The sequence below is a fragment of the Budorcas taxicolor genome, chromosome 21 (assembly GCF_023091745.1).
Source record: "Budorcas taxicolor isolate Tak-1 chromosome 21, Takin1.1, whole genome shotgun sequence".
Taxonomy (NCBI): Eukaryota; Metazoa; Chordata; class Mammalia; order Artiodactyla; family Bovidae; genus Budorcas; species Budorcas taxicolor.
The window spans coordinates 71,474,264-71,543,108 of NC_068930.1; the positions used below are offsets into that span (position 1 = coordinate 71,474,264).

Below are 68,845 nucleotides of genomic sequence, written 5' to 3' on the forward strand. Positions count from 1 at the left end.
TAATCCTTGGAGAGGCCGACGGTGGCGGTTTAGTTGCCAACTTGCATCCAACTCTTTGTGACCCCACAGACTTTAGCCTGCCAGGATCCTCTGTCCATGGGATTCTCCAGGCAAGAATACTGGAGTCGGTTTTTTTTACTTCCCCAGGGCATCTTTCTGACCAGGGATGGAACCCAGCTCTGATGCGTTGCAGGTGGATTCTCTGCCGACTGACTCACCTTGGCAAATGCCACTTTGTAGTTGACAGGCTGGAGCCGTCGAGGGAGGTTTGAACGTGCCCCTTTCCCTGCTCAAGGCACACCTTCCCAGGACACCTTCCCAGATATCAAAGGGAATAGGTGTCATTTTAAAAGCTTCGTTTGAGGTGCCAGCAGCACCCAGTGCTGGAGGTCTGTGTGTGTCCTTCACCCAGGCTGCCCACTGCCTCAAGATGGGTCAGTCCTTATGCCTTATTTATGCTGGGAACACTGTATCCTGTTTACAAGCAGAATTCTGATCACCATGGCAGCTAGGGTAACATCATAGCATGTGTTTACTAGTTATTCAGAATTCCCTGGACTGCCAGGAAAGTCCCAGAAGCATGACTTTCATTACCAAATATTTGAGGATTGTTTTTTCTAGAAATCTTCCTGTTACTGCTTATTAATTTAATTCCACTCTGGTTAGAAAACATACTTTGTATGACTTAAATATTTGTATGACTTTAAAATTTTTTGACACTTGTTTTATGGCCGAGAATATGATCTCTCCTGGCAAATGTTCTGTGTGCCTTTGCCAATAAGGTGTATTCTGCTGTTGTTGGTTAGAATGTTCTATCAATGTCAAATTTGTTGATAGTGTTAGTCGTGTCTTCTATTTCCTTCCCGAATTTCTGTGTCCTTGTATTGAAAGAGGGGTGCTGGGACGTCCTGCTCTAAGTGTGAGTTCATCTCTCTCTCTCAGTAGCTCCATCAGTTTTGGCTTCATTATGGGATATTTTGCAGCTCACTGACAGGTGCATGTATGCCCAGAATCGTCATTCTTTAATAGACTCCTTTGTCCTCTGTCTCTGATAACATTCTTTTCTCTGAAATCTATCTTGCCCGACGTTGTAAGAGTCACACCGGTTGTCTTTTGATTTGATGTGGCGTATCTCTCTCCCTCCTCTTATTTTTAAGCTGCTGTGTCTTTACATTTAAACTGGGTTTCTTGTAGGTAGCATAGTGTTGGGTCTTGTTTTTTTAAACCAATTCCACAATTTCTACCTTTTATACAGGAGTGTAGACCATTGTGTTATTTCAAAAGAGTATATACTTGCTTGACACGGCTGTGTCAATGTCTCCTGTACAGCAAAGTGAACTCGGCCACAGATACACAAATATTCCCTGTGTTTTGGATTCCCTGCCCTTCTAGGTCACCACTGAGCACTGAATAGAGTTCCCTGTGCTTTACAGTAGGCTCTTCTTGTTGTCAACTTTTTGGGTTTTTTTAGTGTTTAAATTGTTTCATTGTTTAATTTTCTTGGTGTTTGGTCACTAAGTCGTGTTCAACTCTTTGGGACCCCGTGGGCCGCAGCACGCCAGGCTTCCCTGTGCTTCAGTGTCTCCCAGAGCTTGCTCAAACTCATGTCCATGGAGTCAGTGCTGCCATCCAGCCATCTCAGCCTCTGGCGCCCCCTTCCCCTCCTGCGCCCGTGTCGTGAGTGCTGTAAATAGCGCTGCAGTGAACACTGGGGGTTGGGGGGCGTATATCTTTGACAACTGAGTTTTGTGGGACAACATCCTTACCGACTAATTCTTTCAGCTGCATTAGTTATGGGTCCATCTTGGCGGCTGCTTTTTCTCCTCCTTATGCTTCTATTTTCCTATTCCTTGCATGCCTGATACTTTCTGATGGGAAATCAGACCGTGTGGGGTTTACCGTTTGGTGCTGGATATTTCTGCATCCTGCAACTATTCTTGGTATTTGTTCTGGTTGCAGTTGAGTTACTTGGAAACAGTCTGATCCTTTTGGGATTTGCATTTAAGCTCTGTTAGGTGGGGTCCAGGGTTTCCCTGGTGGCTCAGAGTGGAAAGAATCCACCTGCAATACAGGAGCCACCGATTCCATCCTTGGGTCAGGAAGATCCCCTGGAGAAGGGATGGCACCCCACTCCAGTATTCTTGCCTGGGAAATCCCGTGGACAGAGGAGCCTGGCAGGCTACAGGCCAGGGGCCACAAAGAGTCGGACCCGACTGAGTGACTAACATTTTCATTTTCACAGGTGGGGTCCAAGAAGCATTTGGTCCGGGGTAATTTTCCTGCTCCTGAGCTGAGACATGCCTACTCTGGCTGATGGTACAAACGACTACCCCCCGCCTTGTGTGAGTGCCAGCTGCTGCTCTTTCCAGTCCTCACGGTGGTTCTTTCCCAGCCTCGGGTAGATCACTGGCCCCCACCCCGTCCTGACCCAGCATGTGCTCACTGGTGCTCAGCCGACACTGCAGGGCAGCCTCTGAAGGCCTCCAGAACTCTCTGTGTGTCTCTCTCTTCTACAGCACTCTGCCCTGTGGAATCCGGCACGTGGTTCCTGGACTCTGCTCAGGAGACACCGGGTCTCGGGCTTGCTTCTTGTCCTGGAAATACCCCAGCTGGTGCTCGCGTGCACAGCAGAGGGCGCACCTCCCTTGTTGTCTGTTGTCTTCACGGCCTGATGCCCAGTGTCTTAAAAGCTGTTGTCCGCTAGCCTTGCTGAGGTTTTCAGTTGATTAGCTCAGAGGATAAACCTGGTCCTTGCTCTTCCATCTTAAATAAGATCTGATGTCCTCTTGCCTGTTTTTCTCTGGAAGATTTCTTTACTGGTTTTACAGATTTTTTCTTTTGGCGGCTCTGGGTCTCCGTTGCTGGCTGGGCTTTCTCGAGTTGTGGCGGCTCCTCTCCAGGTGCGGTGCTCAGGCATCTCATCGCAGTGGTTCTCTTGTTGCAGAGCAGGGGCTCTGGGCACTCGGGCTGCAGTGGCTGTGGGATCAGTCGTGAGGCTTGTGGATTCTAGAGAGTGGGCTCGGGAGTTGTGGTGCACGGGCTTAATTGCTCTGAGGCGTGGGGGATCTTCCCAGAACAGGGATCGAACCCGTGTCCCCCACACTGGCAGATGGATTCTTAACTACCGCATCACCAGAGAAGCCAGCCTGTTTTTAAATAGAGCCTGGGAACCTATCACATTTTTTTAAAAATTCGAGTTACTTACAACGTTGTGTTAATTTCTACTATACAGCAAAATGATTCAGATACACACACACACACACACATGTGTGTGTGTAGGAGAAGATTCTTGAGAGTCCCTTGGACAGTGAGGAGATCAACCCAGTCAATCCTAAAGGGAATCAGCCCTGAATATTCCCTGGAAGGACTGATGCTGAAGCTGAAGCTCCAATACTTTGGCCACCCGGCTTCAGTCTGTCTGCCCTCTGATGCCCTCTCTCAGCGCCTACCGTCTTAAAACTGACCTTTTCCAGTCCTGTGGCCACTGCTGAGTCTTTGTACAAGGGTTCCCTTTTCTCCACCCTTTTCTCTCTACATCTGTCATTTGTAGACTTTTTAATGGTGGCCAATTTAACTGACGGAAGAAGCTACTTCATTGTAGTTTTGATTTGCTTTTCTCTCATAGCTGGCAATGTTGAACATCTGTATGTCTTCTGTGGGGAAATGTTTCTTTCATTCTGCCCATTTTTCAATTGGATTCTTTGGTTTTTGTCGTTGTTGAGTTGTATGAGCTGTTTCTGTATTTTGGAAATTAAGCCCTTGTTGGTTGCGTCATTTTCAAATATTTTCTCCCAGTCTGTAGACTGTCTTTTTGTTTTGTGTATGGTTTCCTTTGCTGTGCAAAAGCTTGCAAATTTCTTAGGTTCCATTTGTTTATTTTTGCTCTTCTATTGGCTTCAAGACTGACCTAAGAAAACATTTCCCAATTTATGTCAGAGAAAGTTTTGCCTATGTTGTTTTCTAGGACTTTTATGGTGTTTTGCCTCACATTTAAGTCTTTAAGCCATTTTATCTTTTGTATAGTATGAGGGAGTATTCTAACTTCATTAGTTTATATGCAACTGTCCAACTTTCCCAGAACCACTTGCTAAAGGGACAGTCCTCCTGCATTGTATATTTTTGCCTCCTTAGTTGAAGATCAATTGATCAGAGGTGTCTGGATTTATTTCTGGGCCCTATATTCTCTTCCATTTATCCTTATGTCTGCTTTTGTGCCAATACCATGCCATTTTGATTACTGTAGCTTTGTAGTATCCTCTGAAGTCTGGAAGAGTTATGCCTCCTACTTTGTTCTTTTTCATCAGGATTTCTTTAGCAATTTGGGTCTTTTATGATTCCATATAAATTCTAGGATTATTTCTTCTAGTTCTGTAAAAACTGTCATGGGTAATTTGATAAGAATCACAATAAATCTATAGATTGTTTTGAGTAGCATGGCCATTTTAACTATATTAATTCTTCCAATCCAAGAGCATGGGCTATCTTTCCATTCTTTGAATCATCTTCCGTTTCCTATATTGATAGTTTAGAGTTCTCAGCACATAAGTCTTTCACCTCCTTGGTCAGGTTTTTCCCTAAGTTTTTTTGTCTTTGGTGCAATTTTTAAAGGTATTGGAGACCTGTCTTTTAAAATTTGAATTGACTCTGTTCAACTCTTAACTGGCAGAAATTACTGATAACTTCTGCTTCAAAAGGAAGATGAGACAGTGAAAAGTTTTCTTTCTAACCAGTTTTTCAAGTTTTGAGAGCTAAAAACAAAACAAAACAAAACAAAAAAACATACCAGACACTAAGAGGTGGAACTCTGCAGTTCACCACCAACTGAATTCCACCGCTTGGCAATGGCACAGGTGTGTGGCCACTGCCTGGAGATTTGCAAAGGCAACTTCTGCCTAAAGTCAGGCTCTCTGCCTTCCCCCTGGGTGCCAGGAGTATGGGGAACCTGAAGAAATGACTCAGTGGTTTTGTGTTCACCCTCAGCCCCTGGAAACACCCTGGGGCTGCTCATTGCTGTGGGGGCCCAGTGCTGGGCTGTGCTCCAGAAGCCCAGGGGCTCCTCCAGGGCCCAGAACTAGGTCCAGCCAGCCACGGAATCGGAACAGCCTGCGGGTGAGGCTGGGGCCGGTTTGCACCCTGGCCCTGCCCTGGGGATTCTGACGACTCACATGGCCTAGGAGGATAAGTTCCTGATGCCAGATCACAAAACAGGCCTCCTCACAGGCTGCTCCCTTGGGCCTGCCTCCTGCGCTGCTGTGAGCTTCTCCAACTACAGCTTTATCCAAAGACCTTGTTGACTCATGAGTTCCTGAGGCCTGAAACCTGGGCTCCTGGCTTGCTGGGGAATTGTGGGGGAGGGTCTCCAGATCTCATCCAGCTGGGGCTGTGCTAGTGCAATCAGTGGACAAGGCTTTAAGTGCATTCGTGAAATTCTGCAGACTCACAAGCAGTGGAGCGTGGACTGTGGGCTGCTGGCATTTGCAGAGAGAAAGGGCAGGTTTGGGGCTGGGGGGCCTCAGTGGCCATGCACAGGCCCCCCCACCCCCAGGCTCCTCTGCCAAAGGGCCTCCATCCAGACACAGCATACAGGCACCACTGCAAGATCCGTGCCGCATACCATCCCAGAATCCAGGGGAGTGGGGTCCCTAAGACGTTTCCTGAGGGAAACATTTAGAACTTTTGGATGAACTGTAACAAAAGTCCTTTAATCCTTAATCGGAATCCCAGTAAACAGAAAAGTCCATGGCCAAAAATGAAAAAGACTCTGACAACCAGTGTGCTGGGTAGCACTGATGCCATGGGCCCTAGGGCTGTTCGCTCATCCGGGGCACCAAAGGTTTTCCATTGCAACGGCCATGAGAGATGGGAGAGCAGGCCAGGACCTGGGCGAGGTTAGCACTGAGACTCCAAGACCAGGAAGGACTGGACTCTTGGTGGGAGGGTGGGCTGAGGTGGAGAACTCCACTTAAAGGTGGCACGGAAGACGTTTGTCCTGGCCCGAGCCCTGAATACTTAGAAAGTCTCCTCTGTAACTCGCACCCAGGGCCAGCCTTCTAGTCAGCTTGCGGTTCAAGTTGAAGCCACATGCCTTGTCTTAGAAGCTCAAGCTGAGGATCCAGCAGAGGTGTGAGCAGTCCTAATATGGGCTTCTGGGGTCCTGATTACAGGAGGAGCTGACTTCATAAAACTGTTTCCAGCTGGACATTTAGGATTTTGATATATCTTATACATATATCATGCTTCTGCTTACTAATAAAATCTAACCTAACATCTGTAGGGTATGGCTTTCCTTATAAACTGTGCCGTTGTTGGATGCTGTTAAGGACTGAAGCACAGGTCGTTCAGCTGAAGACCCTGTTTCCTCTGGAATAGCCTCCAGCATGCGAGACCCCAGCAGAAGGAATTGCTAAGTGCGTGGGGCTGACAACAGGGAGAAAAACGTCAGCCACCCCCAACAGCTGGGGCATCTCCTCTTTTAAAAGCTCCCATCACTCCCACCTTGCTTTGTGGGGACATCTGGTCTGGATCCTAAAAGTCAACTCAGAACTGTTATTCATCAAATCACCAGAAAACAAGCCTTCAGTCAGCCTTGGTCTACCCGGTGAGCTCTTTTATTTAATTAATGAAGCTGTTTTTCATTGAGTATAGTTCATCTACAAAGTTGTGTTAGTTTCAGGTGTACAGCAGTGATTCAGATATATAGATATTCAGATGTATAGATTTAATATATATTTAGATTCATTTCCATTATAGGTTATTGCAAAATTTGAATATAGATCCTTGAGCTATACGGTAGGACCTTGTTGTTGATCTGTTTTATATATACAGAAGTGTGCATCTGCTAATCCTAAACTCCTAATTTATCCCTCCCGTCGACCTTTCCCCTTTGGTAACCATAAGTCTGTTTTCTATGTGTGTGGGTCTACTTATGTTTTGCAAATAAGTTCATTTCTATCACTTTATTTTAGATTCCAAAGAAGATATGATATATACATATATCACACATATCACATCTTCTTTGAGGAATTAGTCCCTGGAATGCTCATGGACTCCTGATAAAAACACAGCAGTTACTTTAAACTGCTAAAGAAGGCAAAATATTGGAAACCACTTAGATGTGGAATTCATAAAATGACTAAGGAACTATTATATTCTTGAGTAGAGTGAAATAAGGTTAAAACTATGCTGTAGAAAATGTTTCTCCAACTCTGGGGAGGACCAGCTAACCTAAGAGAGCAAAGCCACAGGCTACAGCTCCATGTTACCAGCGATCCAGGCAATCCCAAGGCACCGGACCTCTGAGACCACCCCCAAAGCTGCCCAGGGGTCTGGGAGAGAGCATGGAAGCTCACGTCTTTCCCCCATATCTTTGTTGTTCAGTCGCTAAGCCGTGTCCAACTCTTTGTGACCCCATGGTCTGCAGCACGCCAGGCTTCCCTGTCCTTCACCATCTCCCAGAGTTTGCTCAAACTCATGTCCATTGACTCCATGATGCCATCCAACCATCTCATCCTCTGTGGTCCCCTTCTCCTCCTGCCTTCAATCTTTCCCAACATCAGGGTCTTTTCCAATGAGTCAGCTCATTACGTTAGGTAGCCATAGTATTGGGCTTCAGCTTCAGCATCAGTCCTTCCAATGAATATTCAGGATTGATTTGCTTTAGGATCTCCTTGTAGTCCAACAGACCCTCAAGAGTCTTCTCCAACACCACAGATCCAAAGCATCAGTTCTTCAGTGCTCAGCCTTCTTTATGGTCCAACTCTTACACGCATACATGACTACTGGAAAAACCATAGCTTTGACTAGACCGATCTTTGTCAGCAAAGTAAGGTCTCTGCTTTTTAAAATGCTGTCTAGGTTTGTCATAGCTTTTCTTCTAAGGAGCAAGTGTCTTTAATTTCCTGACTGCAGTCACCATCTGCAATGATTCAGCCCTTGTAGAGCCTTGCATTTTCCTGTTCCACTTGAGGCTGTGTCTTCTCTAGGCCTGCTGCTTCGCTGCCATCCTGGGGTTTCTCTTCATTCCTTATGGGACTTCTTTCTGTGCCTCTCCTCTGTTGAATGGGAATTCCGGGACCCCATGTCTTATGTTAGGAGGAAAAGAGGACGACAGAGGATGGATGTGGGATTGTGTGAACTCTGGGAGTTGGTGATGGACAGGGAGGTCTGGCGTGCTGCTATTCATGGGGTCGCAAAGAGTCGGACAAGACTGAGCGACTGAACTGAACTGAACTGAACTGAATGTCTTATGCTCTGGTGGCTTCCCTGGAAAGAGTCCATCAGAAAGAAAGTTTTTTGAGAACTAAACTGTCTGAAGATGCCTTTTCTTCCTTTGTATTTGAATGGCAGTTTACCTGGGTATTGAATTCTAGGTTAAAAGTCATTTTCCTGCAGAACTTTGAAGGCCTGACTCGGATGTCTGCTGGCTCTTGTTACAAGGCGAAGCCCGAGACCGTTGTGATCCCCATGCCTTGGTGAGATTTGTTCATCCTTAGTGTTCCCTGGGGGTCTTTCTGGGGGAGGGGGGGTGCGTTTGGGTCCTTCAGCTCTCCAAAACTTTCTTGTATTATTTCTTTATGAGCTCTGATTTCTTTATTCTAGCCTTTTTGATCGCCTGTTATTCATGTGTTGGATCCTGTGGAGTTTTCTGTTAATTTCCTTTCTCCAACTTTTTTTTTCTAGTTATTGACCTTTTATCCTTATTTTCCTGGGAGAGATCTTCACTTTATCTTCTAGGCCTTACATTGCAGTTTTATTTCTGCCATCATCATATCTTTCATTTCTAAGTGTTTCTGTCCCTCGTATTCCTTTTTTATAACATCTTGGTTTTGTTTCATGAAGGCAATCATTCTAAAATCCATTTCTCTTTGTTGTTGTTGTTCAGTCACTAAGTCGTGCCCAGCTCTTTGCCACCCCATGGACTGCAGCATGCCAGCTTCCCTGTCCTTCACTGTCTCCCAGAGTTTGCTCAGACTCATGTCCACTGAGTCAGTGATGCCATCCAACCTTCTCATCTTCTGTTGCCCCCTTATCCTCTTCTCAATCTTTCCTAGCAGCAGGGTCTTTTCCACAGAGTCAGCTGGAAAAGGTGGCCACAGTATTGGAGCTTGCATCAGGTGGCCAAAGTATTTGGAGCTTCAGCTTCAGCATCAGTCCTTCCAAAGAACATTCAGGGTTGATTGCCCTTAGGATTGACTGACTGGTTTGATCTCCTTGCTGTGGAAGGGACTCTCAAGAGTCTTCTCCAGCACCACAGTTCAGAAGCAGCAATCCTTGGGCACTCAGCTTTCTTTATGGTTCAACTCTCACATCCACACGTGACTACTGGAAAAAACAGAGCTTTGAGTAGACGAACGTTTGTCGGCAAAGTGATGTCTCTGCTTTTTAATGTACTGTCTAGGTTTGTCATAGTTTTCCTTACAAAGAGCAAGCGTCTTCATTTCATGGCTGTAGCTACAGTCTGCAGTGATTTTGGAGCCCAAGAAAACAAAGTCTGCCACTGTTTCCATTATCTATTTGCTATGAGGTGATGGGACCGGATGCCGCGATCTTAGGTTTTTGAATGTTGAGTTTTAAGCCAGCTTTTTCACTCTCCTCTTTCACCCTCATCAAGAGGTTCTTTAGTTCCTTTTCACTTTCTGCAATTGGGGTGGTGTCATCTGCATATGCTGTTGTCTATTAGGCTGAAATAATGAGTCATCCAGACTCACTCCTCCGCTGACTTCTCTGAGTCTTGCCTTATCTGTTTTAGTCATCATTCTTCTTAAATCTTCATTCTGGGTCCACTTTCTTTTTCCTGAAGTGCATGCTTCAGTCACAGTCTGTTACTGACACTTTCCATTTTTGTTTCTCTGAAAATATTTTCATTTTTGAATGGTAGTTTAACAGAGTATAGAATTCCATGAGCCCTTCATGCCTTGGAGGGCCAGTGGAGCTTGGCAAGCACAGTGGGTGATAGTGGAGGCCTCAGCAGGGGAGTTGAGGGGCTGACTGCAGGGCACACACTGGCCTGCTAGGGCCACTGCTGAGGCCTGGAGGTCACAGCAGAGAGCGAGGCCCAGGTGGACCAGGTGTGCACTCAGATCCAGTGGAGACTAGCCTGCACTGGAAGCTACAGTGAGGTCCTGTGCCACCTTGTATGTGCCCAGATTTGGGCCTTGGTACTGGCTGGGTAGAGGGCTGGCCTGTGCCAATGCCTTGGCCTCCAAGATCATGGGCAGAGAACAGGAGTGCTCATTTGTTCCCACCAGTGTGAAATCTGGTCCCTATCAATCAGCCCGTTAGCTTTCTCAGATTTTCATAATGGCCCAAATGCAAGGGATAGTGTTTAAAAATATAAATGATTTTCTTAATCACATTCTGTATTTGGAATGAGTAAATTTTTGAGCTCAGAATTACTAGATTAATGCCTTTAACATAATGGCTCAGGTGGTAAAGAATCTACCTGCAATACTGGAGACCCGGGTTCGATCCCTGGGTTGGGAAGATCCCCTGGAGAAGAGAATGACAACCTACTCCAGTATTCTTGCCTGGAGAATCCCATGGACAGAGAAGCCTGGCCGGCTACTGTCCATGGTGTTGCAGAGAGTTGGACGCGACTGAGGGACTAACACACAAAGAGAGTAAAAAGGGAGACTAATTGAGCCTCAAACTAGTGGTTACTTCTCTGCAAATTTCCTCCCTGTCTGGCATACTCATGCTTTGACACTTTGCTTCCTGGTGGAGGAGGCATCGTAGGACACGGCTGCATAGATGAGATAGTATACAGAACATGCTCTGAGAGTTCTAGTTCATGTTTTCACTGAAGTTCCACATATTTGAAAGCTTGTTTGCAGCCCTGAACTGCAGCTGTGGCCCTTTTTGTATCACTCCAAATATAGTTATGATCTCTGTAGGAATGCCTGGAGAAGGCTCCTGCATTGCTTGGGTATTAATTGTGTACCCAGACCCAAGAACTAAGCTCTGTCTGCCCGTTTTGTAATTTTTAGTCTCAGGAGACACTTGCGTCAGTAACCTGAGCACAAATAAAGTATTTTACATTTGTCTGAATGAATTTTATTTTAAGGCTGTGTTAGCAAATTGTTAGCACGTTTACTTTTTAACTTCTCTCCCAAGAATTCTGTGCAGAGGAAGGGCAAAATCTATGTAATGACAAACTGTTAGGGAAATTAAAATGGAGGTAAGTCTTGTTTAGGCTTCAGAAGAGGGAGGATGCCAGGAGACAGCACAGGACATCCCACCCATGACAAGGTCATGTGGAGGAGACCTGACAGGCAAGGTAGATCAGGACTCGAGGGCCCCCCTGGATCTGCTCAAGCATCTATCCCAAAACCAGAATCTGTCTATTTTGTGCCTTTCATCAACTCTTCTGACATTAACAGGGGCCTATCCCCGACCACCTTTTTTCTGGAGAAAATCAATTTAGGGCTCTAGCGAATAAGTCTCCTGGACATGAAAGGAGTATTTCAAATCAAACCCTGCCGATGGCTTTATAGCTTGCCTGACAGGTTTATCCAGACTCTTGCAGCTACGCCTGTGATCGTTCACAGCCTCCCAACCGTGAGAGGCACGGGAAGCCTAAACATTCTGAAAATATAGAGCCTTTCAAAGAGTTAAAATCTTTTAGAATAGTGCTGGTGTAGGATTTCAGTGTTGAGCCAATGCTTGCTGCTAAGATCCCATATCTCTTATCCACTGTGCACTTAAGAGTGCAACAGTTAATGTAGTTGGAATTTAAGAGAAACAAGCAGTAACCTTGGAATTAACCACATCGGACCTTTGAGCTAATTGGTTCTTTCTTTGTTGTAACTGCACCTTTACTCCGTGAGAATGTAACTCTGTTTAATACTTTCTGAGGCTGACATAGATTAGAAATAAAAAGAAAAAACATTTCAAGGAAAAATAAGTTTTCTGGTTGGGCAGCCTTTATCAAAAGAGGGCCATAAAATGTTCACAGGCCTCCAAGGCCAGAAGATAATGTACACAACATTGTTTATGGGAAAGGTATGCAGAAAAAAATCCCGGTTTCGATAAAGACAAAACAGATGTAATGTTTGGGCTGACTCTGCATGACTTTGCATCTTTCATTTCCCTCTATGTACAAGTCAAGGTATAAAAGTTCCTTTTGCAAATAAAGTTATGGGCCTTGCTCACTGAAGCTTGGTCACCCCGTGTCATTCTTTCTCTCTCTCTCTCCCTCCCTCTCTTCTTCAGGCTGATCCCTTGGAGCACAGAGGCTCTCTGCATTCACTCTCCTGCCTGGGCTCCTAAGACCCGATCGAGAAGGGGCTCTGCATCTTCTTTCCGGCTAGAAGGCGCTCTGCGTCTTCACTCTGGCGACAGGGTGCCTGTGGCCTCCGTGAACAGAGCAAGTCCCTTGTCTGGGGCTTTATTGCCTTTCCGTGTAAAACAAGGAATATCAGCTTCTATTCTTTCCTCTCTCATTCACTCATTCATTCATTCACCGATGCCGTTCATTCTGAGGGTACCCCTGGATCCTGCAGGGGCTGGACCTCAGCAGGAGAGGAACTTCCCTCATGGTCCAGTGGCTAAGACTCTGCGCTCCCAATGCAGGTTGCCTGGGTTCGATCCCTGGTCCGGGAACTACACCCCACATGCTGCGACTAAGACTCGGTGAAGCAAAACAAATTTAAAAGTAAGAATAAACAAATTAATAGTAAAAAAAAAAAAAAAAACAACAAACAACCATGTAGGGAAGCAGGCCTCTACCCACATCAGACCTTGCCTGGACCCTGCCTGGACTGCATGTCCGTCTGCAAGCACACCACTTGTTACCAGCAAGCCAAGAGGCACTTTAGGTGAGAAAGGAAGTGGGTCTCAGAATCTCTTCAGTTCCTGAGGGCCTGGCCAGCCCCCGGGGTCTAAGAAGGCCTATGACTCACTAGGTAAAACAAAGAGCATTGTAAAAGTTAAAGAAAACACCAGAACTGCGTTTTTGCCCTGCAAACTGATGATGATATCCATTTGTGGCCTGAGAATATAAGCAGGAGCCCCCACCATGGCGACTGGAAGTTTCACCCGTGGGGTGGGCACACCACCCAGGACCCTCTCCCAGTTGGGACTGTAGATTGCTGTTAAGGAGGGAGTTCCCAGCACTGTTAAGTCTGGATGTAGGTTGTCGGCCCACTTTGGTGACCTAAGTGCTGACTCGATGGACGTGAATCTGAGTGAACTCCGGGAGTTGGTGATGGACAGGGAGGCCTGGCGTGCTGCGATTCATGGGGTTGCAAAGAGTCGGACACGACTGAGCAACTGAGCTGAACTGAACTGATGCTGTTACTTCTACTGTTTCTATTTCTTTTCCTTTAATGACACTAAGCGCAGGCGGCTGCGACCGGCGCACGAAGCATGGCGGAGAGGAGCTACCCCACGTACAAGGTCAGGGGTAGAAGCCGGGAGGATCCCATGCCCGAAGGGCAGCGGCCAAGAGGAGCCACCCTGCGCCCGATGCCAGGGACGGCGGCTGGGAGGAGGAACCAAACGTCCAAGGAGCAGTGGCTGCACCAGTGCAGGAGGGCCTAGAGGAGCTATCCCACATTGAAGGTCAGGAAGGGTGGCATTGAGGAGATACCCCTCATCCAAAGTTAGGAGCAGCGGCTGCGCTTTGCTGGAGCAGCTGTGAAGAGATACCCCACGCCCAAGGTAAGAGAAACCCAAGTAAGATGGTAGGTGTTGCAAGAGGGCATCAGAGGGCAGACACACTGAAACCATACTCACAGAAAACTAGTCAGTCTAATCATGCTAGGACCACAGCCTTGTCTAACTCAATGAAACTAAGCCATGGCCGCCAGGCAACCCAAGACAGGCGGGTCATGGTGGACAGGTCTGACAGAATGTGGTCCACTGGAGAAGGGAATGGCAAACCACTTCAGTATTCTTGCTTTGAGAACCCCATGAACAGCATGAAAAGGCAAAATGATAGGATACCAAAAGAGGAACTCCCCAGGTCAGTAGGTGCCCAATATGCTACTGGAGATCAGTGGAGAAATAACACCAGAAAGAATGAAGGGATGGAGCCAAAGCAAAAACAATACCCAGCTGTGGATGTGACTGGTGATAGAAGCAAGGTCTGATGTTGTAAAGAGCAATATTGCATAGAAACCTGGAATGTCAGGTCCATGAATCAAGGCAAATTGGAAGTGGTCAAACAAGAGATGGCAAGGGTGAACATCGACATTCTAGGAATCAGCAAACTAAAATGGACTGGAATGAGTGAATTTAACTCAGATGACCATTATATCTACTACTGTGGGCAGGAATCCCTCAGAAGAAACGGAGTGGCCATCATGGTCAACAAAAGAGTCTGAAATGCAGTACTAGGATGCAATCTCAAAAACGACAGAATGATGTCTGTTCGTTTCCAAGGAAAACCATTCAATATCACAGTAATCCAAGTCTATGCCCCATCCAGTAATGCTGAAGAAGCTGAAGTTGAACAGTTCTATGAAGACCTACAAGACCTTTTAGAACTAACACCCAAAAAAGATGTCCTTTTCATTATAAGGGACTGGAATGCAAAAGTAGGAAGTCAAGAAACACCTGGAGTAACAGGCAAATTTGGCCTTGGAATGCGGAATGAAGCAGGGCAAAGACTAATAGAGTTTTGCCAAGAGAATGCACTGGTCATAGCAAACACCCTCTTCCAACAACACAAAAGAAGACTCTACACATGCACATCACCAGATGGTCAACACCGAAATCAGATTGATTATATTCTTTGCAGCCAAAGATGGAGAACCTCTATACAGTCAACAAAAACAAAACCAGGAGCTGACTGTGGCCCAGATAATGAACTCCTTATTGCCAAATTCAGACTTAAAATGAAGAAAGTAGGGAAAACTTTTTAAAAATAGGCTTTTCTGGAGTTTAAGAAAGCTATTTTTAAGCAGGTAATCACATCACCTCCAAATAATGACATTTTTATCAGGTCCTTCCCAATATTTATACCTCATTCATTTTTCTTGCCTTATTGACTTAATTAGATCTTCTAGGCAAATGTTGAATGCTGAGAGCACACATGCTTCTTCTTCCTTATTTCAGAAGAATCTTACCTGCAGAGAAGGGCTTTAAGGGAGGGTTATATTATAGCAAGACCCCCGACCCCTCTAAGGAGATGGAATCCAGGGGGTCTAGGAAGGAGTACAGTTAGTACCTGTGACCAGGTGATGGGGGGATGATGGGTGGGAGGTACGAGGGAGATGCAGTCCTCTGCCCCAGGTGGCTACTTTGGAGCTTTGAAGGATGGGGTGATGGCCCAGGCCCTGGGGAGTTGGAAAGATTGGGACTGCGATGGGATACCTGGGAAGAGCTGCTATAGGAGGGCAGGCCTGGGGAAAGTGGGTAGAAGCTAGGATGGAGATACCCAGTGGTGAGGGGAGCCCAGATGTGACTTGGTCACAGATAGGGTGGCCTCAGGTGGGAGCTTCCGGTAAGCATGGCTTCTGGGTGGTGTTCCCACCCCTGTTACTGGCCCTGCAGTGGGCACGATACCCTGACCTGGAGAACATGGGCCTCAGGGCAGAGCCCAGGCCTGCATTTCCTGGCTCCTGAAGCTCAGCTGAGGCCAAGGTACAGGAGCCAGGGCCTCTGAACACTCAGGGCAACAGAACAGAGAGAGAGAGCCAGGAAGAGGCCCCATGGCTGGGGAGGCAGGCCCAGGATAGGGGCCCAGGACAGAAGACACCAGCCTGATACACAAGAGGGCCCGCATAGGCAGGGGTGATTTTCACACTGAAGGCTCACTGCCCCCGCAGGCTGCCTCTGGGCAATAAGGAGGGGTGGATGGACAGAGGTCCCCAGGCCAGTGAGGAGGCCCCATCTCCAAGGAGCCAGTCCGGGGCCTGATGAGCAGGCTGGCGGCACAGCGCAGCCCACGGACAGCTGGGAGGTGGAGGCGACTGCACCCCAGCTTCTGAAATCCAGGTCAGCGCTGGGGAGCAGAGGGAGAGGCTGGGAGGAGGAGCTGCCTGAGCAGAAGCCGGGAGCCGGGCTGGGTGCAGGCCCAGGAGGCCCGGGCATGAGGCTGGAGGAAGTTCAGACCATGATGGGGGGAGAGGGCGGCTTCAAATGCCAGGCTGTGGGGAGCCACGGAAGGTTTAAAGCAGGAGAGTGACCTGATTGACTGGTGCCTTCTGAAGGTCAAGAATGACTTGGGAAGCTGCTGAAGCAGGATTCAGGGAGCAGAGGGCAGAGGGAACACCAGGGGGCCTCGATGGGCTTTGGGACGAGGTTGTCAGGCAGGGTGGCTGGGTTTCAAGCGTCTGCCTCTGTTACCTCCCGTGAGACCCAGCTGCCAGCTACCCCCTTTCCCCCAGATTTTTCCCCTAGGCTTCCTGGAGAACTTCAAGTCTGAAGCTACTCCTGGCATCTGGCAGCCTGCCCATCTTCAGACCCTCTGCCAGAAGAAAGGGTTCCCTGGGCAGCAACGCCGGGCTGCTGTTACTGGGAGACAGGGTTCAGCCTCTGCTCCCAGGTTCCTAGCCAGACCTGGGCTGGTCCTGACTCCCCGCCCCTGAGCTGTGTGGCTTAAGGCAAGACCCTGCCCCTCTCTGAGCCTGTTTCCTTATCTATCAAGTGGGGAGAATGTCACCCTGTCACTTTGTTGTCATGGGGATCTGACAGTGCCAGGCATGGACCGAGCATACAGTAGGTGCTTACTAGGTGGGAGCTCTTGCCAACCAAGGTAGGCTGGCTTGTCCTGCCCCCACACTCCCTGGAGACAGAGCCCAGAGCAGGGCAGGCTGGGCCCCGCTGAAATGGCTCCTTCATCACCACTCCTGCCTCTGCTGGTCGCTGTGGGGCACTGTGGGAGGTGGGGGGCGGCGGGGTCAGAGGGCCGCTGGCACAATGCTCCCTGCTGTATCGGGGCTGACCTGAGGGCATGGTCCCTGAGTCCTGGCACCTGGGGGAACCACGACCTGTGGCCAGGGCAGGGCTGATAAGGCTTGCATTGAGCACCTGGGCTGGCCCCTCCCTCGGGACAGCCTCCTTCCAGCTGCTGAGCTGCCTCTGGGAGAGGAAGATAGGCCTCGGCAACCCCCTGCATGTCTGTCCCCTGGAGGGACATCTTGCAGGCAGGTGCGGGGAAGGGGGTGAGTTAGGGACTGGGCCCTGTCCATCCTGGTGTCAATCACCCCAGGCACACTGAGGCCTGCAGAGAGGCTGCTCCGGCCCAATATCACCCAAGGGTCAGGTGCTGGCTCCAACCTGGCCTTTGTCCCCCTGGTGGGGGTGGCCGGGGAAAGGGGGGTGGCTCAGCCTCTGGTTGCGCAGTGACTTCAGCAGGTCCTGCCCACCTTTGGGCCCTAGTTCCCTGGGCTGAAGTGAGAACTTGCTGGCCCCCCACCACCTTGAACTTGTCTTTACACAGTGGGGAGGGTGGGAGGTCCCAGCAGGCCAAGAAGTTTCTCTTCTTTTTCCCCAACAGCAGGAGGGGCTGAAAGGGGGTGGGGAATGAGCAGAACCTGAGGGAGCCTGGGGGTGGTGAGGGCCCTGCGCCCAAGCCCCCACGCCCTGGAGACCCCCTCCCAGTCCTCTACGAGGGGCAGCGGGGAGAAGATCGATGGGTGAGAATGGGAGTTAGGAGCCTCCAGCCCCTGGTTAAATATAGAACCAAGGCCCCTCCCACAGCCTTCCCTGTGGGCTGCAAGGCCTCGATAAGCCCCTGGTGGCCTGGGCCAGCCCCTTGCAGCCTGACCCCACCCCCGTCCAGTGCTGGGACATCCAGGGAAAGGGGTGGACGTCCTCCTCGGGGGCCGTTGAGCTCCGCTTTGAGCAGAAGCGCCAGTACTGGGAGGAAGCGCTGGGGCAGGAGGGCGCCAGGGAGGCCCAGGGGCAGCCGACGCTGCCCCCCGACTTGGCGCGGCTCCTGGCCGAGCTCGGCGCTTTGGTTCGCCGCGACCTGCAGAAGGTGCAGCGGGAGGTGCACCCCGCTTACGCGGCCGCCGGCTTCCCGGCGTGGGAGGCCTACCTGCGTGCCTTCCACGGCGCGGTGGCCGGGCGCCTCCAGGAGCTCGCGCACGACGCCCGCGGCTGCGAGCAGCTCTACGTGCTGCTGGACTGGGCCGCCAACGTCTACAGCAGGTGAGGCCCGGGCCGGCGGCCGGGGGGTGGGGCGAGGGCGAGGAGGGGCTGGCACTGCCCGCCCGCGAGGCCTTCCGGAACCTGCCCTGAAGGGCACAGGGCACCTTTCTCCTCCTTTTCCTCCCCGGGAGAGTGCTGGCTGTTAGGCACCCAAGATCCGAGATCCGGGAGCCCTTTGACATTCTCTCCTCCCCCTCCCAGACCCTGGTGCTCTCCCTTTCGGGTTCCCAAAGCTGGAAAGCGCTATGGGCGGGGTTGCTTCCGAGGCGGCGAGCCCAGTGAGTCCCCCCTAGTCCACGCGGGGCCTTTGAGTGAACTGGCCACGGGCGCCCCCTCCAGGCTGGACACAACCACGGCTCACCGCGCTCTTGAGGGCTGGCTTTCACCCCCAGTCTTGCTTTGGATGGACACCTCGGTTCAGGGCTCTGCAGAACGTGATGGGGTGGGTCCCGCGTGCCCCTGAGCGCTCCCCAGCTCCCCAGGCAGGCGGGCAGTTGGAGGGGCGCCAAAGTGCTGGGCTCCTTAATATTCTGCGTGGCTGCAGACAGGCGCCCGCCCCGGTGTGGGCTGGATCCTAGCTGGACCCTGAACTGCAAGGTCCCGGGGGCGTTTAGAGCTCAATTTGGGTGAACCCCGAGCGAGAGGGTGGAGGTCACTCCCGAAGCAAGCTGGTCGAGGTCCATCCGGACTGCCTTCTTTATGCTTTCGGGCCCGCTCCGCCGACTGCTTAGCCAGGAAATCCTGAGGTGGGAAGCCCGGCGGAGGGGCGCTAGGCACGGAATCCCGGAGGGGGGGCTGGGGTGCCGGGCAGGTGAATGGAAGCCCAGATTCCGGGCCTCACAGCGATGGCATTAGGCTTTGAGCCAAGGCAGAGGGCAGTGGGTGCAGCCGCGGCCGCATCAGAGTCCCGCCCAGACCTTCAGGCCCCGCCCTGCCTTCCAGTCCTGATTTCCTGGGCTCCCAGGACCAGGCTCTGCCCTCGGAGCCGCTGCCCCCGCTCCTGGCACCGGACGTCTGGGCCCGACTGGAAGACGACTACACCAGCTTCCTGGAGGCGAGACCGGGGCGGGGCCGGGCCGAAGCGGGCGGGGTCCGGGTAGAGGGTGGTCAATGCCAGCGGGGTAGGGAGGCGCAGTGCCCAGGGTCCGAGCCTCTCCGCTCTGCGGCCTCGGGCGTGGGCCTGTGTCCCGGCAGGGGTGCCCTTGTCGCCAAGGGCGCGCTCTAGGGCTTGGAGGTGGGGGCGTCTCCCTCCTGGGAGGGTCTCACCGCGGCCCCTTCCCTGGCCCGCACAGACCAAGATCGAGAGCTGCTTCGATGGCATCCTGCAGCTGGAGCAGAGTCGCTGGGCGGCTGCGGAGGCCCCCGAAGAGCTGCGGGGCCTCTACCACACGCCGCTGTCCTTCGACGTCTGCATGGTGCGCCGGAGGGAAGGACGTGGGTTTGGGCCTCTGGCGGTGGAGACTCTCTTATAAGACACAGTCACAACCGCCTCTCCCCATCGAACAGGAGCCTGAGGCCCCACGTGGGGCGCGGGCAGAAGTCCTCGGGTCTCATGACCAGGCTAGGAGAGCGAGGCCACAGCTCCCAGCTGAGCGGGGGGGACCCCGTGGATGTGCGGAGCTGGGACGGCTGACCCCCTGGAAATCGGGGCCCCTGGAAGTCGGAGCCGAGACTGGGAAGCAGAGCGGGGAGGGTGGAGACGTCCCTGCGCCACGATTGGGCGCTGGGGCCATCGGGACAGAGGGCTCAGACGTGCTCGCTCGCAGCTCGTGGCGGAGCACGTGAAGGCGGCCGGCGCCATCTCCGCAAAACTGGAGGCCACCACGTTGGGGATCTGCGCGCGGGCGCTGGGGCTCTTCCTGCACAGGTGCGGGCGAATCCTGGGCCGGGATGTGGTGGGCGGGGTGGCCAGGGTGTGGACGCTGGTTGTCCCTGGGGGGGACCCATTCATCCCCTTACCTCGGAATTCGAGATTCCGGACAACTGGGAGGGAGAAACCTGGAGGGCGGACTCGGGGTCTTAGCAGCCAGGGAGAGTCTTCAAGGCCCCTGCGTACCCCGCCCCCCAGGTTCGAAAAGGCTTTTCTGGAGTCCAGGGCGGTGACCGAGCCTAACCTGTGCGCCAGCATCAATGCCTGCGAGGAGCTCAGGTGGGTTTGTCCCGCGGTGCCAGGCGCGACCGGCAGGGGGCGCGCGAGCCCTTGGAACCGCAACGCAGACGCTGGCCCTGCGGCCCCAAAGCGGCCATCCCCAGAGGCCTTCTGAAGGGGACCCCCTCTCCGTGCTCGGCCCCGCCTCTGTCCCCGCCATGGGGTCCTCTCTTGGCCCCGCAGAGCTGAGGCCCTGGCAGGGACGCAGGGAACTTCAAGGCTGAGCAGAGGCCGAGGTTCCAGCCACCTTGCCCAGCTCATCCCTGCCACCCAGGGCTCCATTTCTCCTCCCTCATCCCACTCAGCCTTCTTACTTTTAGGGACCCTGTCTCTTCTTGGAAGCCTGCCTCCCTCCCGACCCCAACCCTCAGGGCCTTGCTGGTGCTGGGGCCTGGGTTCCTCTACCTCCAGGGGGCAGTGGCCCTCCCCTGCGGGCTGCCAGAGCCTTCAGCCCCAGGCCAAGCCATAGTGTCCCCAGCTGAAGAAGCATCAGCTACTGCTGATGGTGTGATGTCCCCATGGACAGACGGAATGCAGTGTGGGGGCTCAGAAAGGCATCGCCAATGGTCCAGTCACGCAGGCAGTACTTGTTGGATCTGGGAACCCAAAGCATGACCGTGATAAGGCACTGGCTCACTAACACTCTTCTGTCCCTAGACTGTGCCAGTCTGGTGCTGGGCACAGGGGACTCTGGTGTAGGCCATCTCTGGTCAAGCCCTGGTAGAAATTTAGCCTGTCTTTCTGTGTCCCTGCCTTTCTGGAGAAGGAAATGGCAACCCACTCCAGTACTCTGGCCAGGAAAATCCCATGGATGGAGGAGCCTGGCGAGCTACAGTCCATGGGGTCACAAAGAGTTGGACTCGACTGAGAGACTTCACTTTCTGTGTCCCTGGGCTGCAAACTGGGAGAGCCTAGCCCTGTCTCCTCAGTGATGAAATGGGGACATTGTGATATTTGGAGAGGCAGTTATGAGGCTCAAAGGGCTTCCCTGGGAGCTCAGAGGATAAAGAATCCACCTGCAATGTAGAAGACCTGGGTTCAGTCCCCGGGTTGGGAAGATCCTCTGGAGAAGGGAATGGAAACCCACTCCAGTATTCTGGCCTGGAGAATCCCATGGACAGAGGAGCCTGGCGGGCTACCGCCCATGGGGTCACAGAGTCGGACTCGACTGAGCAACTATCCCGAGCGTCTGAGGAGGGCCTCTGTGCCAGGAGGGGCTGTGCTGCACTGTTCTGTCACCAGGAGGGATGAGGTCTGGCTCAGCCCTGCCACAGGGGCCCTGCCATGCGGTGGGACCTCGACACTCCCCTGGCCCACCCCTCCGTGCTCGGCTCCCGGGCGCACTTCTGCCCCCTCACATGACCGTTCCCAGGGCTTCTCCACTGTGCCGCCCCAGGGGGCTGCCCTTCACACTATAGTCTGAGTGATCGGAGCGGGGGTGGCACCCAGCCTTCACAGCTGTATGCCAGGCCGTGAGCCCTTGCCCACTTTCCCCAATCCTGGCCCCTCTCCCTCCCCAGGACTCACCTTCTGGCCAAGTTCCCAGAAAGCTTTGGAGAGCTGGAGAAAGCCCTGGGGGCTGCCACCCGTGCCTTTCAGAAGCAGCTGCTCCAGGGCTTGCAGGGCGCTGTGCAGGTGAGGGGGCGGGCCCTTCTCTCCCCACTTTCCTTGCCCAGCAGGTGCGCCCTGTGTCCTGGAGCCCGGGGGCCCAAGTCACAGCACTCATTTACCGTAGGGGCGTGTTGGGGTGGTGTTTTGAGGGCAGGCAGGGAACCCAGACAGGTTCCCAGCTGAGCAAGAACAGTTGGGAACAATTCCCTTCTTCCTTCACGCCCTGGGCTTCTCTGGTGGCTCAGCTGGTGAAGAATCCGCCTATAATTGCAGGACACCCAGGTTCCACCCCTGGGTGAGGAGGATCCCCTGGAGAAGGGAATGGCAACCCAGTCTAGTACACTTGCCTGGAGAATCCCATGGACGGAGGTACAGTCCATGTGGTCACAAAGAGTTGGACACGACTAAGTGACTAACGGTTTCACTCTCCTCTCAGAGACGAACTCTGAGACTCTCTGAGGACCCTCTCCACAGAGCGGGTGCATCTAGGGAATGGCGCCTCATCCAGCCCCTCAAAGCGCCGCCAGGACTCCCGAGGCAAGGGCTGGCTAGAGGCTCAAACTCCAACCATGCCCACAGGGCCTGCCGGCCTGGAGGAGGCAGTCTCAGAGTTTTCTCATCAGGGAAAGGTCTAGAGCAAGGACAGGGGCTGTCCCCAAGATACCGTAGAAAGGGGTTCAGCTCCCCAGACTTTCTTCCTGATGCCAGCTCGCCCTTTGGCATGAATCACCCCTGTCCGGAGCCATGCCCTGGGTGCCCAGGCGAGGTCTAGTGGGTGCTGGGGGTCAGCCCTTGGCAAACTGCCCACCGCTCTGCCCCCAGCTGCTGTTCAGGGCCCTGTGCACCAAGGCCTGGCTGACCCAGGACCTGCTGCAGCCCCTCATGGACAAGGTGGTGGCGTTCTCGGGCCTCCTTGAGCACATGGCCCCACCCCTGGCCCAGGTATCCGGGGCGGGGGCGGGCGCTGGTGGGGGCGTGCCCAGGGCTCCTCCCGGTGACCGTGCCCCCACCCCCAGGAGACTCTGCAGCAGGTGCACCGCTACGTTGTCCGCGAGTACCTGGCGCAGGCGCTGCGACCCCGTGAGCGGCTCCGGGGTGTGGACCGCTGGAGCGGCTCCCAGAAGATGGGCCTCGAGGTGCAGGCCATCAGCAGCACCTTCCAGGGCTTGGTAGGAGCATTGCCCGACTGCCCTGGGGCGCTGGCCTTCTTGGGGGTTCTCCAGCCCGCGGACCCTCCAACAACGCCCCCCTCAGTCTGATTTCAGCTCCCCCCTGTTAGAGACCCCCCGGTGGGCGGGCTTTGGCAAAGGATTCAGGCACTCTCCACGTGCTGGGGCCGGGCCAGGTGGGGAGGACCGTTTGCATATATTTGCATTGATTTGCATGTACTTTGTGGGGGATGTAGGGGAGGGATGAGGGTCGCAGCCCCGTCTGAGGGGCGGGGACTGTGTGGGACCTCTCCTCCACCCCACCCCCAGCAGAGCGAGCTCAGGCATGTCCTGCCCACACAGACACCCCTCATCTGGGCCGCTGGTCCCCGACTCCCCGTCTGATGCCAGGCAGGCCTTCCCCGCGGGGCCTGGGCTCACCCGCCTGAGCAGACACGGAAAGCCTCCTCTGCGCCGTGGGGTGGGGAGGGAAGAGGAACCCTGAGCAGGGGCGCGTCCCCTTCCATGGGGCGGGAGGCATCCCGGTGGGGCCGCGGTGGTGGCTGCAGGAGGGCTAAACCGGGCACTCACCGAGGGGCTGCAGGCGGGGGCGGGGGTGGCCCACCGTGCCGCGTCTCCGCAGGGCTCCCAGGCCACGTGGCTGGGCCAAGCTATCCCATGCGTGGCTGACATACTGGGCGAGACTCACAAAGACGACATCAGGCGGCACCTGGAGACGCTCATCAGAAGCTACCCCGACATCAGGTTCCTACCCCGGAGCTGGTTCTGGGACGGGAGATGGGGAGGGGCCTCGGGGCGGGGCTCGGACTAGCACCGGCCTCCGTGCACAGGTGCCAGCAGCGCAACCTGCGGGCCCCGGACCCTCAGGCTATGGGGACCCTGGTAGGATCCTCACTGCCCTTCCCCGGTGTTCTAATCTCACCGTCCTCATTCAGTCTTGTGGTCCCTGGAGTCTGAAGGGAGCCAGAGCCCTTCCTCCAGTGAGTCTTAGGGGGAGGCACAGGCCCCCAGCTCCGGGAGAAAGCCCTTTCTGGAAGCCCAGAGACCTGCCAGCAGGAAGAAGTCTTTGATCCTAGGGGGTGTGTTGGGGGGGTGCTGAGTCATCACGCACGTGGAAATCCCATCTGAATCTCTCCATGGCCTTGGAGATTCCAGGATGGGGAGGCTACAGAAAGCCCAGGCCTAGCCCCTTCCTGGTCCCCTGCCCCGCCCCGCCCCACCAGAGAATCCTCTGATCCCAGCTCCCTGCATCTGTTTGGCCTTGATTCAGAGTAACTGCGCATAGGAGGAAGGTTCCCCTTTTGGCCCCTCGGGGTTTTCCTGCGCAGGCTGGCCGGCCCTCCCTGGCTGCGGGAGACAGTGCTTCCAGCTCTTTGGGGTGCTCCGGACGGGAGGGGCGGCACACTGGGCTAAGCCTCCCACCCCACGTGCCTCTCTGCTTGCCGCTGGGCCGGGGCTCCCCAGCACGGTTCTCAGGGGAAGAGGCTCTGACTCCCCTGCCTGCCCTGCTCCCGGCATCGCGGCATGGCAGCCCCCTGCTGCCTCCCTAGGTCCACTAGGTTTCCGGAACCTCTGCCTGGGGCTCAGAGGCCGTTCCCATCAGGCTTGCCTCTTCCCGTCTCCACCGGGCTTTGCACCCTTCAAGACCCAGGCACCCCCAGGAATGCTGGGTGCCCTAGCGCTTCCAGTGCGAGCCGCGGGGTCCCCCTCGCCCTGGGGTCCGGGGTGTCACTGGAGCTGTCGAGTCTGCAGCGGGGGCCCGCGTGTCTCTGCAGGCGGGACCACGTGCTGGCCATCCTGGCACTGCACCGAATGGGCTGCCGTCGGAACCAGCACTTCCTGCTCCACGCCCAGGCCGTGCTGAGGGCTGCGGCCAAGGCTGGCAGATCCGGGGCCGCTGGGGGCCGCGTGCTCCTCGAGGAGATCAAGTTGGGCACCTGCGTGGACGTGCTGGTCACCTGCATCTAGCGCTGCTGGCCTGAGAGGGGGCGGCCCCGGGGGACGGAGGGGCGGCCACCTGCCCCTAGGGACCGAGCCCCAAGCCGGGGACCAGGAGGCAGCCCCAGCGCAGCCCCAGGCTTGAAGCCCCCCGTGCAGGACCGTCCATTGTCCCTCTCCTGATGGCCAGGGGAGGTCATGCCAGGCATGCTAGCAAGCCTGAGAGGCATTCCAGGCATTTGGAGGAGGGTTTGGTGCAGAAGTTCCCTTTGGTACTGCCCACCCGGGAAGGCCTCCGTGCCTAACTGTCCGGCACCACACCAATGTGAAAATGAAGAACAGAGTATTTATTTTTAATATGAACATGAAATAAAATGGTATCTGTCTAAGGAGACGCGGGGCCAAGTTGACTGCAGACAGAAGGTCTGTCTCCCCACGCACCCAGGGGCTGGCCAGAGGTTCTGTGCTGACTGCCTTTTCCTGCCCACTGTACCAACAGGGAGACTGAGGCAAGTCTGAACTGGGAAAGCCCACTGCCATGGTTACAGAGCAAAACAAACTTTGACCCTGGTTTCCCTGAGGCCCCTGGCCTCACGTGCCAAGTGAGCATTGCCCCACAGCCTGCACCCTGGCAGATAAGGAAAGGCTTGTTCCACAGCTTGAGGTGTTTGGGTTAGATGTGCAAGGGACTTCCCAGCAGCGAAAGTTGTATGCTACCACAGGGCAGGTGTCAGCCTGGAGTGAGTGTGTGGAGGGGTGGACCCTGCCAGTCCTGGCTCTAGACATGAGGCTGCAAGGAGCATACTCAGGCCTGACCCCTGCAAACCTCCCTCTTCATCTTTCTCTCTCAAACCCGTGGCACTGAAATTTGGCTCCAGCCTGCAAGCAAGGCTGCTAGGAAACCCCGTTTGCATTGGCAACCTGGGGCTCTCCAAGAAAGGGGGTGCTGAGATGGGAGATTGACAGGGAGTCGCTGATGAAGGCCGCACCAGCTGCCTCTCCCCCACCCTCCCCCCTGCTGGTTTCCTGGGGGGTCAGTAGCAAGTGCCAGGCACAGCCTGGCCAGAGGCGGGGCCAGAAGGAGGAAGAGGAGAGGTTGGTGTTCCAGGCCCTGGGAACAGTTGTGGGGTGGGGTCGGGGCGTGTGAGTGCTGATGCTGGCAGGTAGCCCTAGTCTCATTGGGGAAACTGAGGCCAGCACAGGATGGGGATCTGCGCTGCTTCACCCCAGGCCCCAGCACGGGTGGCCTGAGGTCCTACAGCCAGCGGGGGCGTGGGCAGGTATCCAAGGGGCACCTCTTTCCCTCGGGAGCAGCAGGGGACTCACAAGCCAGCCTGACCCCACGAGTCAGCCTGGTGGCCAGCAGAGTTCGGATAGGAGCCGTGCTACAGGAGGCCTTGCCCTGGCTTGGTCCTGGCCAGCTTCCCACGGGGAGCCCCTGGCACCCTCGACAGCTTTGCGTTCCCAGCCCCTAAAGGAGACCCCTCCTGCAGCCCCGGCCCCATCCCTGACTGACGGGCCTGGCCCTGCCTGAGCCCCTGGGCTGCAGGCAGAGGGTCCCGGGCTGGTTTCTGAGCCAGGCGTAGTTCTGCCACTTGCTTTCCAGTCAGAGGCTGTAGGCAGGTTTTGTCAGCTCTCTGCACCTGTTTTTTCCAGCTGCAAAATGGGGGTGCTGCCTGTGCCTCCCAGGCCAGGAGGAGTGAAGCAAGGGCCTGCCATAAAGCCAGGTTTGGGCCCCATGACCCCATGTTCCCATGGGCCTGGCACGAAGAAGCAGAAAAGACCCTGGGTGCAGGGCTAGGGGGCTCTGTCAGTGAGTCCTGAGGTGGGCGGGGCCGTGAGTGGGGAACACCCCCAGGGGAGGCGGGGGAAGCGGGGGCTAAGCAGCCTGTGAGCGGCAGCGGGAAGGCTGTAGGCAGAGACCCAGGCCCAGAGCCAGAAAGGCAGGGTTTTCCTGGCAGGACCCTCCATGCCCAGGTGTCTCTGTGTGCCCCGGCTGTGTTCCTGTGAGCCCAACAGAGCGTGAGGGGCTGGGGTCCACTTCCCAAGGCTGAGTTGGGGTGAATAGGAGGCTAGATGGCAGCTCCTATGAGGGGTGCAGCCAGGGAGGCCAGGGACTGCAGGCAGGACCGAGGCCAGGGCACCCCGGCTGGCTCGGGTCCAGGGCCCTGGCCATTGGCCATCCTGTCCCAGGCTGGGGGTCTGTGCTCAGGACCCTGCCCACCACCACATCCCAGGAGGCCTCACGAAGAGCCAAGTGTTGCCCTGGCCATTCTATTGTCCGGGCCAAGCACTGGGCAGAGAGGGCTGGCTCTCAGAGCTGCTTCCGGACTTGAGGACCAGGTTGTCTGGCTGATAAGGAAGCGTGTGTGAGTGTGTGTGTGTGTTCACAGATGTGTGTGTTCCTGGAATGTGCCAGCCCTTGTCAGCGCCCAGGGATGGTGGTGGTGGGGGGCTTGCCCAGTGTCTGTTCCTCTGTGCAGCAGGACATCCTGAGTGCCCCCAGAGCGTGGGTCCCAGGCCCCACCTAGCCTGGCCACTCCCTTCCCCCTGCGCGGCCCCCTGCTCTTCCCCCTTGGGCTCAGCTTGGCTTTACCATTGCCCACATTTCCTGGGGCTCCTTTGTGGATGGAGGGTCGTCTCTGGCCCTGAGCCTGTGGCTCCTTGTTGAGCCGGGGGTGAGAGGGTGCGGGGGCCAGCTTGCCCAAGGCAAGACGCTCAGCTTCAAGGACAGGAAACCCAATCTGCTGACCCAAGACCGCCTGGGCGACAGGAGGGACCTGGTGTTCCCCTCACTCCACCTGGGTGTGTTCCCTCTGTGGCCCTCCTCCCAGCCTTGGGCCAGCCCTGCTCAAGGGTGTTCCAGTCTCTGCTGCTATCTCCTACAGCAGGTGAGCCGGCCCGGTCCTCTCTGAGGCTGGGTCCCCTCCTCTGTGACACAGGAGATGCTGGGAGGCTGTGCCCAGCAGGAGCAGAGCTCAGGGGTAGGTGGGATCGGCCAGAGACCCTGCAGGTGGGGCGCCAGGAGGGGCAGCCAGCCTGCCACCTCCGTGCCCGCGCATCCTCTCCCTCCTCCTCCCTCGTCTGCTGACCCTGGCCCCTTCCTTCCTGGACTTCATGGGGCCCCTGGACACGTGGGCGGCCCCCTCGGCGGCTGGGATGCAGTCCTCACAGAGCCCCCATAGCTGCCCCAGGGGAGAGGGGGCTGCAGGGTCCCCAGGGCCACACTGTCCCCTCTCTCACCTCCTCCTTTACTACCTCAGAGTCCTTTAGGGACCTCCAGCAGGTCAGAGGGTCCCCCTCCCACCGAGGTCAATGTCTGCCCACCGTCCATTGGCCCGGGGGGAGGAGCTGGGACTGGGCCGCCTTGGACTAGATGGTGCTTCCCCAGCCATCTCCCAGTGTCGAGCGCTGGGTGGCCGGCCTGTGCCCTGGTACTGGGCAGGGCGATCAAAATTAATATAGATTAGTTGATTGCAGATCAATTGTAAATCAACTGTATTTAAATTTTTTTAAAAAAGGATTAGGCTCTGGATTCAGACACCTCTGGGCTGGGAGCCCAGCTCTGCACCTTGCTAGCTGTGTGACGTTGGGCAGCTTACTCCACCTCTCCGGGCCCCAGCTCCTGGTATAATGTGGGGAGCATTACGGGAGAAAGTGCAAATGTGCAGAACGAGGCCCAGCCTGCCTGTCTGCACTCCCTCAGGATGGCAGTTATTGCTATTTAGATGCACCCGCTCCTTGAAGCCCTGTCTGGCAGCCCCCTGAGTGTCTGCTCTGTTTCTAGAAAGGATTGAGGCCAAAGGGGTGAAGCAATGTGTCTAAAGCCCCAGATGGGGGACTTCCCGGCGGTCAAGTGGTTAGGACTCTGTGCTTTCATTGCCAAGGGCTCGGGTTCCATCCCTGCTCAGGGGAACTGAGCCCGCACAAGCTGCTCAGTTCAGCCAAAATCAGGAACCATAGATGGAGGTGGTGGGATGCCCCAGGGCCCAAATGGTCTCCGTGCCTGAGCCCCTACCATCGTGCCCTCCTCTCCAAAGAGGAAAGGGCAGAGCTCCCCGATGAGAGGTGTTCCAGCATCGGACTAGAGGAAGGGGAAGGCCCGGTGGTGGTTTGGGGCAGGTTCCCTCCGCCCTCGGCCTTGGCCGCCCTGCGCAGCACTGGGATTCCCACAACTCCTGCCACATGACCCGCTCTGTCCCTGGTGGGACTGTTTGTGGAGCAAGGCTGTTTTCCCGGAAACTGTGTTGTTGAGGAGAAGAGCCCGGGCAGACCCGGGTCTGAATCACCGCCAAAAACTGCTGTGGAAAGCCAGGGCCTTTTAGGAAAGAGCCCAGGCCACTGGGGCCAGTAGATTCCCTGGTGCCCTGGAGGCGGTGCCGTCCTTAGCAGGCCACTGGGATTGGGGTTCTTATGCCCAGCGGGCCCTGCTTTGTCCCATGTGGCCCCAGCCACCTCTAGCACCTCCAGCTCTTTCTCCTCAGGCCTCATTTTCCCCATCAGGCAAACACAGAAAGGAGTGCAGGGCCTGGCTTCCTCCCTGGAGGAAGGGTGGGCTGTTAACAAGCAGACAGCTTCGTGGGGGCCTGGGAGGACACTGCCTGTCTGCGTGCACCTGCCCCGATGGGGGCTCTCCTGGGAGGGGCGGTCCTGGGAGGGTGGCTCCTGGTCAGCTGACCTGACCATCCCGTGGTCCTCGGGTGGTCAGGAGACTCGGGCCAAGGTCAGGTGCCGCTGCCAATGACCCTGAGCAAGTGACTTCCCCTTTGGGGGAGGCTGGGTGGCAGCAGAGATCCCAGCCTCAAGGCCTCCGCTTTTTGCGTCCACTTGTTGCCTCCAAGGCTCGGTTTCCTCACCTGTCAACAGAGGATCCCATGGCTCTGCCCAGTGCACTTCGGGAGCGAGCGGGGACAGCCCCGAGAAACTAGAGGCCCCAGCAAGGGTCCCGAAGAGAAGCAGCGCGCGAGCGGGAGCTGGGGCCTGGGAAGCGCAAAGTCATCGCAGGAAGGGAAGTGGGCGGGGCCGTGGAGGAGCCCCGCCCCCGGCCCTGCCCTCCCGCCGGATGGTCCAGGGGCGGCCAGACCCAGCGACCCACAGCCCCGGTGTGTTCCAGTCCCATCCCGCACGCACCGGGCTTTCTTGCACCTGCCGAGCCCTGTGGCAGGATGCGCGCCCTTCTGCCGTCCCCTCCCCCTCGCCCTGGGAGCTCCGGGAGGGGGAATCGAGGGAGGACGATCAGCACACACCACCTGGCCCCTGTCAGCCCCTCCTGCTGCTGCGCAGGCTGAGGGCGGAGACTCAATTAACCGACCGCACGAGGTCATGAAACAGATTGGGAAATACTTCTTTTTTTCAAAGATGAAAAAGGAGTAGAGGGCAGTAAAAAAAAAAAAAACCTTCCATTTCTGCATCTGAGCTTCCTTGCCTGGCAGACAGTCCTTCCTTGCGTCTGACTTAAATGCATCAAGCTGTATTTCAGTTGATCTGTGTGTGTGCGCGTACTCAGCCCTATCTGACTCTTTGTAACCCAATGGACTGGAGCCCGCCAGGCTTCTCTGTCCACGGGATTCTCCAGGCAAGAATCCTGGAGTGGGTTGTCATTTCCTCCTCCAGAGGATTATCCTGACTTGGGAGCGAATCCATGTCTCCTGAGTCTCCTGCATTAGCAGGTGGGTTCTTTACCCCTGAGCCACCTGGGAAGCTCTGATCGACATTAGGGGGGTAAACAGCAGCACACTCATTGGAAAAGACCCTGATGCTGGGAAAGATGGAGGGCAGAAAAGAGTGACAGGATGAGATGGTTGGATGGCATTATTGACTCAATGGACATGAGTTGGAGCAAATTCCAGGATAGTGAAGGACTGGGAAGCCTGGTGTGCTGCAGGGTTGCCGTGGGGTTGCAAACCGTGGAAGACGCATGAATGACCGAATCACAACGATATGTTAAGTGCGGGCTCGCAGCTCCACCAATGAACGTCACGTGACTGGACCTTTCTGTGCTTTGATTTCTTCGTCTGTGGAAAAGAGATAATTAAGGAGCACCCATTTCATCAGATTGTCTGATGCAACCAGTTAACGCATACAAAGCACTTAGGAAAGAGCCTGATGCCTGTGGAGGGGGACACAAGTCAGCTGTCTAATCAAAAGAACCCAAAGCAGGGTCTGGCAGGGCTGGTTGAGTTCCCAGGCTCACAGCAGCATTATTCACAACAGCCAAGAGGTGGCAGCAACCCAGGTGTCTGGGGACAGATGAAAAGATAAACAGTGAAACGCTATTCAAGCTTTAAAAGGAAGGACATTCTGACACATGCCGCAACACAGATGACCCTTGAGGATCTTATGCGAAGTTATGTAAGCCAGTCACAAAAGGACAAACACTGTCCATTGGATTCCACTTGTATGAGCTACTTTGAGTGGTCAAGTTTAGAGAGATGGGAAGTAGACTGACGGATGCCAGGCTGGAGGGAGGCTGAGAAAGGGGAGGTCATGTTTAATGAGTGTGGCGTTTCAGTGTTGCAAAGTGAAAAGAGTCCTGGAGCTGAATGGTGCTGACGGCTGCGTAACAGCGTGTGACTTACTGCCACTGCACTGTGGACTTCCAATGGTCCAAAAGGGGCATTAGGTTACGTGGATTCTACAACAGTAAGAAAAGTCACCTGTCATTCCCAAGCAGACGGAAGGCGTGTGGTGTCCGGGGCCTCCCAAGTCCTGGGTTGCATGCAAAGAGCAGACCATAGCTCTGGGCCAGGTGTGGGGGCACTTGACGTCTGGGCTGGACTTGGGGGGTCTGCTGCCAGTCCACCCCTGCCTGCTGGCCTCCTGCCAGGTGGAACCAGCCTGCAGCCTGAGCCCCAGCCCCCTGTGGAGGAGGGTAATGGGACAGCAGCTGACCAGGGACACTCCCAGCTCGCATCTGATGCTCATTTCCTGCAGAGGGTGGAATTCTTGGCTGGCCTTTGGCTCCTTCTGGAAGTGTCTGGTCTCCTGAGGACTGTTTCCTCATCTGTCAAGAGGGAGTAAGAATAGCTCCTGACCCCTGGGCCCCACTGACGGTCACACCCCTTGGCTGTCCAGGCGGCCCTATTGTTAGAGGGTTGCCCTTGAGCTGGGGGCTTCACGGACGTGACGCTTGACCCTCATGCCAGAACTCAGGAAAGGGGAAGTCACTGGGGCAGCCACAGGAGGGCGAAGCAGCATCTCCCATGCCCTGGTTGCAGCCTGGAGCTCGGGTGAGGCCCCAGGGAGGGAGTGAGGGCATCATGGCAGCTGGGTAAGGGGGTGCCTAGCCTGCCCGGGCGTGTTCTTCCTGCCCCTGCCCATCAGGGTCTGGAGCTCTGAGGGGGTGGTGGGTCTGTGAGCCTGACGCTGTTCCCTCCTCCATGACCCAGAGCACTTTGGATTCTCCAGCGATTTCCCAATCTGGGGTTAGAAAAGGAGGCTGGCAGGGAGGACTGGGGATTGCCCAATGAGGCCACGGCAGACAGCCACGGAGGCAGTGGGCCAGGACCCCTTGGGTCGTGGCCTCATTACCCTCTCCGGCTGGATGGACTTGCTGTGGTTGGGGGCAGTCCTTCAGTCTTCCACTCGACGCACTGGGAGCAGCTGGAATGACCCCCTGTGACTGTTGTTTCAGATCTAAAAAATGTCGCCCCTGAGGCCACAGGTGAGAAGGGGCTAGAGTCTGGCTTACTCCAGCCTCCTGAAGCCCCCTCTTCCCACAACAACCCCCCCCAACCCCCTCCTACACTGTCCAGAGACAGGATCGATGTCCAAGCCCCAAACTGGCCCCCGGCTGCCTTTCCCAAGGAGGAAGAGGAAGTTCTCAGTTCCAAGGGGCACCCCCATCTCCCCCCTGCCTTGCCCACTTGGCCGTGCCTCCCAGGCTGCAGAGCTTTGTGCCCAGTTTCCAGGGGGACCAGGCAACCAGAGGGGAGGGGGGAGGGGGCCACACAAAAGGGAGGGAGGAGCAGAAGCTCTGTTAAGGAGCAAAAAGGAAGCCAATGCCCAGACGGGAAATTCCTGAGCTGCAAGGTCCTTTTCAGAGGGCAGGAATTTCTAGGATGTGAAACAAGGAAGAGGTCCTCTTCCCCAGCTCCCCTCCGGCCCCTTGACTGACCCAGAGAAACAGGCCTCAGATGGGAAACTGAGGCCCAGAAAGCAATGTGACCTGCTGAAGGCCACACCAAGTGAGGACAAAGCCAGGCTGAGTGAGACTCAAGCCTGAGCTGTTGGGACCCCCACCTGGTGCCTTTAGGAGCATGGTCTGACCCAGCTTGGGTCCCAGAAAGGGAAAGCGCTTCAGTGGGAGTCCTGCAGGCCTGGCTGTGGGTTCAGACCCCCATTTACTGCCTGTGGGACCTCAGGAAAGTCACTCACTTTTGTGAGCCATTTCCCCTTTTTAAGGAAGCCTGGGCAATGAGAATGTATGCCAGGCACCAGCGCAGGTGCTCTGTCAAAGGCTGACCAGCACCGAGTCCCTTAGGGAGCCTCCTCCCCAAGGATGTGTGTGGCCACAGTGACCCTCAGGGTGTGAACACTCTTTCTGGAAGGGGTGATCCTCCGAGCGGTCAGCCTCAGAGTTAGGTGGGACAGTCCCCAGTACCCCGCGGGAGGAAGGGGACTCCCCACAGTTGGGGGTGAGCTGGGTTGCTAGGAGGTCCTCTGAGCTGCCCGAGGTGCTGGCTCTGTGACGCTTGAAAGTGGTTCTCAGTGCAGAGCCCCTTCCAGTCCGCCAATCAGAAGCTGTTGTCGGACAATGGGTCAGCACCGAACCCATACTGTCCGCTGGGGGTGCGGGTCTGGGGCCCCACTCAGGCTTGGCGACAGCCAGCCCCGACACCCCGCCCAGGCTGGTGGGAGAGAGTGAGCCCTTCCCGGACACCCCAGCTTGGCAGGCTTCGCCTCGCTCAGGGGGTGCACGCGCGGCCCCGGGCGCGGGACCCGGGCAGCCCCCCATCACACTCTCTCGGCTTTGGCCTCCGCCCGGGGGTTTTCCGCGGGGACGGCGGGCGGGGCGGGCCGGCCCGACGGGGGTGGAGCCTGCGTCTATTTCAGGCGGCGCCCGGCTCTGGGGCGACAGGCTCGGCCCGGACACAGTAAGTGACCTGCGCTCGCGGTGCGTCTGGTGCGTCCGCCCCAAACTCTCCGCGCGGCTGCCCACCCGCCCCGACGCGACCCGCGTCTCCGGCCCAATCCCGGTAGGGAGTGGCTGGCGCGATGGAGGGAACCCCGCGCCGAGAACCCCAGGTCTTCCTCAGCCCGCCCTTCTAGGGAAACTGAAGCCTTGGGGCTCAGCTGCTGCGTCAGGGAGCAGAGGGTCCAGTTAGATGCTCCCAGCGGAGGGCTCTGTCCTGGGAAAGCCGGGAGGAGGCGGCTGTGGGAAGGGGCCCTAGTGTCCCTTCCTTTGCAGTAGGAGGGGCGGGGGTGGCCCAGGGCGGGGTGGGGGCGCCTGGCTGTATGACAGAGGCCGAGTCACTTCACCTGCCGAGCTTGAATGTCCTCACGTGCAGGGACCAGGGAGGCTGGCCTGGACCTCAGCCCTGACCCGGGGGAGGAGAGTGAGAGTGTGCGTGCCCGCATAGAAACTGGGGGAGCTGGGCGGACCAGGGAGGTGCCCCAGGCTGTGGCCACACGGTGTGACTCGGAGCATACCCCTTCCTGTCTGAGTGTGCCCAGCCACTGGCCTCGGCTGAAAGGAATGCCTCTCCTGCCCTCTTATGCTGTGTCCGGCCACCAGGGTTAGCCTCACAGACCCTGGGACACAAGACTCAGACCCTTACTGGGGCCTGGCCAGGGGCCAGCGTATGCGGCTGTGTGCTCCCCTCACAGCCTCCTTTCAGCAGCACTGTGAGGAGGGCTTCTCCTCCCCACTGCACAGATGGGAAGACTGAGGTCTATGAAGGCAGGGTGGTGTCTGGTCTACACCCTAGTGGATGGTACAGCCAAGCCCACAGTGGTCTCTCTTTCTGCTGCACCAGCGGCCTCAGAGTGAAGGCCTGGGCGGGGGCCAAAGGGGCTGCTGCGGACCTTGGCGCGGGAGGAGATTTTGTGCCCCAGAGGCGAGGAGGAGGTGGTGATGCCCTGCAGGGACCTGCAGGAACCAGGTCTGGAGGCTGGCGGGAGCCTCCCATGCCTAGGGACGGAGGAGGCGGGGCAGTGAGGCAGAAGTGAGGCCAGTGGGTCCGCAGCCACCCAGGAGGGCCCTCCTCCTCCCCTGGCGGCGGGGGGAGGGGCTGTGTGTGCGGGGAGAGGTGGCACCTGGGCCCAGGGTGAGGCTGAGCGCCCTTGCCAACCAGCCGGATCAGCTCCTGTGGGTGCCTGGCATGAAAGCGACATGGATTGGGAGGGATGCTGGGGGAAGGGATGGGCAGGGCAGAAGTGCCTAGTGGCCTTGCACCTGGGGACCCTGGCTTTGGGGCTCCCAGGAGGACCCTCAGCTTGGTTCTGGAGGGGAACTCGCAGCCCAAATGGCACCGGCTGGCAGCTGAGACCCAGCAGTGTAGGATTCTGCCCCCGGTATCTGGTGAGGCTGTGGGAGGAGAGAAAGCCCGGCTTCCTGGCCACTGAGTGGCTCTGGTCAAGCTCGGGGCTTTGGGACGCGTTCCTGGGAGGATGGGCGAAGGTGGCTGGGCTGGTGGGAAGGCAGCAGGGGATGTGGAAAGTCTGATGGGCCTAATCCCACCCCCTACCCCACCTCCTGCTGCCTCAGTTCCCCTTTCTGCAGGGGTGGATCACCCTGTGTGCCTCGCAGGGCTGCTGCAGGGGCGAGTTGAAGCCGTGCTGTATGAGTCACGACTTGGTGTATTTACTCTTGGGTGGTGGGGCAGGCCCTGTTATGGGTCACCGCAGTTACCAAGGAGGCCCCTTCCCCTCTGCTCCCCTTTCTCAGCCCTGCCCTGCTCCCTTCCTTAGTGTCAGCCGCGTTCTCCTCCACCGGACCTGGCTTCCCCCACGGTCAAGGCGCCGGGGCGGGTGCTGCCTCTCTGGATGGTGGCGGTGGCCAGTGCCTGGTGAGCGGAGTTCCAGGCTGTTGACCATGGGGGCGTTTTAAGCCTCTGTGAGCTAGTTACGTGAGATGAGGAAAAGAGCACCCCTCCTGGAAGGCAGTGTGGACGTGACGGGATGGGCACTCAGGAAGGGCCCAGGAAATGGAAGCTTCTGTGGTGGTGTCGTCACCCCAGTTGGGGAGCAGGCAGGGTGCGGTGGAGCTGCGAAGCTGGAGTTTCCTGTCTGAGCTGCTGTGTGACCTCAGACAGGCCTGCGCCTCCTTGGGCCGCTTGTCCCTCCAACCTGGGAAAGGGCTTGAGGGGGCACTGTGGTTTCTGTAGACCTGAGCCCCCCAAGGTCATAATCGGTGTCTGGCCCTGCCTGCCTCGTGGTCCCAGCGGGAGCAGCCCTGTTTCTGCTCACCACGTTTTTCTGGGACCCCAAGCCACACGAGTCAAGAGGAGAACTGAGCAGATTGGAGAATGGGGCTGGGGCGGGATTCCTGCCTCAGTCCAGCCCCTAGCGCCCTGTGACTGTTCTGGACCTCGGTTCTCGCTCTGTGCAATGGGCCAGCGGCCGAGCTCTGCCCCCTCCCCCAGGGTCCCAGTGAGCCTGTGGTCCCCCTCCCTGCCCAGAGGATGGGCTGACAAGGAAGGATTTGCCAAAACGAAGTCCCCTTCTGTCTGGAGCTTCAGGGAGGGCCTGCGGGTTCTTCGGAAGTGGCGTCCAGGGGGAAGGTTGAGTTGCTGGTACCCATCTGGGCCAGGAGACAGCCAGAGCCCTGGCGGTCATACAGGTGAAAACAGATCAACCTGGCCGCACGCTTGGGCTGGGGAGCCAGGGGCCAGTCCCCCGGAACCACTGACCCTCTCATTCCCTCTGCTGGTCAACCTGCAGGCCTGAGTCGGGGTGATGCTGAAGATGCTGACCTTCTTCCAAGGACTCCCAGGCCAGCAGCCTGTGTCCGGGGCCCCTGACTTCCCCAGAAGTGCCCAGAAGTTGCCCTCTACCTCAGAGGCAGAGTCTGAGGCCTCCATGTCGGAGGCCTCCTCCGAGGACCTAGTGCCATCCCTGGAGGTTGAGGCGGCCGCGGACAGGGATGAAGACGAGGCCGGCAAGAAGAAGAAGAAGTCGAAAGGCCTGGCAACCATGTTCAGCGTCTTCACCAAAGGGAGGAAGAAGAAGGGTCAGCCCAGCTTAGCAGAGACTGAGGGCGAGCCTGAGCCCAGTCCGCGGCCGCCTGCCCAGCTGCCCACAGGTAGGCGGGAGCCCCCTCCCCAGGCAGGCAGGGTCTGGGCAGGATGGAGGCCCCGCTTGGCCGGGACAGAGCGGGCAGGGCACGTGGGCGTCGAAGGGCCTCCCCTCCCTGCTTTCATCTGCTGCCCCCTGATCTCAGGATCTGAGCCTGGTGTCCCCTGCCCGGGCTGGGACACCCCGCATGTTTTGGGGGTCTCGGCCCCTGGGAGGTGACCGGGGCGGGGAGCGGGTCTCGGAACCCCGGGCCGCGCTGACGCCGTGTTCTGGCCGCAGTGGAGGAGCTCAAGGCCGACCTGGAGCGCGGGCGGCTGGAGGCGGCGGGGCCGCTGCTGGCGCTGGAGCTGGAGCTGCAGGAGGCCGCGGCGGGCCTCGCGAGCGAGGAGGAGCTGGTGCGGCGCCAGAGCAAGGTGGAGGCGCTGTATGCGCTGCTGCGTGACCAGGTGCTAGGGCTGCTGCGCCGGCCGCTGGAAGCGGCGCCCGAGCGGCTGCGCCAGGCGCTGGCCGTGCTGGCCGAGCAGGAGCGCCAGGACCGCGCGGCGGCGGCGGCGGGGCCCCCGGGGTGCCCGGGGCTGGCGGCCACGCGGCCCCGAGGCTGGCTGCAGCTGTGGCGGGACGGCGTGGCGCAGGCGGCCGCGGAGCGCCTGAGCCGGCGGCCGCCCGCGGACGCCGAGGGCCGCACGGAGGCCGAGCGCGCCTTCCTGCACATGGGCCGCACCATGAAGGAGGACCTGGAGGCCGTGGTGGAGCGCCTCAAGCCGCTCTTCCCCGCCGACTTCCACGTGGTGGCCGCCTACGCCGAGAGCTACCACGCGGAATTCGCGGCCCAGCTGGCGGCCCTGACGCAGTTCGAGCTGTGCCCGAGAGACACCTCCATGCTGCTGCTCTGGGTGCAGAACCTCTACCCCAAGTGAGCTCGGGCGCGGGGTGCCGGGCAGGCGTTCCTTGGGCGGGCAGGGCCTGGGTGTCACCAAGTGAGGGAGTCCGCTGGGAGAACGACCCAGGCGGGTCTGGAATCAAAGGGGCAGGGCTTCTGCTGGGCCTGCTTTGCCCCGGGAATCCTTAGTCTCTCTGGCCTTAGCTGCATCCCACAGTTGGGGAAACTGAGGCACAGAGAATGGGGGCAAGGACCTCATCTTTCATTTCTGAGTTTCCAGTCTGAGTTAGGGGGTGAAGCCGCCTGTGATCAAGACTCAGGAAGGGCTGTGGCCAGGAGCAGGGGCCCTGACCTGGCCTGGGTCAGCCCAGGAAGCCAGTTCGGAGGAGGAGGTGCAGGATTCTACCTGCCGCAGGAGGCACGGGCTCTGCTCTGGGGCCGCTGACAGTCTAACAGAAGTAAGGGAGTGAGGCAGGGGGCAGCGAGGACAGGCCGGGAGAGGGAGAGGCGGGCTGGTGTTCCCAGCAAAGCGAGCAGCCCTGCATGGCCCAAGGCTGAGCTGGGAGGCCTTCTGGGAGCAGTGTGGTTCAAAGCAGGCCGAGGGAGCACTCCGAGGTGGGATGGGGGGCACTGTGCCTGTTGGGGAAATCCCCACTGTGCAGGGTGTCCCCCAGTGGCAGAGCTGAGTTCTGGCCACCGAGGCCTGGAGCTCTCAGTTTGGGAGGGGCCTGGTGCTGCCATGGAGAATCCCCGGTACCAACTGGATTCAGATCCGGGCATCCCCTGATACACCCAGACCCCATGCATCCCTGAGCATGTTGCTGCCAGTATCTTGGCTTTCTCTGCCCACCGAAGCTGGATAAGAAAATCCGGAGACAGAGGCAAGAACACAGCAGGCTCCTGCCTCCAGAACTGTGTCCCTGGCTCCATGAGGAACCTAGGGGATCCTATAGCTGGGGGCTCGCAGTGTGTGGTTGGAGATGAACAGAGGCATAAGATCCTGCGTGCTTCTCCTCAGCTGTTTCAAAAATAGTCATCAGGCTGGCGTTGGGTAGCCCGGTCATTTGGGGCTGGCAGTCTGCTGGCCCAGCTGTTGGGTCCGTTGTCTTTTGTGGACTGTAGTGAGACGTTCTTTCTATAATGCAGAGGAGAGAAAAGCGCGAATGGGTGGTCTGCAGAGACGGTGCTGTGACGCTGGGCCCCGCGTGCAGAATGTTTCGAGGGGCCCTTAGGTGCAGCATGGAATCCTCAAATCAGGTTTAATCTTTTGATAAAGAAACTTAGTTACAGACGGCAGATCAGGAACAGGTCAAGAACTGGAGGAAAAAAACAGCACGACACCTCTTTTTTCTTCTTTTTTCCCTTATTTTACTGCAACAAGCATGTCCCTCGTTTGATCAACCTGGGTAGGGAGAGACTTAACCTGCAGTGTGGATCGGCTCAGGGCTGGCCCCGCTTGTAGCATAAAGCCTGCAGGAAGCCTGGAGGTGTAGACCCTGTCAGCGATGTCTGAGGCTCTCAGGGACGTTAGTGGTCTCGGTTGGTGCTGGTGGGACAGCCTCCAGCAGGGCCCGATGAGGACCAGGTGGGGGTGGTGAGTAAGGAGTCAAGGAGAGCAGGGAAGCTGGCCCGGGGCAGGGGATGCCAAGGAGTCCCGCCAGCCGAGCGGGTTCCTTCTTGTTGGTCCTGACTCACCAGGAAGTGCCGGGCCTGTCCCGTCTGCCCCTCCACCTTCCTGTCCCGGTGACCTCTGGGGCTTTAACCTGGGACCCCCTGGGGTCAGTGCAGCCGGAGGCTGAGCCCTGAGAGGAGGAGACGAGGGTGGCTCCGTGGAGGTCCGTGTGGCCAGAAGTCTGGGGAGCAAAGGGACACAGCGCATCCAGGCTGGGGCTGGGGGTGGCGGTGTGTGGGGCAGGCAGCAGAAAGGGCTATTCTTGAGCCTCAGGGCAGACAAAGGCCCTAAGGAAGTGCCAGGGCTGGGCAGTCCCCAGGGGGCTCTGGGACCCAATGGAAGCGCCACAAGGATGGGTGGATATGCCTCCGTCCAGGAAGAGGTTGGGGAGGGGCAGACAGCCATTCCTGCTGGGACTGGCCCTCCTCTGGGGGCAGCAGAGCCTGTCTGAGGGGGAAGGCAGGGCAGGGCTGGTGGGATGCAGTGGGAGCACCGTGGGGGATGGTGGGAAGGAGACAGAGGGTGAGAAGGGGAAGTGGAGCCCTCGGAGCAGGGCTGTCAGACCGGAAATGTGGTTCTGCTGCTGCAGGGGGAGGGGGGACTGCTGGAGGCAAGGCAGGGAGTCTGGAGGAGGGTCCTTCGGTGTGCCAGGCGGGAGATGGGGGCTGGGCCGTGGGGTGCCTCTGGCCGGGTGCTTCGAGGCTGATGGGTTTCGGGAGCATAACCTGGAGTAACAGTGGACGCGGAGAGAGAGTGAACGGAGGCAGGGTGATCCGGGGTTCGGGGCCTGGATCGAATTGAGATGGAGAGGCAGGGGTGGGAGGCACTGGAGGGAAGGCAACTGAGCTGTGCAAGGCTCTGGCCAGGACGGGGGGACAGCTCTGGTTTTCCTCACGCCAGCCGCTCTGCCCACAGTGACATCCTCAACAGCCCCAAGCTGTCACCCGAGCTGCAGGGAGTCAGACTGGGGACCCTCCTGCCTCAGACCCAGATCCGGCTGCTAGAGGCCACGTTCCTCTCCAACGAGGTGGTGAGTCCAGGGCCAGTGCTGGGCGGGGCTGAGGGGGGGCGAGCAGGGAGCCTGGCAAGGACGCCCCCGTGGGCTTCGCCCTACCCTGAGAGGGCCCTTCCTCCCCTCCAGGCCAGCATAAGGGAGCTGACAGCCCGAGCTCTGGAGCTGGAGTCGGAGCGCTGGACCAAGGATGAGGCCCCACAGAGGCTGGACGGCCGCTGCCACAGTGAGCTGGCCATCGACATCATCCAGGTAGCGCCCGCTGCCCTGCCCGCACTGGCCTCATCCCTATGGGCAAACACGCCTGCCACTGAGCACACACCCCCTTGCTCCATGTCTTACCAGCGCCCACCCCTGCCCCAGCCCTAGAGCAGGCGGGCTTCTGCTCAGTTTCACCCCCCCCACCCCACCCCTGCAGATCATTTCCCAGGGCCAGGACAAGGCCGAGAGCATCACCCTGGACCTGGGCACGCAGATAAAGCCCTTGCTGTTGGAAGAGCTGGCCAGGTTCCTCAGGAGGTGGGTGATGAGCATACATGCCCAGAGCAGGTCTGGGGGCTGAGGGGTCCCTGCCGCCCCCTCTCTCAGAGTTCCAGTCCCTCCCTTGGGCCCCAGGTGGGGATGTTAGCTAGACCAGCGCCCCCTCCCCGCCACTAGGGTGTCTGTTATTATGGCAGGAGTCCTTGTCCCCGTTGCATGACCCACCAGGGCGCTGAGAGCCTCAGGTCATCTGACCCCCACCCGCCCCCGACCCCGCTCAGCAAAGCCCCTGGAAGAGCAGCCTCCAACTGCAAAGATGCCCCACAAGGGACTGAGGCCCTGGCCCCCCTCCAGGTGATGCCCCCGGTCCGCGCCCCGAGTTCTCTTGGCTGCCCGCCTCCCAACTTCTGCCTGCAGCTCTAGAGGGGCCTGGGGCTCTGCAGCGCCCTCTCCAGGAGCTCTGCAGGGGCCCTGGCCGCGCCGGGCTGAGCCTGTGAAGCCAGTTCCGGGATGCCTACTGCGCCCGCCGTGTGCCGCGGGGGCCCGCGTGTGGAGCGGGAGGCTGGCCGGGCGGCTGCGAGGCTGCCCTTGTCCCAGTGTTTGTGCTGCGCCTACGTGTGCCCTTTCCCTTCCACCAGCTACCAGCGCGCCTTTGATGACTTTCTGGAGCGATGCAGACAGCTGCGAAATTACAGGGCCAATGTCATCGCTAACATCAACAACTGCTGCCCTTTCCAGTAAGGGCGCTGGGCAGTGGGGGGAGTGACTGAGGCTGCCTGCCTGTGTTGGTGGGGGGGGGGGGGCCGGGGGGCGGGGCCGGGAAGCCTGCGGGTGGGGAGGGCGGGAGGGGGTGGGGGTGCAGAGGGGCGGGCCGGGGGGAGGTGCCTGGGATGGGGGAGGGCAGAGGAGCAGCCTAAGCAGCGATGTTGAATTAAAATGAGCAGGGTGGAGAGGAAATGCCCGGGCTTACAGGGCAACAGCAAGCATTTGTCTAGTGCTGGTGGGTCAGGCGCTCACGCAAAGGGTTTCATTTATCCTGTCAGCAACCTTGTTAAGTAGATACAGTGACTGTGTCCATTGAACCATGAGCACCCTGACTATGGAGAGGCTGAGCCACTTGTCCTCAGTTAGAACAGGATGTGGTGTTAGGCGGGTGTTAGGTGGGAAGGCTGGGTCCCGCCTAGGGAGCCTGGATGGAGTGCCTTGGTTTTGCTCCTGCTGGGACAGGGGAGCCAGGGAGGGTTCTAGAGCGACGGTTTAGGGAGATTCGCCTGGGGCTCCCGGGCTGTCTGGATTTAGGGCTGCAGGCTGGACGGGGCTGGCGTGACCTCCCTGCCTCCTGTGCTTCCAGAACGTCTGTGGAGCAGAGGTGGCAGACACCACCAGACCTCCGGAGCTCCCTGCTGAGGCCCCTGAATGAGCTAAAAAGCCATGGCTTTGACACTCTGCTCCAGAGCCTGTTTGGGGACCTGAAGGTAGTCCAGCCTCCTGCCCCGCGGCACGTGCTAAGTCTAGTGCTGGGTTCGTTGGGGGAGGGCCTAGGGGGTGGTCAGCAGCACGTGCTGAGTCTAGTGGTGGGGGTGCTGGGGACGGCCTGGCGGGGTCGGCAGCATGTGCTGAGTCTAGTGGTGGGGATGCTGGGGAGGGCCTGGGAGGGTAGGGTGGGGCATTGGGCAGCAGAAATGAAGACCTGGCTGGAGGAAGTCTCAGCATTGGGCAGATACAAGGAGGCTGGTGGCCCCCGTGACATTGAAGTCACCCCCTCCTTCAGCCTCGGGCTTGCCCTGGGGTGCGAACAAGAAGCCTCAGAGCCCCTCCCTGTTTGGACTCCACCTAGTCCTCAAGCTTGCCTGTAGTTTCCCCTGACGCCCCCAGGCCCTCCTGCCCGACCCTGCCTCCCAGCCAGGACACTCAGAGCCTCTGGCGGCTCCCGCCACATCTGCGGGGGCCAGGGCATCCCCAGAGACCCTTAGTGCCTATACCCCAGGAGGAGGCCGGGGTCCTAGGGGAGGGAGAGGGGGCACTCCTGCCTGCCATCTGGGGGAGCCCCCCTTCACCCCAGTGCCCTGCGGCTGCGGGTGGCCAGGCGGTGACCCTGGATGACTCGGCAGGGTCATCATCATCATAGGCCCAGCCAAGCGCAGGGCTGTGTTTAGGCAGGAATTTATTTATTTAAGGAGGGAGATGGTGGAGAAGGCCTCAGGGCAGGCAGATGGCAGTCCTGGCTGGTCAGCCTTGGAGAAGGGGACGCAAACCCGGCCTCCACTTCCTGCTGGAGCGCCCGAGGAGTCCTTAATATAACCCAACCCCTGTCCCGGCCCCGTGTGTGTCTGTGCATGCGTGTCTACTGGGCAGGCCCTTCCTCTGCCGGGTGTGGCCACACAGCCTGACCCTCTCTTGTAGCCGCTGTTCAAGAAGTTCACGCAGACCCGCTGGGCTGCCCCCCAGCAGATCCTGGAGGAAATTGTCTCTGCCGTGGCCGAGAGGATGCCTGAGTTCTCAGAGCTGCAGGACTGCTTCCGAGAGGTGAGGGGGTGCTGGGCTGCCGGTGGGAGGACACGAAGGCAGGCGTGTGTGTGGGCACACCCGGATGCGCTTTTTCACTCTGGCATCCGCCCCTCCCTGGACCTGGCCTTCAGGGAGGTGGTGGGTTCCCATGGCCCTGCCCGCTCGCCCACCCAGGAGCTGCTGGAGGCGGTCCACCTGCACCTGGTAAAGGAGTACATCACCCGCCTCTGCAAGCGGCGCCTGGTCCTCAAGACGGCGGAGCAGCAGCAGCAGCTGGCGGGGCTCGTCCAGGCCAACGCCCAGCACATCCAGCAGTTCTGCGCCCAGAACGTAAGCCCCCGCCCACCCCCCCACCCTCCCATTGCGGTGGGCTGCCCTCCTGCTCCAAGCTCTTCACGGGTAGGATAGCCCCTCTGGGCCTCTCCAAACCTGATGAGGTCTGACCCGAGCCTCTCTGGGCCCCCGGGCGCGCTTCCGGGCAGGGCCAGCCTCTCTCAACAAGCCTGTGCCTGCAGGGCTCCCCGGCCACCTGGCTGCACCACGCCCTCCCCACGCTTGCCGAGATCATTCGCCTGCAAGACCCCAGTGCCATCAAGATCGAGGTGGCCACGTATGCCACCTTGTACCCTGACTTCAGGTGAGAACCGGGGCCTCCAGGACCCGGGGAAGGCAGCGTGCTCCCGTGGTTCCCTGCTGCGTTCGGAGCATTGAGGGTGTGCAGAGTGAGTCCCTGAGGGTGGACAGAGCGCAGATAGATACTGGCCACTGTGCCCAGATCTTTACAGCGGCTGTTCACTCGGTCCTCGCTGCCACCTGCTGGGGCTGACATTCTTCACCTCCATCGTCCAGATGGGACCTGGGCGGTGTGAGGAATGTGTCCAGGGTAACGTGGCTGGTCAGTCGTAGAGCCGAGACAACAAAGCCAGGCATCCGGCTCCACACCGCATGAGCCTTTCCTTCAGAGGGGGATCCGAGACCAGAGGGACCAGGGAGCTGCTGGAGGCCGTGGCACGTCCGTAGTGAAGCTGCGGTCCGCCGGTCAGCCTAGGGGTCCTCCGAGGCTTGACCTGTGTCCTGGGGCCTCTGTTCTAGAGTGGAGGCTCAATCCCTGACTGCCTGAGGATCTGGTGAGCCAGGGCAGCAGTCTCTGTGGGTTGAGTCCTCCGGTGTAGTCGGCCTGTCCCAGCATAGCCTGGTCCAGCTGCTGGCTGATCTGGTCCACCTGTTCAGCCGCCCATCCAGTTACAGACTCACCCGTCCATCTATCCATCATACAGGCCCCTGCTTACCCATCTGGACGCCTATCTGTGTATCCAGCCATCTGGTCACGCACTCATCTACCCATCTGTCCGTCCTTCCATCTATCCATCCATCCACCCATCTAGTCATCCACCTGCCCCCCTATCGTCTATCCATTCACGGATCCTTGTATCCACCCAGGCCACCAGCAGTTATCAAGTGGTCTCCTACTAGCTACCGGCTCTGTTTAGGCACCAGGATGCAAGGAGGTACAAGGCACACCAGGCCTTCTGACAGACAGACAGTCAGATGAGGGTTAGCAATTAATAGGTCATCAGGCGAAGGAGTACTATTTGCAAGTTTTAAAGATTGTTTAACCAAGGTTGTGAGTGGCGGGAGGTGCTGACTTTAGAGCTGGAAAATCCTCTCTGGGGAGGTGACTTGTTCTAAATTTTACTGTTTACTTTTGGCTGTGCTGGGTGTTTGCTGCTGCGTGAGCTTTTCTCTAGTTGCAGCAAGTGGGGACTGCTCTCGAGTTGCAGTGCCCGGGCTTCTCATGGTAGTAACTTCTCTCATTGCGGAGCACGGGCTTGAGGGCTCATGAGCACAGGCTCAATAGCTCTGGTCCATGGGCTTAGCTGCTTGGTGGTATTTGGGATCTTCCCAGATCAGGGGTGGAACCCATGTCTCCTGCACTGGCAGGTGGCTTCTTGACGGGGAGGTGACATGTTAGCTAAGTGCTAAGGGGTGAGAAGGAGCTGGTTACCTCAAGGGCCTGGGGACGAGCGTTCTGGGAGGAACAGCCAGTGCAAAGGCCGGACCGGGCAGGAGCTTGGCACCGCCTGGAGGCACTGTGGCCCGTGCCGCCCAGGCACAGGGGGTTAAGCAGAGCAGGGCACACTCGTGGGCAGGGGGGTTGGCTGCTAGGCCCTGTGGCTCCAGCCAGGAGTCTGGGGAGCTGGGAAGGGGTGTGAGCAGGGGTGTTGGTGAGCGGGCCAGAGTGACGGGACCCTGTCTTTACCAGCAAGGGCCACCTGAGTGCCATCCTGGCCATCAAGGGGAACCTGTCCAGCAGTGACGCCAAGAGCATCCGCAGCATTCTAGACATCAACACGGGGGCACACGAGCCCTCCAAGGCTCTATTTTCGCTTATAAAGGTTGGTTAGCTTTTTCTGTGGCCTGACCTCCTTAGGAGTGCCTGGCGAGCATGGGATACCACTCCGTTTGGGGGCCGTCAGACCAGCACCAGCATCACAGCCCCAGGCAGCCCCTCTGGGAGTCCTGACTTCTGCTGCTGCTTCTGCCCAGGCCTGGCCGAGGTGTGGGCCCCTGGGCCGCTGGAACTGGATAAGCCATGATGTGTTGACCCCCCCTCCTGTGGGGCAGGAGCCGTGAGGGGAAGCTCTGTGAATGAGAGTGGAGTTGCATGCCCTTAAAGAGGGGTCAGGAGGGTGTGTGGCTCAGGGACCCAGCTCCGGGATCACCGCCTGTCCACGAGGTCCTGCCACACCTGCCTGAGGACCGCCCTGCTCAGGCTGGGCCTCTGGCCTCCCCAGCTCCTGAGCGGGCCCGAGCCTCACCCCTCCTGCCTGCTCTGGTCCAGGGCTGCGTCGAGCCGTCCTCAGCCTGTGAGTAGAGCAGAAGGAAGATCTGGAGGAGAAAGGGGAAGATGAGCTCCTGTCTGGGAAGGTGTGGGGGGGGACTGGAAAAGGGCCTCTGGGAGGACAGGGCAAGTGGGGCAAAGCCAGTGTCCGAGCCCCCGACCCCTCTCATTCCCCTCGGTGTCCCCTGAGGATGGGCCTGGGAGGGCCAGGACCTGCTGGGTTTTCTCGGGCTCTGCCTCCCCCGACAAGGGGCCGACCCAGGGATGCCTCTGTGGCTCCTCCCTGGAAGTCAGGCTGAGGTCGGGGCAGGAATATCTTGACCTCTGACCCCTTGGCCTCTGGGTCAGTTCCCTGTTGCCAATCTAACAAACTTCCACAGTTTGGGAGCCTAAAACAAGAACTTGCTTTCAGTTCTGGAGGTCAGCAGTCTGACGTGGGTGTGGTGGGCTGAGGCAGGCGGTTCCTCTGGAAACTCTGGCAGGGAAGTGCCTTGCTTTTTCGTCTTTAGAGGCCAGCCTCCCAAGTTTCTTGGCTCGTGGCCCCCTTCCATTTCCAAAACCAGCAACGGCCTGTCAAATCCCTTTTGCATCTCAGCACTGCCCTCCTACTTGCCCCTGGTGGTGACCTTTAACCCACCAATGACCTTTGACCGGCCCAGGCACTCCAGGATCCTCTTCTGATGTTAAGGTCAGCTGATTATTAATTCCACCTGACAGCCTTAAATCCTCTGCCGTGGAAACTAACATAGTCAGTGGCCCAGGGGTTAGGATGTGAGCATCTTTATGGGGTGGACATTATTTTGCCCACCACAGCCTTCACCCATCCCCTGCCCTGTGGAGTGCCTTATCCTCCCCAGGAAAGCAAAGGTTCACTCACCCTCCTCGGCCTGGGGCAGTTGAGACTCAGGCGTGACCCACCCTGCCTGTGCCTGCGGGAACGCCCCTCTGTGACTGGGTTTGTAGCCGGCTCTCTTGGACTCGTCCCCCTCTTTCCAGGTACTGTGGCCAGAAATTGGCCCGTGTAAATGGTTCACGAAGGCCTTTGTACATTTGTAGAAGTTTGCAGGTTTGAGGTTATTATTATTTTGTGATAGTATGCGTTTGTATTTTTTTTAAGAACAAACTCTTGGTTTTCATAGCTTAATATAAAGCTGATTTCAAAAGTGACTGTGGAGTGATTTCTCTTGGGAAAGGCTTTCTCAGCCTCGTGGGGTCTGGCAGACTCTGTCCCCAAGCGCCTCCTGCCCACCACTCACTGTGAGCGTGACCTTTGGGAGGGTCTGCTGTGGGCCAAGGCCCCTCACTTCACCCTTCAGTTTCCTCACCTGGAGGTGGTGATCACGAACCTGTCTGACTTCCCCCACAGTCCTTTACAGAAGAGGGGGACAGCGACATTTCAGCTCTGTGTGTCAGGCCCAGCGGGAACTGGCTCTTGTATTCCTGGAACTGACCTCGAAGGGCCCAGCTGTGATCACAGCTGGCCCAGCTCTCCTCTACACCCCCATCCTGGCCCAGGATTTGCAGAAGGGCAGAGTCCCTGGGAGGCAAAGGGGAACCTTGGTGAACTCATTCCAGAGAGCTGGGGGTTGGGGCGGCCAGAGGACGGATGACAGTGGGCGGAGTCTGGGGTCCAGCTGGAAAGGCCTGGACATCAGCGACCAGAGCCAGAGGGAAGGCCCTTTGGGATGAAATGCGGGTGGGATGGACCCACTGATCGTGGGGAGCACCCAGGGGAGGGAGGGACAGGCCACCCGAGGCTGAGCTCCGAGTGTGGGCTCTGGTCTCTTCTTGAAACTGGCTACCAACAGGGAACTCTGCAGATGGGCCATCTCACAGCACACCAAGATGTGTTGCTTCCAAAGTCTAAAAAGACCTACCAAGAATTTGCCTCCATTTTTTTCATGAAAGTGAAGGTCATTCAGTCGTGTCCAGCTCTTTGCAACAGCATGGACTATACAGTCCATGGAATTCTCTAGGCCAGAATACTGGACTGGGTGGCCTTTCCCTTCTCCAGGGGATCTTGCCAACCGAGGGATCAAACCCAGTGGTCCACATTGCAGGCAGATTCTTTACTAGCTGAGCCGAAAGGGAAGCCCTTTTTCATGGTAGCTGGTAAAACATGCAGCAATTTGCCTTTCTTCTTAGAGGGGATGTTTTAAAAATCTCCATAGCAAATAATTCCCAGAAATTTAAAATCACAGGCCTGTAAATTTTGTTGGTGGGGGAGGGGTTATCACCCATCCTATAGTTCACATGTATCTTATTAACATATCTGAAGTACTTCCTATTTCCTCTTTATCAGATCTAATCAGCATGATGTCATCAATGGGTCGACCAGTTGTAATGATCAGTTGAATAAGATCAATTCATTGAAAAATACAATGGTGGTTGTGAGGGGCTAGGATGAGGAGGGAATGGGGAGTTATTATTTAATGGGAACTGAGTTTCAGTTTTGCAAGAGGAAAAAAATTCTCAAGATACTTGATGGTGATGGTTGCATAACAGCATAAATGTACTCAGTGCTACTAAACTGTATACTTAAAATTGGTTAAAACAGGAAGTTTTACGTTATGCGTATATTACCACAATGTAAAAAAGAATTTCTTTCTGCAAAAAGTAAGCTAAGCATAGATTAAAACAGAAAACTTTTGTGTTTTTGTGTGAGTGTATTTTAAAAAGTCAGTGTGTTAAGACCTTGATACTATCAGAGTGGCCAAAAGATTAGCAGCATGGCCTTCCCCTGGACATTTTTAGAAATGCAGAATGCCTGCCTTAGACTTTCTGGATTAGAATTCATAAAGGAAGAATTCCTAGGTGACTCACATGCAAATTAAAAGTTTTCCTCAGCTTTTAAAAAAGCACCAGTTACAAATAATAAGAAAGATAGTAGAGATCTCTGTGGAATATACTGTGGCAGAGAGCAGGAGAATTTACATAGTTAAGAGGCAAGATTGTTAAGGTATACTGCTGGTCCTGCCAGGTAAAAGCAAACTGTTTCTGACGGTCCCTGATAATTAGTACAGAGAAGAAGACAGTGACGAGTCTAATAGTCACATGCCTAGTGCCAGGGCCGTTGCGATTTGCCCCAGTAAACCTGCTACATCTGGGACAGCAGATACAAGTGGAGTCACCGCCTGATTCCATTTCTCACAGTTCAGAGTGCTTCTCCCAGATCCATCCAATGGGGTGTGTGGGAATGTAATAGGCATTCCCATTCCTGCTTCTTTCAAGTCTTCATGGTGGCAGTAATCTTTGCAGTTGCCCAGGGACACAATCATGGGTAGGACCAGGATCAAACAGTGAAGCACCAGGACACAAAATTTAAAGAGGTGCTCGTCTCAGGATCACGCAAATACCAAGCCCGCACATAAAACTGGTGCCCTACGTGCCTCACCCCTTAGATGACACTCACTCCCAGGGTTACATGAGAAAAGTGTTGGGAATTAAGACATGCACCCACCATTGGTGTGACTGTAACTTAGCACAAAATTTCTCAAGGACATTTGAATATTTTTAAAAATGTATTCCAAGGTTTCAAAATTATCTTGTAACTCCTCACCAAATTTGTTGTGTCCTGTACAATTTTTAAGTTTGAATTTATATTTTTACCAGGACAGCAAGGCAACTATTGTTCAAAAAAATGAAATAACAGTTCTAAGCTCGTAATTAAAAAGTCAGGTCTCCGCCCCTGCCACCCTCACCACCGCAAGCAGCCCCTTTCACTCTACCTGTGAATTCTGGTCCTCCTTGATTTTTAGTTTTAAGTGTTCTCTACTGAGTTGCTGTCATATAGGTCTTAAACAATTCTTTTCAAACTTGTTACTAGGCTTTTCATGGTTTTAGCCAATATTGTGAATCAGACCTTTCCCTATAAAAATTATCTTATAAGGTCCTCGGCAAAAAGTGTTAATCTAAGGAGTTCTGTACAGACATTTGTTTTGTAATCAGTGAACTTAACAGATTGATTCAGTTCAGTTCAGTTCAGTTGCTCATCCGTGTCTGACTCTTTTCAACCCCATGAATCCCAGCACGCCAGGCCTCCCTGTCCATCACCAACTCCCGGAGTTCACTCAAACTCACGTCCATCGAGTCAGTGATGCCATCCAGCCATCTCATCCTCGGTCATCCCCTTCTCCTCCTGCCACCATCCTTCCCAGCAGCAGAGTCTTTTCCAATGAGTCAACTCTTCGCATGAGGTGGCCAAAGTACTGGGGTTTCAGCTTTAGCATCATTCCTTCCAAAGAAATCCCAGGGCTGATCTTCAGAATGGACTGGTTGGATCTCCTTGCAGTCCAAGGGACTCTCAAGAGTCTTCTCCAACACCATAGTTCAAAAGCATCAATTCTTCAGTGCTCAGCCTTCTTCACAGTCCAACTCTCACATCCATACATGACTTCTGGAAAAACCATAGCCTTGACTATACGGACCTTAGTTGGCAAAGTAATGTCTCTGCTTTTGAATATGCTATCTAGGTTGGTCATAACTTTCCTTCCAAGGAGTAAGCGTCTTTTAATTTCATGGCTGCAATCACCATCTGCAGTGATTTTGGAGCCCCCAAAAATAAAGTCTGACACTGTTTCCACTGTTTCCCCATCTATTTCCCATGAAGTGATGGGACCAGACGCCATGATCTTCGTTTTCTGAATGTTGAGCTTTAAGCCAACTTTTTCACCCTTCTCTTTCACTTTCATCAAGAGGCTTTTTAGTTCCTCTTCACTTTCTGCCATAAGGGTGGTGTCATCTGCATATCTGAGGTTATTGATATTTCTACCAGCAATCTTGATTCCAGCTTGTGTTCCTTCCAGTCCAGCGTTTCTCATGATGTACTCTGCATAGAAGTTAAATAAGCAGGGTGACAATATACAGCCTTGACGTACTCCTTTTCCTATTTGGAACCAGTCTGTTGTTCCATGTCCAGTTCTAACTGTTGCTTCCTGACCTGCATACAGATTTCTCAAGAGGCAGGTCAGGTGGTCTGGTATTTCCATCTCTCTCAGAATTTTCCACAGTTTATTGTGATCCACACAGTCAAAGGCTTTGGCACGGTCAATAAAGCACAAATAGATGTTTTTCTGGAACTCTCTTGCTTTTTCCATGATCCAGCAGATGTTGGCAATTTGATCTCTAGTTCCTCTGCCTTTTCTAAAACCAGCTTGAACATCAGGAAGTTCATGGTTTACCTATTGCTGAAGCCTGGCTTGGAGAATTTTGAGAATTACTTTACTAGCATGTGAGATGAGTGCAATTGTGTGATAGTTTGGGCATTCTTTGGCATTACCTTTCTTTGGGATTGGAATGAAAACTGACCTTTTCCAGTCCTGTGGCCACTGCTGAGTTTTCCAAATTTGCTGGCATATTGAGTGCAGCACTTTCACAGCATCATCTTTCAGGATTTGAAACAGCTCAACTGGAATTCCATCACCTCCACTAGCTTTGTTCATAGTGATGCTTTCTAAGGCCCACTTGACTTCACATTCCAGGATGTCTGGCTCTCGATGAGTGATCACACCATCGTGATTATCCGGGTCATGAAGATCTTTTTTGTATAGTTCTTCTGTGTATTCTTGCCACCTCTTCTTAATATCTTCTGCTTCTGTTAGGTCCATACCATTTCTGTCCTTTATCGAGCCCAGCTTTGCATGAAATATTCCCTTGGTATCTCTAATTTTCTTGATGAGATGTCCAGTCTTTCCCATTCTGTTGTTTTCCTCTATTTCTTTGCATTGATCGCTGAGGAAGGCTTCCTTGTCTCTTCTTGCTATTCTTTGGAACTCTGCATTCAGATGCTTATATCTTTCCTTTTCTCCTTTGCTTTTCACTTCTCTTCTTTTCACAGCTATTCGTAAGGCCTCCCCAGACAGCCATTTTGCTTTTTTGCATTTCTTTTCCATGGGGATGGTCTTGATCCCTGTCTCCTGTACAATGTCACGAATCTCATTCCAAAGTTCATCAGGCACTCTATCTATCAGATCTAGACCCTTAAATCTATTTCTCACTTCCACTGTATAAACATAAGGGATTTGATTGAGGTCATGCCTGAATGGTCTAGCGGTTTTCCCTACTTTCTTCAATTTGAGTCTGAATTTGGCAATAAGGAGTTCATGATCTGAGCCACAGTCAGCTCCCAGTCTTGTTTTTGTTGACTGTATAGAGCTTCTCCATCTTTGGCTGCAAAGAATATAATCAATCTGATTTTGGTGTGGACCATCTGGTGATGTCCATGTGTAGAGTCTTCTCTTGTGCTGTTGGAAGAGGGTGTTTGCTACGACCAGTGCGTTCTCTTGGCAAAACTCTATTAGTCTTTGCCCTGCTTCATTCCGCATTCCAAGGCCAAATTTGCCTGTTACTCCAGGTGTTTCTTGCCTTCCTACTTTTGCATTCCAGTCCTCTATGATGAAAAGGACGTCTTTTTTGATGTTAGTTCTAAAAGGTCTTGTAGGTCTTCATCGAATCATTCAATTTCAGCTTCTTCAGTGTTACTGATTGGGGCATAGACTTGGATTTCTGTACAGACGGGGCTGATGGTGTGGGACACAGGGCATCTGAGGTGTCAGCTACATACAGTCAGCCTCTTGCACTACTCAGACCCTCTCATGCCACATTTGAAGTCTGTTTCTTCAGTTTCTTTCACTCTCCAGAAGGGCCTAACTGCACAAAAATTAGGGGTGTGGCCGAGTCACTGGAGCAACTGGACTAGAGATGCAGCTGAGAATCGTCTTCCTCCTCCGCTTCTCACGGGATTTTCCTCTTCCTTGACATTCATTTCTATTGGCTCAGGTTGCTCGCTTGGTAGGGTGACCAGGACTGTCAGAGTTGAGGAGTTGGAGTTGCATTTCTCTTGTCAAAAGATGGTTGCTACAGTTAGCCATTCTCCATTTTCCCTTAAGATATAAGCACCCAGAGACGCCCCAGAGAATGCCCTGGGTTCAGATACGTTCCTCTCTGTCGTCACTTCTCAGGATAACCAGGGCCAACTACCCCCACCAGGAAAGTAACTCCTTTGTTTGCCGGTCCATCAGAATACAGAGCTCAACGTGACCAGATGGGGTTCACAGGTTTAAGTTCAGAGGAACACTGTTCCTGGGGCAAGACTTCATCCCCTGGATAACAATGTAGTGGGACCTAAATGTCTGAGGACCAGAAGAAAAAGTGCTTCCCTTGGGTTTCCGGGAGTGATGAGAGCAGCTGTTCCCAAATCCCCACAGTGCCTCTAGCTACTTGGATGTAGTATATATGGGCCATCGGTTCAGGGCGTACCCCGCACGCTGCGGGACAGAGCCTCAACCCCACAGGGTGACGTCCCCAGCCCACGTCTTAGCTGAAGGTAATCCTGATCTTCTCTCTGCCCGGCTGCTTCAGCGATATCATCTGTGTCAGAACAGAAAAGCCTGCAGTCACAGCCCACTGTCACAGCTCTTCTGACGCGGAGGTGATGCTACGAAAGATCAATCAGACATCAGGTAACCTGGCAGAGCAACTGTGGGCACAGAGAAAGTCTATATCCGGAGTAGGCATTGCTTCTGTTGAGGAAGCATTTCTCCGTCTCCTGCTTCGAAGAGGTCTCATGTAATCAACTGGCCAAGTGAGTGGCTTGTCTTCTCTAGGGACGGTGTCACACTGAGGGCCAACAGCTCTTATGATGACAGGTCGGCCTTTGGAGGGGTCATCAGTGAGCTGAGTCTCAGGGAGAGGAAGCCCCCACCCAGCCTCCAGCCTGGCCCCCATTGTCCCTGGTCATGGCCCCCTGTGTAAACCCTGGTGTGGCTGAGGAAGGAGGCCCCTGTCGTCTACTGGACAAGCCATCTTGTCTACCATGTGGTCAAGTACTTCCTTAAAAGAGGGGAGGGGTCTCGGGTGGGCTCGGGTGGCACAAAGATCTGCCTGCTTTGCGCCCAGCCCCCTCACACTCATATGCCTCTTCCCCAGAGCTCCTCATCACTAGTCTTCCAGTCTCGCCCCTTTCTTATCCCAGACCAACAGCCAGCCATTCACCACTGCCCAGGAATCAGCATATATCCTTACCGCAGACCTCTCCCTCGCCCCTCCAGCCCTGCTGGGAGAACTTCACCTCACCACTGACCGTCCCCTGGGGACAGTCCTGAGTACAGTGGTCTACCAAAGATGTGAAGAACGCTAAAACCAGTAGGTGAAATTGCTGAGGAACAGAATCCTGGCCAATGCGATGTTTGCGGGCTCCCCTGGGGGCAGCTCATCCTCGCACGGGTGGCTCCCTGGTCCCTGGGAGCCGAGCCTGGGTGGCCGCCCACCCCCTGCCCTGGCACCCGGTGGCCGAGATAACCTGAGCGTCTTCCTCAACATGACTAAGCTTCAGACATTTCAAGGGGGCAGAGAAAGGGTGTACAATGACAAGACTTCTAGAGCAAATACTCTAAGGAAAAGGAGGTCACAGGCCTGTCCCTGTCATGCCTCATTACCTCCAAGTTGATCAACCGGACAAACCTAGTGTACGTGTGCCCGCATGCACAGATGTGTCCCACTCTGTGTGACCCCATGGGCTGTAGCCCGCCAGGCTCCTCTGCCCATGCCCTCCAGGCAAGAACACTGGAGCAGGTCACCATGCCCTTCTCCAGGGGATCTTCCCGACCCACGGATTGAACCTGTGTTTCCTGCACTGGAGGCAGGTTCTTTACCGTCTGAGCCACCAGGGAAGCCCAGATAAACAGGGTCAGCTTTGAAATCAGCCCAGCAGGGAAATGTCGTCTCTGGGAGCAAATTGCTTCCTGACCAAAGGGGCCGAGGCACCCGAACTGCAGGAAGAGGACTCTGGGAACGGAGCTTGAGGGTAATGAGACTGTCAGGGGTGGGGCAGGGGACATTTACAGATGGATAGAAATGAGTGACTCACACGGAGTCACTGAACCGGGACTCCAGTTCAGTGCCTGGCAAGGACGCAGGCAACATTCACCGCTGGGACGGCGGCTTGAAGCCGGTGACAGCGGCCTTCAGTAAGGAGGTGGAGACGCCGGGGCCTCCTTGGCAGCGTGTTAGGTAAGGAAGACCAGGACCCCACAAGAGTGTGTAGCAGGCTTTTTAATGGCGAAGTGCTCTTGGGCGGGGTTCCCGGCCCCGAACGAGGCAGGTGGAGGAAGTCTGCGCCTGGACCATGTTGGGGGTGGTTTTTATACATTCATTGCGAGCGATGGTCAGGCTAGATGGACGGGGGTTCGGATAGGTCACCAGGCCAAGGTGTCGCGGGCTGACAAGTCCTTCTACATGGCTGGGATGGGGTGGCTTTAGCTGGTGAAGTGTGCTGTCATTGGTCCCTGGGATCTGGGAGGCTCCCTCCATTAGGGACTTCCCCCGCCAGCGGGAGGGAGAGGAGGGGAGGCCCATCATGGCCCCCGGGGTCTGGCTTTACATTCTGACCCTTTTGATAGGATAAGGGGCGCCATTATTGCCTCTGGCTACTTACTGCTGAACTGGGGCGTCGCTGTGGCTGAGGGTCGTGGCCGGATCCCAGTGACCTTTAGGGGGCCTCAGGGTCTCTGGACGGGAGCTTGGTGTATGCGGCTACCATCAACATCTGTCCAGTAGCCGTCTGGGTCAGCTCCCTGAACCTCCGGAGGATGATCTGAAAACCACAAGGTCTTATCGACAGGATGAGAAACAAGGCTGCGAGAGGTCCGAGAACTGGGAGAAGCCATCTTGCCCAAGACGACTTCCACCATCCCAAGAAATCGAAACCGTCTGACTCGGCCTGTCCAAGTCTGATGCTCTCTCTCAGCTCTCGGACCTTGTTCTGAACTATCCCCAAGGCATTAATGAAAAAAAAAAACAACAGTTTCCCCTTAGGAACTGACAGGTTCCCCCTTTTCAAGCCATTAGCAGGTCTAGGGCCCTTTGATATTGGAGAGCCACTGCTGCCAGAGAGGTTATCGGGGTTTGTAATGCCATTAGGGAATCTGCCACCTTGTCCGGGTCTCGACTGATGTCTGCGGACAGCTTATAGTAGAAGTGTGTGGCTGATCCCAGTCCTCCCACCCCCAGTCCTAAGGCCGTGTATGAACGTCCCCCGAGGAGCAGGGGAGCTGCAGCTAGTGCCCTCCGGCGGCGGGTTGACTGGGTTTGATCCTCCATTGCCTGGGGTGTCAGAATGGTCAGGTAGGCAGGAAGGAAGATTGGGGTGTAAGGCTGAGTCCAGTTGGGCAGGAAGCATTGTAACAAGGTGGTTTGATTGCAGAGAAAGAATATCCCGGGTTTTCCTCATATTGGAGGGTTTGGGGATAGGGGGTCTCATCTTGAGCCATCACAGGCCACTGTGGTTAATGAGGTGTCATTGGCCAGAACACAAGAGGTGTTGGCTGGGAGGTACAGTACCTCGGTGGTCAAGGGCCCCATTGGCCAGGTTACTTCAGTGGCATTTTGAGTGAGATTTTGGGCCTCTATCTATTTTTTGGGGATCAGTTGGGTGAGGAACGGTCGGGGTCTCAAGGGAAGACAGAGCCTATGGAACACTCCCGATAAGATTTGGCTGCTGCAGGAGTAGCAAGTGATTTTTTTTCCATACATTCTCTAACTTTATTTTAGGAAAAAACATTCTGTCTACTATTTTTAGCTATGCTGCTGTGGCCGCTCTAAAACGGGGGAGATGCCAGGAGCCAGCACGGGAGATCCCACCCATGACAAGGTCATGCAGGAAGAGTCCTGATAAGCAAGGCTTCAGGACTCGACAGACCCCCTGGACCTGCTCGAGCATCTACCCCAAAAGCAGAATCTGTCTGTCTTATTATTTTATGCCTTTCATCAACTCTTCGGACATTAATAGGGGGCTGTTGCTGACCACTTTTTTCTGGAAAGAGTTAATTTAGGGCTCTAGGTGATAAATCTCCTGGGCATGAAAAGAGTGTTTCAAACCCCCTGTTAGCATTCTAGCTTACTTGGCAGGATTATCCAGACTCGTGCAACATTGTTGAGCCAATGCTTGCTGCCAAGTCCTCACATCCCTTATCCATTGTGTTCCTGGGAGTGCATATAGTCAGGATGTAGAAAAAACAAGCAGCAGCCTTAGCATTAGCAACATTAGACTTTGAGTTAATAAGTTCTTTCTTTGCTGTAACCCACTGAATCTTTGCTCCATAAAAATGTAGCTCTGTACTTTCAGGGTTATGAAGGCTAGGAATTTAAGAAGAAACACTTCAAGGGAAAATTATTGTTCTGGCTCACCAACCTTTATCAAAAAGCGGTCATAAAATATCAACAGGCCTCCAGGCCAGAAGATAATGTAGAAAAAATAAGACTTGCAGGAAGGAACCTGATATTGATAAAAGTTAATACAGATGGATGTTGAGTCGACTCTGCATTTTTCACCTTGCTGTATGCACAACCCAGGGTAGGAGTTTACTGGGCTCATGGTGTGGATTAGAGGCTTCAGCTGTCAACTTTATTAAGTCCTGTTGGAGCTTATGTTGGATTTGTTTTTGTCTGTGATCTTGGTCCCCCTTTCCGTCTGTCATTTTGCAGTGGGATTGTATGGTAAAACAGAGGTCTTTGTCTCTAGCTTTATAGCAGTTAGAGGCTGAGTTTGATTTGGCAGTCCCAAGGCTCTTGGCCATCCAATACCATTTACCCTCATGGGAGCATGGCTGGGTGGGTGAGACATAGCAGTCTCGGTGGAGATAAGTGTAGGCTGTGAACCCAGTTTTTTAGTGGTCTCATTTGGTGTAGCCCCGGGGGCAGGGTGTAGGTTGTCCCACCCGTGTTATCTCAGCCTGGAGGAATAGTGACAAGAGCATGTTTAGCTATGATATTAGGAGGAGAGTGATAAAGGAGAGAAAATCAATTTGAGCTTTTGTGAAAAGGAGGAAGGTCTCCTGTAAGTGCAGATGAGAAATTGCCTGGATGAAAGAGTCACAGTCAATAATCGGGGTAGCCAATCAGAGGTCTTGTAGAAGGGTCAAGATAAAGTCCTCAAGGCAGGCTAGAGACATATGGCCAGGTCAGGCCGTTCCAAAGGAATAGCACCCCAGGAGTAGTGAACAGATGATAAGGTAAGTAAGGGCCAGTGAAAGTCGGAGTGTGGGCGGCCAGTCCTACGGAGGCCGTGACAGCCAGTCCAATGGCGAAGAGTATAGCCAAAGTTGCGATTGGCAACAGCCACAGTGGATGAGGCCAGACAAGCATTGGACAGGGCGTGTCACTCTCTGGTGTGAGGCAGGGGTGTCTTAGTAATGGTGAATTGCTGGAGCTGAGAGTCGCTAAGGTCTGACAGGAATTTGGAAGCCAGGAGGTCAGCCAGGCGGTGTGGTGAGAATATAGTTAGGGGTTGATCTAGAATTAGCTTTTTGCATCTGCATATAGAGAAGCTGCTGCTGCCAGGGCGCGTAGGCAGGGGAACCATCCCCGGGTGGTGGGGTCTAACTGTTTGGAGATAAATGCCACTGGCAGCATTTCAGGGCCCGCAGGCTGTGTGAGGGCTCCAAAGGCTATGCCCCCTTTTTCATCAGTATACAGGTGATAGGGGAGGTTGGGATTGGGCAGAAAGAGCGGGGAAGGGGACAGAAAAGCTGAGCGGAGGTTGTAGAAAGCCTTTTGGACCTCTGTTTCTGAAGAGAGTGGTCCAGTAGGGGTGTCTTTTGCAGCTGTGTAGAGGGGTTTAGCCAGTGAAGCATAGTTGGGGACCCAGTGCCAGTAGAATCCTGTTAACTCCCAAAAGGACAAGATTTGTTCCCCAGTAGAAGGGGGGCAGAGGTCTTAGAGAAGGCTGAGTCTGTCAGTAGTTAGAGCTTTCGTTGTTGGGGTAATCTTTAGACCTAGGTAAGTTACAGAGGTCTGGGTGAGTTGGGCTTTTTGTTGAGATGCTCGGTATCCTTTAGAGCTGAGGAAGTTAAGAAGAGTGGTGGTATGTATCAGAGAGAGAGCTTGTGAGGGGCTGCAGAGCAGAAGGTCATCACATACTGTAAGAGGGCACTAGGGGCCAAAGGGCACGTAGCCAGATCCCAGGCCAGAGCCTGGCCAAAAAAAAATGGGGGCTATCTCAAAACCCTTGGGGGAGGACTGTCCATGTTAGCTGGGAGGACTGTCGGGTTTCTGGGTTGGTCCATGTGAAAGCAAAGAGGAACTGGCGGTCTGGGTGTAAGGGAATAGTGAAAAAGGCATCTTTGAGGTCTACGACAGTAAAGTGAATCATCTTACTAGGGATGTCAGAAAGTAAGGTATAGGGATTGGGGACAATCAGATGGGCAGGGATCATGGCCTCGTTTATCAGTCGAAGGTCCTGGGCCAGTTGGTAGCTGCCAGCAGCTTTCTGTACCAGGAGAATGGGGGTACTGCAGGGCGAGGCCATGGGGACTAGGAGGCCCTGGCCTAAGAGACGGTCTATGATTGGTTTAAGACCACATAGGTGAGTCTGAGAGATGGGGAATTGAGGACGGCTTGGGAAGTGAGAACGATCACGTAGTTTAATCAGGATGGGGGTGTGATGGGTTGCTACCAGAGGAATTTCAGTGTCCCAGATGGTAGGGTTGACAATTGGAGCCTCAGGGGAGCAAAGGAAGAGTAGGGGCAAGGGGAGAGATTGGGAAAATGAGAGAGGTAGGTGAATGGTGGCCCTAAGCTTAGCTAAAATGTCCCGCCCCAGCAGGGGAGTGGGGCATGAAGGGATTATCAGAAAAGAATGTGCCAACAGGAAGTGGTCAAGCTGACAGGGCTGTGGCCCAGTCTGCAAGGGTTGTGAAGACGTGCCATCTATACCCACCACTGAGACCTGGGAAGGATGCAAGGTGTCCCCAAAGGAGGGAAGGACCGAGTAAGTAGCCCCCATATCCATCAAGAAATTGATAGCTTACCTGCCACTTGAAGCATTACCCTGGGCTCGGCTTGGGTTATGGGGGTCCCTGAGTCTGGGCGCCATCAATCTTCATCAAAGGAGAGAAGTCCCAAGGTGGGGTGCAGGGAGGAAATGTCCTTTTGGGAGCCCAGACCTCAGCCCGGTAAGGCTGGGGCCTGAGTCGCCTGGGGACAATCACTCGCCCAATGTCCCAGCTATTTGTAACGAGGGCAGGGCTTTGTCAGGAGCCGAGGTTTGGGCATTGGTGGGCCCAGTGGCCCTCATGACCGCATTTGAAGCAGGCTCCTGGCGGTGGCTTCTGGGGACCCACCTTCTGTCCCATGGCTGGCCGCAGGGCTGCTACCAGTGCCTGGGTATGTCTCTCAAGGAGGTTAGCCTGGAGTTCGTCTTTTTGTTTAAGACTTGCCTTGTGGCTGGCTTCGGTGGCTTCTTCCCAGGCGTGGTAAACCATAAAGGCCATTTTTACCAGGTCTCTGAGGGGGGTCTGAGGCCCATCCTCAGCCTTGGAGAGTTTTTTTTTTTTTTTTTTCCTGATGTCTGAAGCTGATTGGGATATAAAACGGTTGGCTAGGGTAGTAACCCCTGCTGGAGAATCTGGGGCAATCCAGGTATAGGTGGTGAGAGCCTCTGTCAGTCTGTTAAGAAAGGCTGCTGGGTTTTCATCAGGGCCCTAGGTTATCTCATCTAGCTTAAGTAGGTTTACCACCTTGAGGGAGGTGGTTTCTATTTCCTCCAATAGGCATTTTCCCATGTGTTGAATGTTGGCTCCGCCTCTCTGTCCCTCCTGACAGTCCCAGTCTGGGTCTGCGTCTGGAATAGCAGCCGCTCCAGGTGGCCAGGCTGGGTCTGCTGCGTGGGCTACATGTCTCTGTTCTGCTACCACTCTTGCTGCCACCCAAATGGCCTTTCTTTTCTCTGGGGTGGTAGTGGACCCCAGGATGACAAATACATCTTGCCAGGTGAGGGCGTAAGACCAAGACAGCTGGGTTAAGTTTTTGATGTAGTTGGAGGGGTTGGCCGAGTAGGAGCCTAGCCGCTGTTCGATATGGGCAATGTCTTGGAGTGAAGAGGGTACGTGGACATGGGTGAGACCCTCCGGGCCGGCCACCTGGTGGAGAGGAAGCAAGGGGAGCTGGCGGCGGATTGGGAGCGGTCTGCGGCATTGTGTGTGAGCTGACTGGTCAGCCAGAAAGGGGTGGGCATGGAGGAAGGGGTGGATATTGAGGTGGAGCCAAGGGAACGGCGAGAGGCATAGTCACAGGAGGGCTGGGCTGTGAGGACAGTGGGGGAGGGGAAGACATGGGAGAAGTTGGCAAGGGCAATAGAGGGGGGTTGGTGCGGAGGAGGTCAGTGAAGCCGGGCACGAAAGGAGGGGTGAATATAGAGGCGGCTTTGTCACAGGAGGGCTGGGCTGTGAGGGTGGTGGAGGAGGGGAAGACATGGGAGAAACTGGCAAGGGTGACAGTTAGAAGAATTTCAGAAGGGGAAGAGTGGGTATATAGGGTGGGACGGGAGCGCAACAGCCAGAAAACCTGTACCTAGGGTACCTCAGACCATTTTCCCGTCTACTGGCAGTAATTATCTAAGTCACGGAGGATGTTAAATTAGAAAGTTCTGGTGGGCGGCCATTGTGTGCCGTTATCTAAAGAATATTGGGACCATGCCTCAGAACAAAGGATGGTTAAGCATTTGGAACGAATTTCTCTGGAGATATGTAGAGTTCTGAGGTTGGCAGGTAAACACTCTAGTGGTGTAGACCAGGGTTGGTCGGCCTTGGAGGCAGCCGCCCCCATGGCGAATATGAAACGAAGGTCCTGGACCTTTCGTTAATGGGGCTGGGAGTGGCCCGGTCAGGCATCCCCGAACAGGCCGTCAACCCAGCGAGGAGAGGGCCACTCAGCCAAGATGGACGTCTCCAAATTGACAGGCAGTGGGAGGAGCGGTGGTTGCGCAGGCGCAGGAGGGCCTAGAGGAGCCATCCCACGGTGAAGGTCCGGAACGGTGGCGGTAAGGAGATACGCCTCGTCCAAGGTAAGGAGCCTCGCCTGTGCCTTGCTGGAGCAGCCGTGAAGAGATACCCCACGCCCAAGGTAAGAGAAACCCAAGTAAGATGGTAGGTGTTGCAAGAGGGCATCAGAGGGCAGACACACTGAAACCATACTCACAGAAAACTAGTCAATCTAATCACACTAGGACCACAGCCTTCTCTAACTCAGTGAAACCAAGCCATGCCTGCAGGGCAACCCAAGACAGGCGGGTCATGGTGGAGAGGTCTGACAGAATGTGGTCCACTGGAGAAGGGAATGGCAAACCACTTCAGTATTCTTGCCTTGAGAACCCCATGAACAGCATGAAAAGGCAAAATGATAGGATACCAAAAGAGGAACTCCCCAGGTCATTAGTTGACCCATACACTACTGGAGATCAGTGGAGGAATAACTCCAGAAAGAATGAAAGGATGGAGCCAAAGCAAAAACAATACCCAGCTGTGGATGTGACTGGTGATAGAAGCAAGATCCATTGCTGTAAAGAGCAATATTGCATAGGAACCTGGAATGTCAGGTCCATGAATCAAGGCAAATTGGAAGTGGTCAAACAAGAGATGGCAAGGGTGAACGTCGACATTCTAGGAATCAGCGAACTAAGATGGACTGGAATGGGTGAATTTAACTCAGATGACCATTATATCTACTACTGCGGGCAGGAATCCCTCAGAAAAAATGGAGTAGCCATCATGGTCAACAAAAGAGTCCGAAATGCAGTACTTGGATGCAATCTCAAAAACGACAGAATGATCTCTGTTCGTCTCCAAGGCAAACCATTCAGTATCACAGTTATCCAAGTCTATCCCCAACCAGTAACGCTGAAGAAACTGAAATTGAACGGTTTTATGAAGACCTACAAGACCTTTTAAAACTAACACCGAAAAAGATGTCCTTTTCATTATAGGGGACTGGAATGCAAAAGTAGGAAGTCAAGAAACACCTGGAGTAACAGGCAAATTTGGCCTTGGAATGCGGAATGAAGCAGGGCAAAGAATAATAGAGTTTTGCCAAGAAAATGCACTGGTCATAGCAAACACCCTCTTCCAACAACACGAGAGAAGACTCTACACATGCACATCACCAGATGGTCCACACCGAAATCAGATTGATTATTCTTTGCAGCCAAAGATGGAGAAGCTCTATACAGTCAACAAAGACAGGACCAGGAGCTGACTGTGGCCCAGATCATGAACTCCTTATTACCAAATTCAGACTTAAATTAAAGAAAGTAGGGAAAACCACTAGACCATTCAGGTATGACCTAAATCAAATTCTTTATGATTATAAAGTGGAAGTGAGAAATAGATTGAAGGGCCTAGATCTGATAGATAGAGTGCCTGATGAACTATGGAATGAGGTTCATGACATTGTACAGGAGGCAGGGATCAAGACCATCCCCATGGAAAAGAAATGCAAAAAAGCAAAATGGCTGTCTGAGGAGGCCTTACAAATAGCTGTGAAAAGAAGAGAGGCGAAAACCAAAGGAGAAAAGGAAAGATATAAGCATCTGAATGCAGAGTTCCAAAGAATAGCAAGAAGAGACAAGGAAGCCTTCCTCAGCGATCAATGCAAAGAAATAGAGGAAAACAACAGAATGGGAAAGACTGGACATCTCATCAAGAAAATTAGAGATACCAAGGGAATATTTCATGCAAAGCTGGGCTCGATAAAGGACAGAAATGGTATGGACCTAACAGAAGCAGAAGATATTAAAAAGAGGTGGCAAGAATACACAAAAGAACTGTACAAAAAAGATCTTCATGACCCAGATAATCATGATGATGTGATCACTCATCTACAGCCAGACATCTTGGAATGTGAAGTCAAGTGGGCCTTAGAAAGCATCACTATGAACAAAGCTAGTGGAGGTGATGGAATTCCAGTTGAGCTGTTTCAAATCCTGAAAGATGATGCTGTGAAAGTGTTGCACTCAATATGCCAGCAAATTTGGAAAACTCAGCAGTGGCCACAGGACTGGAAAAGGTCAGTTTTCATTCCAATCCCAAAGAAAGGCAATGCCAAAGAATGCTCAAACTACTGCACAATTGCACTCGTCTCACATGCTAGTAAAGTAATGCTCAAAATTCTCCAAGCCAGGCTTCAGCAATACGTGAACAGTGAACTACCTGATGTTCATGCTGGTTTTAGAAAAGGCAGAGGAATCAGAGATCAAATTGCCAACATCTGCTGGATCATGGAAAAAGCAAGAGAGTTCCAGAAAAACATCTATTTCTGCTTTATTGACTATGCCAAAACCTTTGACTGTGTGGATCACAATAAACTGTGGAAAATTCTGAGAGAGATGGGAATACCAGACCACCTGACCTGCCCCTTGAGAAATCTGTATGCAGGTCAGGAAGCAACAGTTAGAACTGGACATGGAACAACAGACTGGTTCCAAATAGGAAAAGGAGTACGTCAAGGCTGTATATTGTCACCCTGCTTATTTAACTTCTATGCAGAGTACATCATGAGAAACGCTGGACTGGAAGGAACACAAGCTGGAATCAAGACTGCCAGGAGAAATATCAATAACCTCAGATATGCAGATGACACCACCCTTATGGCAGAAAGTGAAGAGGAACTAAAAAGCCTCTTGATGAAAGTGAGAGTGGAGAGTGAAAAAGTTGGCTTAAAGCTCAACATTCAGAAAACGAAGATCATGGCTTCTGGTCCCATCACTTCTTGGGAAATAGATGGGGAAACAGTGGAAACAGTGTCAGACTTTAGTTTTTTGGGGGGGCTCCAAAATCACTGCAGATGGTGACTGCAGCCATGAAATTAGAAGACGCTTACTCCTTGGTAAAAAGTCATGACCAACCTAGATAGCATATTCAAAAGCAGAGACGTTACTTTGCCGACTAAGGTCCATCTAGTCAAGGCTATGGTTTTTCCTGTGGTCATGTATGGATGTGAGAGTTGGACTGTGAAGAAGGCTGAGCACCAAAGAATTGATGCTTTTGAACTGTGGTGTTGGAGAAGACTCTTGAGAGTCCCTTGGACTGCAAGGAGATCCAACCTGTCCATTCTGAAGGAGATCAACCCTGGGATTTCTTTGGAAGGAATGATGCTGAAGCTGAAGCTCCAGTACTTTGGCCACCTCATGTGAAGTGCTGACTCACTGGAAAAGACTCTGATGCTGGGAGGTTTGGGGGCGGGAGAAGAAGGGGACGACAGAGGATGAGATGGCTGGAGGGCATCACCGACTCAATGGACATGGGTTTGGGTGAACTCTGGGAGCTGGTGATGAACAGGGAGGCTGGCGTGCTGGGATTCATGGGGTTGAAAAGAGTCAGACACGACTGAGCAACTGAACTGAACTGAACTGAACTGAGGAATAGCAAGCCTGGCTTGTGGAGGAGGGTTCCGGATGCGGCCGCCATTTATAGAAACCGGGACAGCCTAGGCATAATCGCCATGGGAGCAACAACCCCCAGAGCCCAACAGATCGAACTTACCCTGTATCCTGCCAGACGGTTGAATGGTCCCGGAGGGGTGACGGGGTGACCTGGTCCAGCGCAGGCCAGACCCGAGGGGGCCACGAATCCCACTCGTCGCAGGATCTAACTTCTATGCCCTTGCCTCAGGCCCCACGTTGGGTGCCAAATGTTAGGTAAGGACGACCAGGACCCTGACAAGAGTGTGTAGCAAGCTTTTTAATGGCGAAGCGCTCCCGGGCGTGGTTCCCGGCCCCGAACGAGGCAGGTGGAGGAAGTCTGCGCCTGGACCGTGTTATATGTTCGTTGCAAGGGATGGTCAGACTAGATGGACAGGGGTTAGGATAGGTCGCCAGGCTGAGGCATCGTGGGCTGACAGGTCCTTCTACGTGGATGTGGTGGGGTGGCTTTAGCTGGTGAAGTGTGCTGTCATTAGTCCCCGGGATCTGGGAGGCTCCCTCCATTAGGGACTTCCCCCGCCGGTGGGAAGGAGAGGACGGGCGGCCCATCACGGCTCCCAGGGTCAGGCCTTACACAGAGGACTGAGGGAGGGGCGCTGAAGGCCCTGAGGGATGGGCTGCAAGGTGAGGCTGGAGAGCTTCCTCCAGACCCGGTGTCCTGGAGAAGGCTCTGTGTCAGGCAGTGAACTGGACGGGCTTCAGCACCTGTTAGAGCCTGGGGACGGCTGTCGTCTGCAGACCGCGCTTGGCAGGAGAGGCTGCCCTGGGTTCACCATCGGAGACAGGATGGACATGATTGCTGAGATAAAGAGGAGGTCACGGTGGCAGTCAGGGCACGGTGGGGTGCCAGGGTGCAGCCCCGGTGGATCCAAGGAATTTGAAGTGGGGAAGGAGTAGAAGTCTGGGAAAGGACTATTTAATTAGAAATATAAAGAGAGATTAGATTAGAATAGTATAGTAGGAAAATCAGTGGAGAAAAGAGGCTGAATAACTTGCTTTATATGGAAAACTAATAAAACCTCGAGACAAGAGGTCCACACCATCTACGTTAGGCCACCGGTGCACAATTGAATAGCGGAGCATGCCCCTCTCGCATGAGTCTTAGAAGCCAGGGCAAGTAAGTAGACTTGGCCAGCCTCCGTGCTCCAGATGGGAATTCAGCCTGAAAAGGAGAGGGAGGGAGAGGGAGAAAGAGAGAGAGATTTGACACGGGGGAAACCAGTCTTTCCAGTGACTGGCCCGTCCTCTATTGTCCGGAAAGGCTTTTTCTACTTTTTTTGTACATAGGGATCAATGGATAATACAAAATTATGCAGCATCAGCAGCCCTGACTCTTATCGAGACCAGGCTTCCTCTCTGCATACCTAGTTGTATACACAAGTCTTAGGTGATTTACATCATCTTCTGGCCAGAAGGCCAATTAACATTTTATGGCCCTTTTCTGATAAGGGTCTATCAACCAGAAAACTTATTTGTCTTAATAGTGCTGTTCTTCCCTAAGTCTGGCGCCACTTTCAGAAAGCACTAAATAAAGTTACATTCTTACATAGCAAGGACACAACAATTTATAACAATGAAAGAGGAGTACAGTGATTTATAACAAAGAGAAAGTTCATTAACTCAGAAGTCTAGTGTTGCTAATATCAAAACTACTATATTCCTTTTTCTATATCCCAATTACATTGATTAATATCCTTCAGGTGCCTAAAAGATAACGAATATGGAGACCTGGCAGCAGTCATTGACTCAACAGTGAAACCCATCACCAATATAATTTTTAGCTCTTTAAAAAAGGCTCTCTATCTTTAAGATGCTTTAAGCTTCGTGACTCTCGCAGTTGGGGGCCATAAGCAATCACCAGTTGTAAAAGTCCAGGGGAATCTGTCAGGCAAGTTAGAGAGCCATCAGAGGGATTTGATCTGAAACATTCCTGTTATACGCAGGAGACTGTCAATTGGAGCTCTAAGTTAACTTTCTCCAGAGAAAGGTGGTCGAGGATAGCCCCCTGTAGTGTCAGACAGTATAGTATAGCAGACAGTAAACAGACAGATTTTGGTTTCGGGGTAGATGCTCAGACAGAGGACCCCTTGAGACCTGACTCGCCTTGCCCGTCAGGTCTCTCCGCATGACCTTGTCATGGGTGGGATCGCCTGTGCTGGCTCCCAGCATCTCCCTCTTTTTTATTTCTTAAGACAGCCAGATGTAGTTCAGTTGTGAGCTTCTCAATGTTCTGTCGAAGAATCCTGACAATACAAGGAAGAATAATTATGAGAAGCAGAATCACAGCAGCTACAGCAGCATAGCTAAAAATAGTAGACAGAATGTTCTTTCCAGAAATAAAGTTAGAGAAGGTGTGGAAAAAGTCATTAGCTGCTCCTGCAGCAGTAAAATCTAATCGGGAGTCTTCCATGGTCTGAATCTGATTATGAAGTTTCCCTAAATCTAAACCAATATCTGAGCTGTTCCAGATACCTGAAATGTGATTTTTAATTTTTTCCTAGTCATAATCTGTCTCGTTTACTTTCAGAGGTATAACACATATCCACCGGTAGTTGGCATGACAAGACAATGTCAATTTCACTCTTAAAGCCCATAATTCAGTCCCAATATGCATTATAGCCTCTTCTAGGGCATCTACCCTCACTTCTAGTCTCCTGTCCATAGCTTCCTGTGTTGCCAGCATTAGAGAGACATTTTTAGACATAGTATCAACATATTGGGCAGTATGCACTTGTTGAGTCAATGATATTGCCGCCACAGTAACAGAAGCAACTGCAGCTATTAAAGCTGATATTCCTAAGATAAGTAAGCCCACAAACCGTCGCGTTCACATTAAATCTTGTAGTTGTTGTAACACAGCCAGACCATAATTATCATACCAATAAGTAGTTACAGTTACAGGCACCATAAGATAGGGTGGACGTTTGAACACCACAAGAGAGCAAACATTATATTGAGGAGTTAAGCAAGATGAACGCACACATTGTTCACAGGACACT

General features: G+C 54.7%; 2 protein-coding genes across 3 annotated transcripts; both read left to right on the forward strand.

The window, feature by feature from the left end:
* Positions 1–13,365: 13,365 nt before the first annotated feature.
* Positions 13,366–24,996, forward strand: LOC128066515 (exocyst complex component 3-like protein 4). Its single transcript, XM_052659548.1, has 11 exons — positions 13,366–13,395; positions 17,729–18,099; positions 19,042–19,153; positions 19,392–19,514; positions 19,866–19,966; positions 20,168–20,248; positions 21,769–21,883; positions 22,682–22,801; positions 22,876–23,028; positions 23,651–23,772; positions 24,804–24,996. Exons 1-11 carry the CDS (start codon positions 13,366–13,368, stop codon positions 24,994–24,996), a joined length of 1,521 nt encoding a protein of 506 aa, XP_052515508.1.
* Positions 24,997–34,027: 9,031 nt separating this feature from the next.
* Positions 34,028–47,676, forward strand: LOC128067022 (tumor necrosis factor alpha-induced protein 2-like). Of its 2 annotated transcripts, none has more exons than XM_052660149.1 (12): positions 34,028–34,061; positions 36,850–37,210; positions 37,483–38,116; positions 40,671–40,785; positions 40,897–41,019; positions 41,186–41,286; positions 41,886–41,984; positions 42,599–42,722; positions 43,651–43,773; positions 43,930–44,085; positions 44,271–44,392; positions 46,019–47,676. In XM_052660149.1, exons 2-12 carry the CDS (start codon positions 36,865–36,867, stop codon positions 46,158–46,160), a joined length of 2,085 nt encoding a protein of 694 aa, XP_052516109.1. In that variant the 5' UTR covers positions 34,028–34,061; positions 36,850–36,864; the 3' UTR covers positions 46,161–47,676. The 2 variants fall into 2 exon arrangements, with proteins under 2 accessions (XP_052516109.1, XP_052516110.1); XM_052660150.1 differs by lacking the exon at positions 34,028–34,061 and adding an exon at positions 34,066–34,212.
* The last annotated feature ends 21,169 nt before the right edge of the window (positions 47,677–68,845 follow it).

Coding starts and splice junctions, on each gene's coding strand:
- LOC128066515 (XM_052659548.1), top strand. CDS start 13,366: ATGGCGGAGAGGAGCTACCCCACGTACAAG. Junction 18,100..19,041: donor GCCGCCAACGTCTACAGCAG/GTGAGGCCCGGG, acceptor CCTGCCTTCCAG/TCCTGATTTCCTGGGCTCCC. Junction 19,154..19,391: donor ACTACACCAGCTTCCTGGAG/GCGAGACCGGGG, acceptor TGGCCCGCACAG/ACCAAGATCGAGAGCTGCTT.
- LOC128067022 (XM_052660149.1), top strand. CDS start 36,865: ATGCTGAAGATGCTGACCTTCTTCCAAGGACTCCCAGGCCAGCAGCCT. Junction 38,117..40,670: donor GTGCAGAACCTCTACCCCAA/GTGAGCTCGGGC, acceptor CTCTGCCCACAG/TGACATCCTCAACAGCCCCA. Junction 41,020..41,185: donor TGGCCATCGACATCATCCAG/GTAGCGCCCGCT, acceptor CCACCCCTGCAG/ATCATTTCCCAGGGCCAGGA.